This window comes from Protopterus annectens, chromosome 4.part0, assembly GCF_019279795.1.
Source record: "Protopterus annectens isolate FY-2018-M chromosome 4.part0, PAN1.0, whole genome shotgun sequence".
In the NCBI taxonomy this organism is placed as follows: domain Eukaryota; kingdom Metazoa; phylum Chordata; order Ceratodontiformes; family Protopteridae; genus Protopterus; species Protopterus annectens.
Genome location: NC_056733.1, coordinates 1,181,926,955 through 1,181,999,043, shown reverse-complemented (window position 1 = coordinate 1,181,999,043; position 72,089 = coordinate 1,181,926,955).

Here is a 72,089-nt window from a genome sequence, read left to right as displayed (position 1 = left end):
GCTGGTGTCGGAGAGGGAACACGTTTCCGAGCACAATGTTGGGGCATTGAGGAGTCAAAATACATGGTTTGGCTCCTTGTCCACTGTCATGAATCAAGACTCCTGCAGGGCCAGTTCCAAGGGATGGAGTACAAGGCAGAGGCTTGGAACCAGTTAGCTCATGACCTCACCAGTGCCACAGGCATTCCTCAGACTGGTGAGCAGGTCCGTCACCACCATGCAGACCTGAATAGATGGAAGCAGGATTGCCTGAACCAATGGATACAGGAGGCCCGTGGGATGCAGAATGCCCCACAACTGAGTTTGTAGCCATGGAATGCAGTATGTAGGAATTGATAATTGAGTATGTATAATGGATTGATATGTCTCAGTATCCCTTCATTTACTTTACAGCTGCAGGTGACCGTGCTGCAAATCAGCAAGCCTATGCTGATAGGCTGCTAAGGCTGCGCCACCAGGCAGGTTAGTGATCATTCTGCATGTATTGTTATATAAAATATGGGAGAGAGCATGAAAGAAAGTGTTGTAGTCCAATAATACAGCCATAAAATTGCCTGTATAAGTCCTCTGCATGTACTGTGAGATAAAAATGTCAGAGAGGCAGTAAAAGAGTGTAATAACCCATTAAGAAAGGTAACATATGTCTGGAATACTATCTCTGCAGGCACTGTCATATAAGATAAGTGAGTGAGCCTGAAAAAAGAGTGTTCTAACCTATTAATAAAGGTATAATATATCTTGAACATGTCTGCCATATGCACCGTTAAAACAAATAAAGGAGTGAGCTTGTGGAAAAGTGTGCAATGCCATTAATAAACGTCTAAAACCCGGAGTGTGGCTGTGTCACAGAGTTTGAAATATTGTTGTACCCTTGCATTATACAAATAGGAATGTTTGAAAAAGTGCTTGCAACCCCTGCTTGTGCAGTCCCATATAAAGTGGATGATGGAAGTACTAATAGCTGTGAAGCATATATACAGTCCGCAACAGTCAGTGACTGGCTGGCATGCATAAGTAAATCTGGCACACATGTAGCATGTTAGTTTATCCCCAGAAATGTGAGTATGTGTCAAGAAATGCAGGGTTCTGTACAAATCGAAGTGAAAATGTCATGTGAAAACATTCCAGATATGTAGATAAAGAAATAGAAATGCAATCAAGAAATATGTCTGCAGTAAAATCTGCATCCTGGACAGTTAGTATGTCAGATATATGAAGGCATATATTGGACTAGCCAAACCCATTACATAACCTAATGTAGGGTGGCAAGTGTAATAATATATGTAGGGGACAGACACCTGCAGTCACTAGGAATGTAGTGTAGACTAAAAGGTAATTATAAGATGTTAACCAAGGTTTTTTTCTACACCCTACTGTATGTGCATAAACCATGCAATTCCACACCTCAATGGGTATGTGTAATCTTAAAATTTGTTGGGACATATGTCCTATTGTTCTATAAATATTTGCATTCACGTTGATGCATGTGCCCTGTTTAAACACCACAATCATGGTGGCCTGTTGCTACCAACATCCCTGCATGCTGTTGGAATATCCACTGTGGTTCAATATGTGCATGTGATATGCTTGCTGTTCAACTGTTGGAACCCTGGTGTGTTGGGTTAATGGGAATATTACTGCATGCTGTTACAACTAATCTGGAATGCTGTTGTTTACATTGTAATTAAACACACCTAATCACAGAACGTATGGGAAGGCCGGTCCCAGCAGACCCACCTGTCCCTCCTCAGCTGGCGACTGCACCTGGCACCAGCAGGTCTGGTGCCCAGCCCGGGCTCCCCTCCTCCGTTGGTCCTGTGCCACCTTTGGGTGGAAGCACTGCAGGGGATGGGGCTCATCCCCCCCATGCAAGCGTGGGCAGAGAAGGGCCACCTGTCACCCTTCGAAGGGTCTGTGTTGTGGTGCGTAGGGAGATCCAGCATTCAGTCACTGATCCCCTACGCCAGCTTGAGGCGAGAGTGGCGCATCTCACTGGTGAGCCTGCCCATCCTACGCAGCCCCCAGCACAGCCACCCTCGGGGCTGTGAAGGTGCAGTGGTGACTGCCCATGGATGGGGATTTCAGTTCCACTGTTACCACCTGTGGGCTCATGGGCTTGCGATTTCCAAACATCCGACCCCATCAATTGTGTTCACCCACCCCATGTGTCATACACTGCCCCTGTATGCGTCTTGTCTGTCTTGTCTGTTTACCTCCCCAACCTACCTCCCTGGACATACCTACTTCCTCTACCTCACTTGGGTTGGGAGGGTGGCCTAATGGTTAAGGTGTTTGCCTTACAAACACAAGGTACAGGGTTTTTTCTCATCTACAGGGGGATAACTGCTGTAAAATAAATGGCTCAAGCAGGGTTTAGCTAGTACTAATATTAAACTTCCCACTCTCACCTGAAAAAAAAAAAAAAGGGCAATCTGTACCCACAAAAAAATTACACCCCATACATAGCTGCCCATTTCGCACACATATCCATTGGACATGTAAACCGATAATTATAATTGGCATTACAACATACTTTGTTGTCCTCACCCCTCTTCCAGGGGTGGAAGGTTTCAAATATCACTTTAAATTTATTGCATATGCACAGCTGTTGCTGGTAAAGAAATGGGCAGCTATGGACCTTCCCTACACCCGTCCTGCACATCCCGAGCTTGTTTACCTAATGTCTGCCCCTCTTTGTGCCCCCTTTTTCACCACTGTCCTATCTCCACATTTTCTTTTCTTTCAAAGAAATTAGCGTGGGGGTTAGTGGGACTAAGCACTTTTAAGCAATAGTAAGCGGGTTTAAGTGAGTGTGCGCATGTGTGCACTTAGCTAAGCGTCACTAAGCGTCACGCAAACCCGCTTACAACTGCTTAAAAGTGCCTTAGTCACTCTATGGAAGGGCCCTTCTTCTGCTGAGCAGCAAAAGAAAAAAACCTCAGCCAGTCTCGAACCCCAGACCATTGACAGAATAGACTGCGTGAATTACCACTAAGTCACAGCAGATATACAAATAACTTGGTGCTGAAATAAATATATCATGCATTACAATGTGGGAATGTAAATGGAAATCAGGAATGGTATAACACAAATCCTGTTCTGTGGGTCTTTACCAGCAGTTGTTGTGGAGTTGCATGACATGACTGTGAAAGGAGAACCAGCCATCCTAGCAGGGAATAATGTTACAGTAGCACCTTACAAACACCACACAGTATCAGACCAGGATAAATACTGGCCACAGGAATACAGTGCAATAACCACATTTGTATGGCAGTTAATTTTGTAAGTAAGAAATAAAGTACATACTCCCATGTATCCTGTGTTAGCATTTGGAGGGGTGAGTACATGTCTACACTGAGAAGTGCGTACTGGTAGCAGCAGCATTCAGGTTTGAGTACAACATGCATATAACTGGCTACAACCCTAGCTTCAGATAAGAGACATATACCAACCTTCTGACTGACACAATGGTGTCCAGAGCAAACAAGCATGGGCCCACCTTGGACAGCTGAAAGGGCTATGCCTACCTAACCTAGCATTTTATAGCAGTGGGCTGCAATCACAGTGAGTAATGGAATCACCACACAGCAGGCTGCATGCAATTACTGAATGGTGGGCAGCAATTGGTGCAGAGGCTGTCACATGCACAAGTGCAGATACCTAGAAAAGCAGGCTGTACCTGCAGTCCACACATGCAATTCTATCATTGCAGGTGCTGGGAGATAGAGAGAGAGAGAGAGAGAGAGAGAGAGAGAGCCATGGGCACAGACACAGACAGAGACAGAGACACAACAGAGAGAAAAACTGAGACATAAACTGAAATGGAGGGAGAAAACCCAAAACAAACAACCAAAAAAAAAAAAACCCTACAAAACTGTAACACATGGAGCAGGGAAATACAAGGGTAAGGTATGTAACTCACATGTATGTGTTGGCATGTAGTAGATGTTCCTGAAGAGTACTCTACGCACTGCAAATCATCCATGTGTGGCAGCAGTATGTATCTATCTGTATCCACACATGTGCATAGGGCAAGGGACATACTGCAACTGTTAGTGAACGGTGGACAGATATCTGTCATTGAAGGTTGATATGTACATATATCTATGTAGGTCGTAGTGTGTGTCCTAGAAAACAGCATGCAGTGCTGATATATGTCATGTGGTGGTTAAATGCTGTGGGATTGATTTGTCAGATCTGCTGTGTTACAGCCAGTGAGGCCTGATAATGCTACATGGGCTGAGGACACCCACATGCATTTTGCACAACACTGTGCAATATAATCACATAACTGTACATCCCTCAACTGTCGCATAAGTGATATCCTCACCATGAAATGTGGACTGTACATGTGCCTATATGTACATCCATGTGTACAGCAATGGATGTGTATATGTATGTGTATAGATATGCATATAATATAAATATATATATATATATATATATATATATATATATATATATATAGCCATATATAGAGAGAGAGACAGAGTGACATGGGGTCATATGAACTGCAACAGGTGTGTGGTGACCAAGGCATTCCTCCTTTCCAAAACACTGTGCCCATTAACTACCACATAGGTAGAGATCTACCTAACAGTGAAGGTGTGATAAGGGAACATGGGACACAGGTGGACAGTAGCCTCCGCTTTGACGAATACAATGCCACACTACACCTGTAATCAGTCTGTGTGTTATGTGTCATGACAACAGGTGTGTCATCTATAGAAATATAGGGCAGTGTTCCCCTTTACCCATCACAATGCCCTGTGTGGTATGTACCTCACATGACAACTACACCAGGTGAAAAGGCCACAGACATACCTCCCAAAGGGTAATACTGGCTGCAAACTGATGCCCTATGCAGACTGATTCACAAAACCACATCTACACTGTATTGCATACTGGCCACACAGGGGTGACATCTGCCAGACATACAGAGGTATGTCACACCCATAGCTGGGTGACAACCACCATGGCAACATATCACAATCCCTCCGGGATACACGCTCTAGGGCCCTAAACCTTGTCAGCTCACTAAACAGCACATGCTGGAGGGATAGGTTCCCATCTCAAAGATATGCCATACACCAGAATAGACCACCTAGCAATAGCAAACAAGGCTCCTCATTAGCAGTTGTCATAAGTACCCCTGATGATTGTGTGGGAGATTGGTAATACACCCCAGGAAACACCTCTGTGGTTCTGGTTGGCAGGGGCAAGTGAAATCAAAGTACATGTGTGTAAAAAGCCAGGGTAGCATATGGCTAGGCTGCCGCAGGCCCTAGGGCCAACAGCATATTACCTACCTATGACACTATGCACTCACACATGTACTCAATGCAATACCTGCTATGTGAGATTGAATAAGTGTAATGCTGAACGTGTGCAAGGTCTGTAAAGGTGTGACAGCTTAGTGTGACGTTGTATCTGACATGGTAGTGTTTATCCTAGCTGTGAGGACAGCAAATGATGTGTAATGCGCTGTTAGGCAGACATAGTAGTACGGCATATGATGTGATGTAGTTCCTTGTTGATGAATGTGGTGTCTCATTGTAGGCTAAAGCAATACATGTATGCTTAGTGAGTGGTACTGCTGGTGAATCCAACTCCCATATGAACTGTAGTACTACCAGAAGCTGTAGGCCTAAACAGCACAGTATGGTGTGTGTTCACGTTGCTTGGAAACACTGTCATCTGTGTTTCCTGTAGTCTGCACAGAGGACAAAACACAGGCATAAGGGTGTGTATGTAATGGCACACAGTACTGTATGGTACACAGGTAATGCTCATCTGTGTTGGCATACAGTGGTGTGTTGTATGTTTGTCTGATCTGTGTGTAATCATGCCTGTACAATGGCTGCAATCATATGTGTGTTACAGGGTATACGTGTGTATCCAGCAACATATATACTCTGTTACAGCAGTATGTCACCTATAGTAACAACTGTACACATCTGTTAGGCAGGGCTATGGCATCAATGACTAGGGTGGTTGACTGGTACTACTGTACCTGTACTTTACATCCATTGCAATGGATGACATCTCTGTTCGTGCATTGGTGTGATATACACCCCTGTCCTGAGGTTGTGCAATGTGTCACAAACACTGTGTCGGGTACTGTTGTATAGTGGGGTGATATATAGAGTGTGCCAACCACTGTTAGTTAGTTGTGGCCTGAGAACCAATAAGTGGTATTGAACATGTGTAACCTCTGACAGACAACAGGATGGTATATATGTCAGTAAAGTGATATCTGTGGTTAAAGGTGTAAAGTGTGCCACAGGACTCACTCACACATATTGCTCATATCTTTTTCAGCCAGATGGCCCACCAATGCAATCCATCATACACAGCATATGAGGAAGAGGTGATACTACAAAGCCTGTTGCAGCAGTACACGATGCTGTTCTCCAGAAGCAGCCAGCACCAGCAGGAGCAGACTGCACTGTGGCAGGAACTTGTTCGTCGGGTAAATGACATAGGCATGCATAACTGGACATATGAGTATGTATGCCTTCACTGCAGTGATTTAATTAGACATGTCCGGCGGCATGCATCTGATATCCAAAGACAGCAGTATACCACAGGTGGTGGGGTGGCCATTCACCCCCCCCCCCACCAGAGTGCAGGAGCTTCTCCTAAGCGTGGTGGCTCCTGGACCACAGCAACATCAACCTCTGACATGTGTTGTCATGGAGGCTGGAGCCACCCAGCACGTCCACCCGGAGCAAGCAGGTAACATGCCCTATCTGTAGACGACAGTTAACTGTATTGTTAGATTATCTCTACATGAGATGTGTGCTGTGTATTTAGCAGTTCTGCTGCCTAGTGTTGTGCAATACTGATATTTTGAATAATATTTCTACACCTGTGACTGTTGACTGTTGTTATACTGCAGTTTAGCATACCCACTGTAGCAATGCCACAGTTGTGTCCACTGACTAACTGTCTCATATTCTCGTAGGTCCCTCTGGTGTGACAGCAGGGCAGCCGATCCATGCTGGTGAGTATGTTATAACTGCAATGCTGGTAATGAAATATGCATGTCATAGGTGAGGTGTAGGCCATGTACACATAACACACCTACGCATAATGCATGCCGTGCATGTTTGCTGTAAGATGTTGCACAGCTCAGTAATGTCAGTAGCTGCCTCACGGGCATGCAATACACAGAGCATAAGACACAGTTGTGACAACCCCATACTGCACATCAGATAGGCATAGTTGCAACACCTGTACACAACATAACACGTTTATCATACGCAGTATGCAAAGACATGCTACATATGGTGTAACCACACACCCGCTGTAAGATCACTCCTCAGTATCCCACATGTCATCCACACACACATGATGTACCTCAGGGTTAGTGGCCTATCATGGGGCTGTGCAACACTCTTCAACACATAACACAGTCATGTTAGGCAATGCTCCCTAATGGACACCTCATACACCCATGTACAAAGTGGCTGTGTAATAGTGAACGTAGCCAAGGCACTGCAGTTCAGGTACAGCATGCTAGGCGGTGGTCTGTCACACAGTAGTAGCTGGGAGTAACCACAAGATGCCTGATGATGATGATGATGGCAGATGGTAGTACACCCCATCCAGTTACAGTGACCACTGTACTACACATAGCGGTCTTTGCTTTGCACCTAGTTGTGTGTGTGCAAACATATGCACCTATACACAATATGCATAGCATGTTGTGTGTGTGCTTACATATGCCAGTATACACAATATGCACAGCTGTCGCCATCTGTACAAAGAGTCACATATATGTCCTGGAATGCTATTGGGTGTATAGGTCACATGACACACATTGGGTATGTGTGTGTTCAGTGTTGCAGTAGTGTAGCATGCCATGTCATGGCTGGCACCGATATATCTGCAACCTGTCCCACACTCACCATAACCACTGTACAATGGCCATGTCGAGCATTGGGATTCCTTCATGTCTACATGCACCACTCATCCGATGTCTGTACATTGCATGCATTTGCTACACCTGTACCCACTATTATTCGCTATGGACACAGACACTGTAAGCAGACATGGCAATCTGTGTGTCACACAGATTACACATGCAGCCATGGTATGTACACCATTGAGTGATGGTGCACAGGACATTGCAGAGCAGCTAATACTTGCACAGCAGTGTTGTGCCCATGTACACACTGTGTTCCAGGGTGTAGTCAATCACTGAACAACTACACATATGCCTCACAGCCATGTATAATGTCATTAAATAGGGCCATCAACACTTGCACTGCATGGTCTTGAGCAACACATATTCTGCATGCTGACACGTGTGGGGTGACTGTTTGCCCTGTGATACTGTCACCCACCTTCACCCACTATTGTGTATGTGTTGGATTGCTGGTGTGTGTGTGTGTGTGTGTGTGTGTGTGTGTGTGTGTGTGTGTGTGTGTGTGTGTGTGTGTGTATGTGCTGTGGTGAGCAGTGTATTTGTGTTCATGTGTTCATGTGTGCATGTGCGCATGTGTTCATGTGTGCACGTGTGCATGTGCTCATGTGTGCAAGTGTGCATGTGCTCATGTGTGCATGTGTGCATGTGTTCATGTGTGCATGTGTGCATGTGCATGTGTGCATGTGCTCATGTGTGCATGTGTGCATGTGTGCATGTGCTCATGTGATCATGTGCTCATGTGTGCATGTGTGCATGTGCTCATGTGTGCATGTGTGCATGTGTGCATGTGCTCATGTGTGCACGTGTGCATGTGTGCTAACATCATGTACAGATTGTGAAGTGTGTTTCCTGTCTTCCTTTCACAAGTGCTGAGTTAGGGGTGTCTGAATGCAGCAGGGAACCTGATGTCACTGCCACTAATAGTGGAGATGATGAGACACGTATTGTGGTACAGGAAGGTATGTCAGGGTATATCACTGGTCCACCAATCGACAGTACACAGCGTTCAACCCCATCTATGTGCACACTCATACTTTCAATACATCCCTCATCACCAATGGCCTTAGCTGAGGGACAGCATACAGTCGGCATTGACCAGGAGATTGTGGTACCCATGGCACGTGCATCCCCTCACAGTAGCCATAGCCAGACTACTGGAATGGTACCACATAGGCAGATGTCCGGGGTTCTCAAGGGAGCACCACTGAACATATTGCCCCTGGCAGATGTGCCCCCAGAGGTATTACAACCTCCAGTATGTTCCGGGTTGTAATGCAGGCACAGGCATGTATGGAACGGTACACCCCTGTCGGACTAAGGGCGCAGAGGGCCCATTACACTGCTATCAATGACAGCATCCGTGACCTTGCCAGTGCCATCCAGAATTACACTGAGGTCATTGATAGCCATTGGAGGGAGACATTAGATGTCCTCCATAATGTGTTAGCCATTTAAGTTACCTGGCACTTGCTCACTAAGTCAGCACTAAAAAATTAAAAGCACTACACCCTCACAAACTCCCCTTGAGTACCTTGTTCCCATTGGCCCTTTTTTCAATTATAAAGGAATTCCCAATACTAGTCTAGCATGTCCAAAGGTCAGTTGTCAATCTCCTCTCCGGTCCAGCTGGTGAATCTGGGAATCTTGAGGCAATGTTACAACTGCTTCATGTACACAGACAACCCTCTCCTCCTCCTCCCAACAAATTCCAACACATGTGAGAGATGCAACCATATAACCAAACTGGAGGCTAAGCTCTCTCAACTCAGTATTGGGTGGGTCGGCAGGTATCAACAGCTTGAACAGGACCCTGTGAGCTGCACCTTGTGTGATCTATCTGTGGACACATTGACATCCCTTCATATGTCAACACATATCTATGCACAGATTGTTGGTTTTGTGGATATGACATGTGTCTGTGATGTTGATGAAGAGCTATGCAAAGTCTATGTGGGGCATGTGTAGCTCTGTTCAGTGATGTATGTCCTGGGTGGCTGCCTTGCAAATGGTGTAGCATGTTTGGGAACCATGATCTGCACATCAACATACCACAGTTGGTAGGGTTGTGTGTTTGTCAGCTTCCAATAGCTCTGTTTATGACTTCAGCCATGATGCACACCATGGCCTTGCAGATCAGACTTTATAGGCTTACTGGACTATATTTCCCATGGTGTGTTGTGCACCCACAGTTGTGGGGAGTGCCATATGTTGCTGTAACAGATTTGATGGTTCCAGACCCTGTGGATTGGGTGAGGCTCAACAGACTGTTCAGGTGCAGGGTCTGTTTGGTCTGTAGTGCATGCATGACACATATTGGGAAACACTGTAATCCAATTGCTGCCATGCTTTTGGCTTTGGGGGGAGCTGGTCAGCCATTCTACACGTGATATCTCCTGGTATGATGTCAGGGACTATCGTCAGTGGGAGGTGGTTATGTATATATTGGCCTGTCTGACAGGATGTTGGCATTGTCAGTAAGGTACAGTTGGCCCTGACTCAGGACATATATGAGTGTACATTACTATTTATGACATAGCTGAAGGACATGTCATGATTCTCAGTCTGGACTTCTTCTCAGCTACTCTTTACAAAACACCAACAAACCTGAGCACTAATCCTGGTTATACACTTTTACACACTTAACACCCTACTGATCCTTTGTGGTCAGGCTACAGTGTATGTCATCATAATATACTGGCATGTCCAGGGGTCGGTTTTGTGTGTACTCTCCAGTCCAGCTAGTGAATATTGTGGTTATGACACAATGTCACATCTACCTCATGTACACAGACAACCCTCTCCTCCTCCAAACACACTCAGATATATGTGAGAGATGCAACAATATTGACATACAGGTGGCTGAGCTCTCTCGACCCATGACTGGCATGGTCTATCAGATGGTGAAGGTGACCACACACACCACATATCTGTCTCACATACACCGATAGCGACAGCAATCAAACCACATTATCACACATACACATACTCGGAGGATCTACATACACTCTGCCTAAGCAGCAGAGACCTCCAAAGCAGACACACAAACAACTGCTACCCCACTACAATACCCACATATCACATAGTTCACAATGTCAGTGTGCCACACAGTCACTGCCCTTCGGCCTAAACAACACACCTGATACACTTGTAATGGGTGACACTTAATGTCAGACACACTGATGTCCCACTCACCAGGCCAAACAAGGGAATAGTCACTTTGAGCTGTCTCTCAGGTGCCAGGATCTGCCACATAACACATGCACTCAGTTCACTCCAAAGCAAGTCCAGGACTGGCTCCATCATTGTCCATGCTGGCACGTACAAACTCAGATGTTCCTCCCTGGAACACATAACATGATACATAGAGGAACTCTCTGATCATGTAGCCCAGGCCAGTATGACCCTGACCTTGTCTAGCATCTTACACTCACCAAGTATGATGTCTCAGTATACCAACAAACTGATCACATTTAACAGCTGGCTAACATATTGGTGTTATTCAAAGGGGATACAGTGTCTGTCAGCCTGGGGTGACATGCTCGACATGCCATGTGGCTTCCCTATGGACAGCTTGCACCTGTCACCCTTGGACTTTTGAATACTGGCTAAGGCACTTGCTGCCACCATACTGCCTTATTTAAGCGGGGCTCGAAAGACAGACCCACCTCCATAGACATTACAGAGTACATGACACTGAGGGTAATGCTGATCAACACCAGATGTATTACCCTCACATTGACCACACTCAGGAATCTCCTCAGTATGGAGAATAGCAATATCTGTGCACTAACAGACACATGGTTCAGGCTCCCACATGCACACCAGCACTAACAGGTTATATTTCGTACCATTTTTTCTGAACACATAACTTGTAATGGCCAACACAAATAGGGGGAGTATCCATATACATCACAGATACACATACCTCTGGGTTGGTAGCACTGCACAAAGCATCACAGACCATACATATGCACCTAACATTGTGCAAATCTGCCTTTTGGTTTGTTGCCTGCTACAGACCACACTCACAAACTCAGCAACCACACTCGTCTTTCCGGGGAACATTGGACAATATGACGGTCTCCCCAAACACCATTATATTGGGTGACATCAAATACACACACATTGAATGGAGATAGTACTCAGGCCCCAACACCCTCGCCCAACAGTTGCTACAATTTGTAAACTCATATGCTATGGCACAACCGGTCACCACACCCACAAGAGGGGACAACATATTGGACATGATCATCACTAACATGGGGACTCTATGTTCCACACCTGCAATATGCCCCTGATTGGTAAGGACAGAACATACGTTATCTCACTGGACATCCATATCCCATCCCCACACCCATCCTGGGTAACCTTGGTGAACTTCCCAAAAGCAAAAGTCTCACTTCTCCATACCACGGTGGTATCCTTCAGAGACCCTGGGTCAGTGGTAAGTATGGCTCAGACTGCTGAATCCTTTACATACACAGTCTATGGACACCTAGTGGACTGCATGGATCATGCTATCCAAAATAACACCTGGACTCACTCCTCCAATGGCAGGGGACCTGTCTGGTAGACCCTGGCCATTAATACGCTATACAACAAAAGGAGGAAGCTACTACATGATAGAGCACAATCCCAGACAGGGAAGGCATCTGTGATCTGTACTAGCAGACAGCTACAATCACTCGTGTATTTATGTCAGGCCCGCTTCTAAAGGACAATTGCACCAGACACATCGGACACTCACAAGGCCTTTTTCAGTTAATTCAGGTACCTGGCTGGACACTCACTGATATGCTGTGTGTTACTGCATACTGACTGAACATACCCTGAACCCACAGACATTGCCAACATCCTGGCAAACAGGTTCAATGCAAATGTCTCCCCCCATCCCCCCTAAGGAGGTACTGTCCATCCCAACAGAGTGTAACCTCCCTGACATCACGAATAAACAGGTGAGTGCTGCCCTCCCCACAGAGGACAACACAGCATCAATGGGAAGAGGCAGTGTTCCGGCCTGTGTTGTACATGGCCTTCATGACAGATGTAACCCTCACATTATGTCACTGTTCGATATCAGGGTTACTGCAGGATTTGTACCCACGGAATGGCATAGAGCGATAGTGGTCCCACTCCACTGAATACTGCCATAACAGACCACAGACAATATCGGCCTATAGGGCTAACTAGCCTGTTCTGCAAAGCTATGGAGCGTATTGTAATGGGACTCATGCACATAGATATGGGAAACCTACAGATACTGGGTCCTACACATTACAGCATTGTTGTGGGCAGATGTTGCCTGTTGGACCTGTTTGTATTCTTTAAACAGTTACCAGGTCCATCAGTGTTGGGACGGTTGTCCACACAGCCTGCCTGGACCTTGCACAACCCTTCAATACAATACCCCACATGGCCATTATGCATAGGCTCACCGGCATTAATATCGACACATATCTCACACAATGGATTGCTACCTGGATCAGGAATAACACCCACATGCACAGTGTTGCAGGTGCCATGTCTGACTATACACCAGTTACACATGGCATCCCACAAGGCTCAGTCCTGGGACCCCTCTTGTTCAGTATATATTTCTGTGATGTACAGGCTATCACAGGATGGATATGGCTGCCCATGTTCGCAGATGACTGCAAACTGGGTGCCATAATCAACTCTCCTGCTGGCACATGCATACTCATACAGGGTGTCACTGAGATAGGATGACTGGTGCCTGAGCCATGGCCTACGGCTACATGTCATTAGTTGCATAGTCATCCCCTTTGAGAATGACAACATGCCCACACATTACCACATAGGTAGTAATCCATTACATATGGTAGTAGTTGTTATGGGTTTGGGGACATGAACTGTTCGTACTCTCACCTTTGACAATCACATTGCCAAAGTGGTTAGACAGTACTTCTACATAGCCCACCATATCCCACATGGTTTCACATGTTGATCACTTGTGGTCATTGTGCCCCTATACTCATCACAACCGTGCTTGGTTACTATGTCACATTTGGGTTGTACCTTACCCGACACCTGCAGCAACTGTAATCGCCACAAATGTTACTCATCAAGCAAATGTAGGGACTCACGTGGATGCCCTGCACAGTTCAGATACAGTAACTCCAGCTCTACTCAATCACTTACCACCTACATGGATGTGTTGTGTGCCTGTAGTTTAAGGCAATATCTTACCCAGAATTAATGGACATGCTCCACCTCAGGATATCCAACTCCCTTGGAGCTACACACTCCAGGGGCATATACCTCAGCACAGATGTTGATAGGACATGCTGGGGGAACAGATTATTATCCATAAGGCTCCACTCACTGCAGAGTGTATTCCCAGTTTTGCATAAGCAGACCCACCCACTGACCACCTACAGGTGACATCTTGACAGGTGGATGGGTGATCGTATGTGTACCCATGGGATATCTTCTGGGTCCCTGCTAGACAAAGGCACAATACACTAAACATAAATGGGCTATCTTGTGTGACCTACTATTCACGGGCACAGTGTTCTGATTTGACTGGTTTGCAGCAGCCAAGCACACTCTGGCTATGCTTGAACATGCCCTAGGGCAGATAGCCTAGTATCAACCCCTGAACATATGAAAATGTTCAAGATGCACAATGTTTATTGCTGATACTGTTTGCAGGTTTTTATCATCTTTGCTTTCCCACTTTCTATGAAACGCTTAGGTATCTGCGGAACATATTTGATTATGACAGGGTTCCACTATATTATATACGTGTCTGTTGTCATATAAGTGTGTGCACAGGGCAGATTGCTGGATAGTGAGATGTTCCTGGGTTAACACATGCAACTGCCTGATATGTGTGGCCCACTGCTGTATTCCAACATGGCCTAAGTGTGTGAGCATGCCCAGTTCAGACTGTCAGTGTTCTGTTGCCTGACATTTGTCTCATGTATTCAAGTGTGTGAGCATGCCCAGTGTGGCCTTTCAGTATGTTGCTGTCTGAGGTCCACTACATTTGTTGATGTATGTGTACATGTCCAATATTAACATTTCTACTGTGTGTGTTGAAAGTCAGGTTCTATTCTTACTGCAGGACTCACCTTTGTGTCATAATTCAACAGGGATTATGCTGTGCCTGCAGGGTTTCCATGGAATACTTTGCATAGACCTATCAACATTTCATCATACAGGTTAACCACTACAATACTGTCATGGTTTAGTGGTTCAGTACTATGACTATAGTGCACAGTATCCTGGGTTCGAGGGCCATCACCGTTTATATTTTCATACTGAGCAGACTTGACTGATTAAGGGCCAGTAGAGCAACTATGAGCATGTTGGCTTTTGTTCAGCTATGCCCTACTTAGACCCAGCTTGTCCAACATTGCTCAATATTAACCATCATTGCTGGACGTTGGCCAATATTACTCAACATGGACCACATTTGTACTAGTTGGTGTGTGCGATTTGGTTTACATATACTACATGGTGGTAAATGCTGTTTAGCACTGCTTTATATTGCTTAACACATGGCAATCATGCCTCAGGTGTTGATGCAGGGCTGCCTATGTCAGATGCACATACTACACTCCCTGTACATGTTTGACTTCAGGTAGTGTCAACATAGGCATCCCTTTTACAATATGTGCGGGTCAGAGAGAGGTATCCTTTCCAGAGTTCCTACTGAGCCAGTGTATGTGCTATACGTTGCCTCTTTAACAAGGCCAAAGCATAGTGGGCACGCCTCCTTCGGCCTACTGGGGCAGGCTTGGGTTGTTCCTCCTCCGAGTCATGTTCTTCCTGTGATAGCCCTGGCAATGGTGGGGGGCTGTTTGGCCCAGGCCTATGCTGGTCCTGCTGCAGCTGTTTTCACAGGATCATATTATGTAGCATAGCACATACCATGACAATTTGGGTACATGTAGTTGGTGAGTACTGCAAGGCTCTACCAGATGTGTCCAGGCACCGGAACCGTGACTTGATCAGCCCAAACACACACTCGATTACATTTCGTGTTTGTGCATGTGCCTCATTATGGTGTTCCTGTTCAGGTGTGTGTGCATTTCTGATGGGTGTCATCAGCCACGGCTCCAGTGCATAGCCAGCATCCCCCACTAGGTGTCCATGTGGAATGTCCCCATTGGCAAATATCTGGTACAGCTGCATCAGATGCCAGATATGGGAATCATGGTAGCTTCCAGGGCAGCCAGCACACACATTCAGTATTATGCACTGGGCATCACACACGACCTGGCAGTTGATGGAGGGGAAGCCCTTGCAGTTGAAGTAGACCCTACCCCGTTCACTGGCTGGTGCTTTGATGTGTATGTGAGTGCAGTCTATTGCACCCACTACCTCAGGGTATTCCGCTATTTGCTGGAAGAGACGCATATTGCTGGCCAATACCTCACAGGAATTGGGGAAGTATACATGATCACCGACAGTTGCTGACATGGCATCCAGGAACTGGTGCAGTACCCTGGATGCTGATGCCTTTGATATTCAAATCATATCACCAGTTGGTCTCTGGAAGGTAGCTGTTGCTAATATTCTTAGGTCAACACATACCTTAGTTTCCACTGGGATGGGTTCCCCTCTGTTGGTTCTGTGTGTGAGGCGTGGCCTGCACAGCTCAACAATTTGCTGCAAGAGGTCTCTGTCCACTATAGTGCTCCACTATCTCCAGATCATGTAGCCCCTGGTAGGTTACCCTGGCCCTGTACACTCTTCTCCGTCTCCTCACTGTGGATTGTCCAGCAGCATTTGCATCATCACCACCCTCAGCATGTTGCATATGTCGCCTTATAACAGCAATGGCAGCCCCTAACATTTTTTGCCTCAGTACAGCTTTTTCAGTTTTCACTGTGATTAACTTACTGCAGTGTTGCAGTGTCTCTTGAGAGAAACATAATGGACTGTTGTTTGCAGTGTTTTAAGTGCTGGGCTGGGCTAGTGTTCTGCCTGGGTAATTGACTGATTCTGATTGTTTTCACCTGCTAGCTCTGTTAGTACTCCCTGGTAACTTCCCTACTATTTGGTGTGCTTCCATTTTCTTTCTATTTCCTCAGGGGGGAGTGCTGCGCACACAAGCGCAAACACGTGCACAGCAGCTAACACGCAGGCACACATGCTTACATGGACTAAAACCTGCTTATTCTTGTTAAAATGCATGCACACTAGCGCAAGCGCACTTACAACTGTTTACACAGCCTTACATATGCTTACTCAAGCTTACACGCGTGCACACATGCTTACACACACGCACACTGTCTTACTCGGGTTTACTGGCATGCACACACACGCATGCACGTTCAGCAAGAAACTTTGGTGTTATCCACGGCATACACCTTCCATTTCTTGACTTTACCTGGCCTACCTGTTGACACACCTCTTTCAATAATATGTAATTGTCAGCTGACACATGACACTTTGCTCCAATGAGCTTCACTCCTTTCATACATACCCCCCTCACGATGTCACCTACCTTCCACTCTGTTACTCCCCTTATCTTACTCCTACACTCCACTGACTGTGCTCATTTCCTATGTAAACTTGTGATTCACTATCCTAACTCTCATTTGCATAGAACAGCCTACTAATGCTTGGTTACATCTCTTAGACTGAGCTTCCCCCCCTTAGCAACCTCTTCTCGGTGGCCATGTTGTCTTCAGCAAGCCATTCACTTGCATTGCAAACTCATTTTAGCTATAAAATCCACATTTGTGGATCTTAATTATTAATTTTCTGGTTTTTAGGGTGCAGCGCGTTTGTGTGGCGCTGCGCTATGGTTAAACCCCGGAGATTGGGATGAAAAAAAAAAAGTTATTTTATTTCTATTTTGCATCACTTCCCATTGCCAACGGCCGTATTTTTGGCCATTGGCATGCTTCTTACTGTAAATGCATGCTTTTTTGCAGCTGTCTTGGCTCCGTTTTGCTATTTGCAGAACCGCACTCAGTTATCAACTGAGTACATTTCTGTAAATAACACTACACCTACTCAGACAGGTTTGGGTTTCCTGGATCGCAAATTTGCCTCATTTGCATAGCTTTCACCTGCAATTGAGATAATTTTCATATCCAAGCCATGTCCATGTATGACTAGTTTAAGGAGCTCTGTTACACGCCCCCTACTGGCACTTCCTGGATCGCTCAGCGGACATGCTGGCTGCATGGAGTCTTACTCTATTCTTAGACTCCATGCAAGCCTTCATGAATCTGGCCCAGTGTCTTACCAATGAGGCGAGATAAAATACTATATTCTGACTCTTGGGTTTTAAGTTAGACAAATCATAATACAAAAAATTATAAAACTATTAATACTTTTGTTTTATTTATTTATTTGGAAACATTGATAGCATATTTAATTTTGTAATTTTTACAGCATAACCAGCTGAAAACTCACAAATTGCATCTTATGGTTTATAAGTTGATAGGTGGTTACTAGGCTATGATATGGTACATAGGTCTTCTGCCATAACAAAAATGGATCTTGCAATATTACAGTCAGTCCAGCATTTGCAGATAATACCTGTGTCCTAGAGGACTTCACATCTTCAACCTTCTTTGATTCTTTTAAAGGCAATACCTGCTCAGGAATTCCAACCCAAGTGCAGACAGACAGACCAATTTGCTTCACATCTTAGTGGCATAGTGTGTAAGCATGGTAAGTAGGCTCCAAAGAAGTAAGCATTGTTATGGGACTACATTCGGAAGCAGTACTCCTAATAACTTCATCAAGGTATTTAAACTAAAATATGCACTTTATATGCGCTATGAGGCTATCTTGGCCTCTAGCTTTCAGGGATCAAGTTTTGGATGGACTGAAAATGAAAACATCCACACATAAGGTCTTAAGTCTTTTATTAATTCTGTATACTGCCAAAAGATGGAGTTGCAGAATACATTCTTTAAGAGTCACTAAGAAGATGGAAGGGTGTCTGTAACATTCAACAAAGATGCTTGAACATAATGAAAAGGAAACTTTTCCATGGTATATTAACATAAAAACATAGTTTCAATTAATTACTAGTTATCACTTATTTCCACTCCATCAAAACTTTGGTGTAATGGAAAGTTGGCATCTCTTAGTAATTTGCATTAACTAGCTATGGCTAGGATTCTTAGACATTTTGTGCAATATGTGGTTCAAATTAGAATGAGCAGTGGAAGCATGCAAGCTCTGGGCAGCTCAGGGACATGGACAATGTGGCTGAGCAAGGGGAAAAAGTGTGTGGTGTGCATATGCAAATGAGTCCATTATGGTATGCAAATGAAAAATGCAAGGAATGCCATGCAATCATCACATGAGAATCATGTAAATTATCATAGTTAACTTGACAGAAAGATTCAGAACCACATCATTGGTGCAAACTTCCCACACCTGACCATCAGCAGACCAGGTGCTTCTCCTCCTTCTCTGGATCTAGCCACCTCTCCTGGCCACTGTAGATCATTGTTCATTTTTGTACCTAGTCATCCACTGTAGCTAGATAGCACATGTACATAAGTTACTTAGCATGTACAAGATCAATGCCATTTTGTGCTGTCAGGCAGAGTGAATGCAGGCAAGAATGGAGATGCACATGTGAGTGTGATGGAAGTAATGAGTCATTTAGCTTAAATATATGTTCCAGTTACAGCTACTGATATGTATATGCACAATAAACAACTTGAACCCATCACAGTGCCTCAGTGTCTCATTTAAATGTAAGAGACATGCGACATGGTGTCAGAAGTCAGATCCGAAGTTGAAGCAACTTGGAAACCATGAGGCACACAGTCAGAATGGGAGGAATATACAGGAGCCAACTTGCAAACAGGTCAGCAGTAAATTTGAAGGTACTTAAACTCATTTAAATGATTTTTCATTCACCGAATAAGTGACGAAGCATTCAAAACATTTGAAAAGCAAAATGTTCAAAATTATGACATACTGATAAAAGCATTCAAAATAAATAGAAAAGTGTTCAGAATAAATTCTGAAGTGTTAAAATGTATGAAAAGGCTAAAACAACCACATTTTTTTTACAATGTACTACTTTTTCGCATTAACTAAAACTTTTCGAAATAGCCAACGTTTCTGGAATGTTCATAGTGTTTGCAGTGTTAAACTGAAGCCTTTTCAGAGAGATTACTTGGCATTTGGGCATAATTACAAGTACCTGATATATGCTTATATTTAAACAAATGTTGTTGGTATAGCAAAGGGATTTCATAGATCTGAACCACTGATGTTTGATAATAATATTGCTGAGAACTGGTGAGTGTTTGAGCAAGAATATGATATTTTCATACAGGCTGCATTTTCTGATAAAGATGCTAATACAAAGGCATTCATGCTTCTTAATTTAGTTGGCTGAGAAGCTATTGAGAGAGAACATTCATTCATTTATCTACCTGCCATGTATGCAAGTGAGGGAAGAACCACCATATTGTCATACAGGTTCACACGCTGAGTGCTTAAAACATAAGTGTAGACAAATTTGTAACCCTTGAATTAATATTACAAAGGAAAGACACATGTTTTACACAAGAAACCAAAAGCCTGGAGAAACTATAGCAGCACATATTACTGACTTAAGAAATAAAGCAAAAACATGCAGATTTGGTGATTTACAAGTTGATAAAAGACATGCTTGTATGTGGTGTTAATAATGATGCAGTGAGAAAGATTTTGCTTTGAGACAGTGTGTGAAGACTGGTAGAGAAGAATGAAGGCTGCCAGCCTAGTCAAATAGAATTTGATACATATTTCTGGCACTTATAAATATAAATGTTAAAACACAGGCTTGTTTCTTAAATGAAAGAAAAATACTTTGAATGTTGAACTTAAAACAATGTGGCAACATTGGTATCTGTTGTAAAGAAAGCTAAGTCAAGCAATTCTTGTTGGTCCTTTGAAATTAAAATTATTTCATCACTGCCTTTGAAGTTTTACAAGTCGGCTACAGTCTGGCTGGATGGGGACTTCCTGCCTATTGTTTTAAGGCTAAAGTTAATGACCAGAATTTACATGTGGAATGTCCTTTATTGCTCTAAGTATAAAAGAATGTAAATGCAGTTAATGTGTAGCCTGGGAACTCCAGGAAGTGTGAAAAAGATTATGTAATGTTTATCAGAACTGGAGTTGCAATTTAAACAGTGAGAACCCGATATTGTTATGCAATTTGATCTTGGACGTCTAACTCTAGCACTGCCTATGCTCTCATAAGTAAGTTATCTTAAAAGTGTGTTTTCTTGCAAAAATAGCTAGGACTACAAAAATTAGACTAAGTGTTTTTCTGTTATGTCAGAACTGTACTACTGAATTATTTTAAGTTTCTGTGTGATATCTGAACTCTTGAATAGCACTGTGGTGTAGTAGTATTGTTTTGTGTTTTTAGTATTTATTATTAGCTGTTTTTAAAACCTTTTAAACTGTGGCTGGTTTATGTAGAGATAAATTAAGCTCTAGAGTACATTGCATGCTTAGAAGTTATTCTGTAATAAGCCCTTCCAATAAGCCTTGATTGCTTAGTTACACTACTATTGGATAATAATATTGCACATAAATAATTGGACACCCTTTTAAAGGCCTTTGGGTAGCTGATAATTATTAGCTGGTGGAGGCAGGAATTACTACCGTATAGTCTAGGAATAGGGGCACAGCTGGAGTATCTGTATCAGCCTTTCCCAGGAGTGTCTGTGAAGTTGTATAAATACTTATCTCTAAGTGTGTGTGTGTGTGTCAGCTACTTGGGCAGGGACACAAAGCATTGTTTGGACAGAGAGGGTACTGGAGGTTTTAGCTTGCCAGCTAGGCTGAGATCTGGACCCTATAGCTGTGCCAGTGGAGAGTCTTATCGGGGACCTGGGGAGCAAGGGAGTGACCAGCCCCGGACTGACTGATTTCTGTGTGCTCTTAAGGGAAATTGCACTTTACTGTGTGTATGTCAAGCTCATCTGTGAAAATATAAGTATATCCACTGAAAATATTCAGTGTAAAACTGTCATTGTTGTTTTTCAGACTTATATGGTGGACCTCCTTATTAAATTAAATCAGTCCCATTCTTAAACTTCTTTCAATTTCAATTTAAATTTAAATTTAATTCTGGTGTTAGTGGTAAGGATTGAGGCTCCTTGATTGCTGGGCTAGGGCACGGGCGTTACACAGTGATTTAACTTTGAGCAAAGTCATTGAGATTTGTCAAATATATGAGCTTACAGAAAAGCATATGAATATGCTTATGAAAGAGAAAAATGTGCATGCAGTGTCTGCCAGTGTGAATGCTGATAATGTGCAACATAAGGTTGAGAGAGAATAGAAATATAAATCGAAGGGTGTGGCATCAGACCTTACTGTTAGCTGTCATAATTGTGGAGGCAGTCATGAACCTAAAAACGTGCTTAGCTTTTGGTCAGCTGTGTCACAAATGTAAAAAGTGGAATAATTTTAAAAGGCTTTCCACGTCTAAGGTGGCACATATTTTTATTAAAAGAGAGCATCTGAAGAAGCAAGTAGATCAGATAGAGAGCTGTGAACAAAATTTCTGTGTTGATAGCATCTCTGTTATTGATGAAACAGTTAACACAGTAGATTATCAGTTGTCAACAAAGATTGACATATTTTGCACTGTTCAGATTAATGGGGAACCTGTAGACTTAAACAAGACACTGGATCCAAGTGCAGTGTTATATCAGTACAAATGTTTGCCAAAGTAAAAGGTGGTAAGAAACTTGATTCAGCAAAGTGTGCAAAACTAGTTGCTTATGGTGGTGAAGAGATTCAAACTGATGGTACAGTAGTTCTCACATACCATTCTGCTGGGAACAGCTATGACTTGCAGTTTTACGTAGTCAAAAGACATGTGCACTCATTGTTAGGCCTCAAAGACCTTATTGTAGGGGGCAATGGTGAAGTTGAACATGATAGAAGCCTCAAGAAAGTTCTACACCATACATAAAGTAAATCTTAAACTGAATCCTCAAAAATTTAAATTGGAATTGAATGAAGTTTGAGAATGGGACTGATTTAATTTAATAAGGAGGTCCACCATATAAGTCTGAACAACAACAACGACAGTTTTACACTGAATATTTTCAGTGGATATACTTATATTTTCACAGATGAGCTTGACAAAGCTTCCAGTCATGTATTCCATGAGGTTAAACCATGAAGTAAGCCCAGTTGTCAGACCAGCAAGGAAGGTTACAGTACCAATGCAGAGCAAAGTAAAAGCAGACCTTGACAAAATGCTGAATTTAGGTGTCCTCACTCCAGTAAAAGAACTGACTGAATAGGTATCCTCCATGGTTGTAGCTCATAAGAAAAGCTCAGATGATATTTGAACATGTATTAAACTGAGAGACTTAAACAAAGAGCTTAAACATCCTCATCGTCTGATACACACAGTAGAAGAAGTAGCCACTCTCATGCCAAATGCCACAGTTTATTCTGTCTTAGATGCAAAAAGTTCATTTTGGCAAATTTTGCTGGATCACAAATCTTCATTGCTAACCACTTTTAGTACACCATTTGGAAGATACAAATTCTTGAAAATGCCATTTGGGATAAATTCTGCCAGTGAAATGTTGAAATGGAACACATTTTTTCAGGTTATCCATGTGCTACCATAGTAGACAACATTATTGTAGGGGGCAACGGTGAAGTCAAACATGATAGAAACCTCAAGAAAGTTCTACACCATACACGTGAAGTAAATATTAAACTAAATCCTCAAACATTTAAATTGAAATTGAAAGAAGTTATTATGTGGGTCATTTGTTTACTGATTTTTGCTTACAATGAAATCCATCTAAGCAAGCAGCAATTCTTGAGATGCCATTTCCAGAAAATGTCACATCTTTACAAAGTGTTCTTGATGTGGTCAGCTATTTAGGAAAGTTCATCTCAGATCTGAGTGAACTGTCAGCACCACTACATGAGCTGACATTGTAAAAATGTAAACTGGTCCTGGTTGGAACAACATCAAAAAGCATTTGACATTCTGAAACAGAAAATTGCCAGTCCACCCACATTGAGATGTTATAATGTTCACAAACCTGTAACTCTTTCATGGTATTCCTCAAAGTATGGTTTTAGTGCAGTGTGTCTTCAAGAAGGCATACTGGTAGCTTATGCATCCAGAACTTTAACCCAAACTGAAAAGCAGTATGTACAAATTGAAAAAGAGCTTTTGGCAGTATTGTTCACATGTTCAAAGGTCCATGATTATATTTATGGCAAACCTGTTCAAATAGAGAGTGATCACTAACCTCTTCTGACAATTCTGAAAAAGCCAATGCATACAGCCCCAACACACTTGCAATGCATGATGTTAAAATTTCAAAAGTACAATTTCAATATTGTCCATAAAAAAGGCAACATTTCTATACCTTGCTGATGCTTTCTCAAGAGAACCTAGACAAACAACAGAATAGCATGATAATGACAAAGCATACTTTGAAGTCATGGAAGTCAAAACTTTTTCCTCATCACATCTTGGTGAACTTAGAAATCATACAGCTTCAGACCAAATTCTCCAGAAGCTGAAGCATGTTAGCAGTCAAGGATGGCCACTAGTTTACCACTTGACATACAGAATTATTTTCCTTACAGAGATGAGCTCATAACGGAAGGTGGAATCATCATGAAAAGTCCTAAAGTGGTAATTCCTACAGCATTACAACAGGAATATATCAACATTTGCATCATGGTCACCCGGGTACTCATTCAACCAAAAGAAGGGCAAGAGGCATAATATTTTGGTCTTCTATGTCAAAAAATATAGAGAAGGAAACTCTGACATGTTCCATTGTAACAGTAATAAATCACAGCAATAAAAAGAACCACTTCAAATAAACCAGATTCCTGAATTACTATGGTCAGCAGTTACTACTCATATTTTTGAATGGAATGGTCAACATTACCTACTGTTAGTAGACTCTTATTTGAATTGCTTTGAAATTGACCTTCTTCTTAACTTCCAAACTTAATGTCCAGCACTGCCATTATGAAATTGAAGAGACATTTTTTTTTGGTTCATGGTTGTCCACAGAGAATGGTATCTGACAATTCTGCACAGTTTACAAGTCAGCAGTTCATAACATTTGGTGAGTCTTGGGACTATGTTGATGTTACGAGTAGGCCTGAGTACTCACAGTTCAATGGATTAGCGAAGCTTGCAGTTCAAAGTGCAAAGTACTTGGAGAAATCCAGGAGAGATGGTACTGATGCTTTCCTTAACCTACTTAATCTCAGAAACATTCTTCGAGATAATTTGCTTGGTTCACCTGCTCAGAGATTGATGTCCAGATGGACTAGAACAACTCTTCTGATAAGTAAACAATTATTGATTCTGAATGCAAAGAACAACAGAGTGGTCATGACTCAACTTTTGAAAAGACGCCAGTCACAAAAATTGCACTACAATAAATCCATCAAACCACTCAGACAATTAAGACAAGGAGAAATTGTGAGAATGCAAACATCTAAAGGATATGACCGAATGGGAATCATAAAAAGATTTGTGAAGAACCAAGATCTTACATTGTACAGTCTGATGGAATGGATTTCAGAAGGAATCAAAGACACATACTACCAGTCTCTGAACCAGTGAGGCAACAGATTGCCTGTGCCGGAGACTCTATTTCTCAGAGTGACTCTGCACTTGCTCAAATTCCAGAGGACAGTGTATCTTCTTCAAGTAATCCTGATGTAATCCCCAAAGTCCCAATTGTAAAAGAATCCCCAGAGACTATTCCTGTTGCTAAACCCAGTCAAATTGAAGTGACCAGATCGGGTAGAATTTCAAGACCCAGTCTGAGATACACAGTGACATGGACTTTTATTCATTTGTTGTTAAATGTTGATCTGATATCTAGCTTGTTAAAAATATCTTGTTCTCTTATTGCTTGTTGAACAAATCAAAGAGGGAGGATGTAGATCATTGTGTGTATTTTACCTAGTCAGCCACTGTAGCTAGATAGCACATGCATATAACTTTGAGCATGTGCACGATCAGCGCCATTCTGTATAGTCAGTCAGAGTGAATGTAGGCATGAATGGAGATACACATGCGAGTGAGTTTGAAGCAATGAGTCAGTCATTTAGCTTAAATATATGTTCCAGTTACAGCTCTTGATGTGTTTATGTACAATAAACAACTTGAATCCATCACTGTGATCAGTGTCTGATTTGAATGCAAGAGACATGGGACAGCCACCCTGGACTTTCTCCCATAAGAGTTGGGGCTGAAGAGGAGAGCAAGGTATCCCAGGTCCCCTGTCATATAATTTCTGGGAAGGTTTTTCACCTGGTTTTCTTTCTCCACCTCACACACTCCGTTAACACACTATGAACGGAAAATGCAATGACCATGTTGAACTGCACCTCACAAAGGGTTGACATTGGCATACATCTCTGCCTGCCCTCAGAAGTACTTTGCAGTTTTATCTCCAGACTCTGCCAGGGCAATCTGTGTGTTCAACTCTATGCACATGCCCCTTCCTCCTTCCCTCCCAGGATGGGTGAGCCTTGCCAGAGGGTCAGACACCCAAGTCACCAATCCAACCTGGATCACTGCAGCATATGCAGGGCTTTCTCCATCTATGCAGTGGCGTACAGGAACAGGTAAATGCTAGAATCAGTAGCAGCTATTGCAGAACAGTATATTTACTGACAACTATGGGAGCCAGTGCCCACAGTTGGTGCATTATGGCCAGCCCTACCACTGCAGATAGCACTATTAGCATCTTACTATCATCATCACACATGCCAGCGGATAGTGGACTGCTACTGTGTAGACAAGTCCATTCTGGTAGACAGCAATATATGTGTAACATTAGTCTTCTTGGCTACAGTGGTCTTCCAGCAACCTCTACTGGACACATTAGGGTTATCGCAGTCATCATGTGTATCCTGTGCCTGTCCCTCAACATCATGATGCTACATGTGCAAGAACATGTCTGGCTCCCCCAGAATTTGGAGGACAGACCCACCAGCATATTGGCATTTTTCAGCACAGCTCTTTTCCCTAAAGTCTTAGAAGCCATAGGCTGCACACGCACCCATATTTAATCTCATGGTCCTCAGTGAGTGAAATACAACAACAAAAATGGTTTTCACTCCCACAGTTGTCAGCTAGTGTGCAATACCTTGGGCATTATAAATAATGTGTCTGCATTACAGACAGGTAGTTCCTGTGATTCAGATTTATGGCATACATCTGACCCATATCAATAGTTTATGAAAGGTTACTTCCCATAGGGTAATCTAGTTGGTAGGTACATACCTAAGAGTGTTACATAGGGCAATATACTGAGATGCCATGCAAGCAGGCAGCAAGCCACATTTATTGCTGTGACTGCTATGTGATACAGGTGATGGTGGATATAACTTGGAGCCATGGTTGATGACCACTATCTCAAACCACCAGACGATGGTAGAGATGCCTTACAGCAAAGTCTCTGCAGAGACGCAGTGTCATGCAGCATGTGTTCAGACAGTCAAATGGATGCTTCTACTGTTTGTACATAGCAGGTGGGTCATTTAAATATGCGTCAAAGACCTCCAGCAAAAAAAATATTTGAGATATGTGCCATGAGCAACTTCAGCAGGGAAATGTCCCTGCAGGGCTCACCATATGGGTAGGACCAGCAGTGAAGAACAGGGCATAGAGTCTGGGGATAAACAGGCAGCAGTGGTATCATATGTGAGGCAGAAGCAGGAGCGAAACATTACAGCAATGAAAAAAAAACAGCATCTGGTGCACAGCTTTGGGCTATGAAACAGCCAACACAGACTAAAATGATGCAATGCACTGCCACACCCAGTTCATGCAAGGCAGTGCATGAACTGACCATTAGAGGAAGAGGGGCACAGTGTATTTATTTTTTTATTTATTTTAAGTTTGATTGCCAGGGTAATTTACTGATGTCAGTGGACTGATTGCAGGAGCAGCCAAGGTGAGTACAATCACACTGCTTAATTAGAAACAACAGACAAAAGTAGAAAGAACAATCTAGACAGATCAAATTAACATTTTTTAATTACTGTAATAAATTTCAGATACGATAGCTAAGACAAATAATATAGTATGAGCAGAAGGAAAATATAAGAAAGGGGTATTGAAGAAGGAAGAAAAAATACCTGCTCAGTGTAGAGGTTGCACACCACTTTAATGTACAAAACAATAAAAAATCTTACGTAAACTAAGCATTTTCACATCTGCAGGGCTTCATCAGAGTTAACATAAACCTTATAAATTCCATTTTTATATAACCTTAAATTACATAATTTCCTGTTTTGCACCCATATTAAGCAAATTTAAAAACACTAACAGTTTAAAACTAATTGAACAATCCAATATAATATACAACAGTAACTTAATAAAATTCAAAAAACATTGTATGCAAATGAAAAAAATAATGTTGTAAACCATGCCCACATAGACAACTTAAGTTCAATCAGTAAATAGTTACATACAAAAAATGTTTTTGCATCACAAGTCCTGCAAGTGCAACCTAACCAAAACATATATACATGTTTGGATATTTGAAGGTATAACTCCAAAGACAAACACAGGCATCAATATCCTCTCAGTTTTCCAAAATATTATATGTGTGTTTCTAAAGTGCTTATATAATATTAGCTCTCTTCTTCAAAAATTATTTTATGGAAAAATAGTCATTAATTCCAGGGGGTGATATGGGCATTTAATCTAATCTGCTACTCTGTTTCTCTAATCTCCACATCTAACTTCAGATCACCACCCTTCTCTCCAGTTTTTACTCTATCAGTAATAAAAAACAAAAAGTATTTGAAATCCGCGCATTTCATACTGTGCATATATAATGCACTACACACTTTCTTGTTTTTTATATCCTGAATGTGCTCTGAAATTCTCTCCTTTAATTTCCTAACTGTTTTCCCAATGTAAAACACCAGGCATGCTGTGCAAGATGCAACGTAGACAACACAACTTGTCTCACAATTACATTTGCCTGGACACTCAAGATTCCTATAATAACCAGGGATAGAAATATGGGGGTCCATCATTTATATATTTACAACATCTGCAAAACCCACATTTGCCCATGTGAGGTCTATGTATACTGGGCTTGGACTGTTGGAATGATTCCAATAACTACTTAAGATTTCTTCCTCTACTAAATGTTATTGTTGGTCTCTTCCCCAGTTTTAATTTCAGATTGTTGTGAAATATACCTTCCCAGAACATGTTAAGTTTGGAAATAATCTCTTGAGAGCATTCGTTGAACTCAGTAATCATTACATCATGCCCAGATTTACCTGTCTCCTGCCGCAAAATATTCTGACCATTGCTTTCTACTTTCAAAATAGGGGTAAATCTTCCATTTCTATTTTTTACAACATCTGTCTTAATTTTAACCAAAGATTCAAGAGGACACCCTCTGTCTAATAACATATCAACCAACTTGTTCATCTCTAATGCAAAACATTCATCATCACTGGTCAGTCTAGACAGTCTGACCATCTGACCCTTAGCTATGCTCTTCATATGTAGCAAAGAGTGACAACTATCAAATCTCAAAAGGGAATTTGAATACTTTTTTTCTAAAGATAGTAGATGAAATAGTACATCATACTATTTATTTATTTATTTTTACATTTGTTAACTGGGAAAGTCTGACTGGACACAGGTCCATTTTCAGCGGAGGCCTGGGGAGAAAAGCTCCACAGGAAATCGTATATAAGAAAACAATAAGAAATATAGGCAAACAATAAGAAATATAAGTAAACGATAAGAAATGTAATAGAATACATATGTGCACACATGACGAAATACATGAGGAAAATGTTAACAAGCTCTAGTATCTATAGTACAATATACATAAAAAAACGAAGAGATACATAATGATTAGAGTTTTTTTTGTGGTGTTTGTTCTATACAGTATCTGGCAGTGAGTTGGAACATATCAGTGGATAAACACGTATATCAGAGGAAACAGCATGATCCCTGAGAGTCCTTGCAACAGTGCAGTAGGGTGGATTAGCCAGGGGTGTGACATGAACAAAGCCAGGTGTTTCTAAAGTGGATTTTCAGGAGTTTTTTTTAAATGGTTAGCAGAGATGGTGGAAGTAATTTGACTTGGGAGTGAATTCCAGGTTCTGGCAGTGGTGCATGCAAAGAGAGATTTTCCTGCATCATTTTTGTGTTTGATGACATTTAAGAAGTTTTGGTTGGTAGATCTTAAGGTTCTAGTGGGGATGTAGGGCTGAATTAGCTGCTGAAGAGCTGGGGTTTTGTCAGGAAGGTAGTAGATCTTGTGTGCTATTGTGAGTTGATTCAGTAGGAGTAGGTGAGGCAACTCCAGCCAGTTAAGTTGCTTAAGGGATAGACAGTGGTGGGATCTATAGGAGGCGCCAGTTGCAAACTTGGCTATCTTGTTGTAACAAGCTTCCTTTTTGTTTAGTTCCATGCGGTGGAGATTAGTCATGATGCAGGAGGCATAAAGGAGGATGGATAAGAGGTGAGTTCTAGCAATAGTGGCTTTGGTATGATTAGTGATGAAGATCAAGATTTTTATTTACTTTCTTGATTGTTTGTGCTATGTGTATGTCAAATTTTAGATTATTGTCTATTTTAATGCCTTAGCAGTTTTGTGTGTGTTGTTAGGGTGATATGAGTATTGTCAGTGGAATGAATGGTAAACTCTTTATTTGGGGGAGGAGATCTACCAGGGATAAAGAGCATTAGTTTGTTTTTTTTTTGGGGTTAAGAATAAGTTTAATGTTAGAGAACCAAGTTTCGGCTAAAGAAAAGTTATTTTGAGTGAGGGTTAGTAGTTTATTTAGAGTGGGGGCGGCACATATAATAGTGGTGTCATCTGTGTATTGCACAACTAAGGCAGAGGGGAAGGATGAAGCTATTTGGTTTGTAAATAGAGAGAACATCAAAGGACCAAGGATGGAACCCTGAGGCACTCGTACGGTTACTGGTAATGGGGGTACAATTGGTCTTGCCAAAGGACTGCTTGCTGACGGCCTGATAAGTAGCTGTTGAACCATGATAGGGTGGAAGAGCTCATGTTAAGGGTATTTAGAGTTTTGAGGAGTCTATGGTGGTTAACCATATCAAAGGTTTCAGATAGATCTAAGAATATATAGGATACAAATAATTCCCTGTTTCTGTGGTGATTAACTATGTTGGTAAATGAGAGTAATGCTCTAGTGGTGCTGTGGGAAGGTCTAAAGCCATGCTGAGATTTAGATAATAGATTGTTGTTTAGGAGGTACTGCATTAGTTGAGAATGAACTACTCTCTCCAATATTTTAGATAATGGAAATAGAATTGATATTGGGTGGGAGTTTGTGAATTCAAGAGAGTTACCTCCTTTGTGCAGTGGGATAATGTGTGATATTTTCCACGTCAGGAACTTTACATTCTGTTATAGACCTATTTATGAGAATAGATATGGGGTAGGCTATAGCCTTTGCAGTTAACTGAAGGAAGTCTGCTCTGAGATTGTCAGTGGCTATTGTGGTTGGTTTACGTTTTTTGAGGAGTTTGGCTATGGTCTTAGTGGGAACTGGATTTAGAGAAAAGCTGGGGACATGTTTAGTGGACTGGGGTGGATAGGGGTAGTTGTTGAACTGGGGCTACTAGTACTATTTTGGGTGTTGGCAAGGGCTTGGACTGTTTTAGTAAAATAGTTGTTAAAATGAGTGGGGATGTCCTCTTAGTTGTTTGGTAATACAGGGGTGGTGGTAGTAGGTTTCCCTGGGTGAAGTAGACTATTTAATGTGGCCCAGAATTTTTGAGGGTTGTGAGCATATTTTTCCCGCATGGATTTGTAGTAATTGTTTTTTATCAAGTTTAATTTGCCTTTTGGCTTTCTTGCAAAGTTACAGACAGTTTTATCTTAAGGTAGTGGTTTTGGATTTCTGGTATTGTGGCAAGGTTTTGTCCCTTTCTTTCATTATAGTCTTAGTATCTTTTGTTAGCCATGGGGCATAGTTAGATTTGACTCTAGTGGTACGGGAGGGTGCGTGATGGTTTAAGATGTTTTAGGAAGGTTGAGTTGAAGTGTTGCACAGCTTCATCTAGTGGTAGTTGTTTTAGGGAAGTCCAATTACAACATTGTTAAGCGTTTATTAGATCATTGGTTCTGAGAGACTTTCTGTTACATACTTCTCTAAGGATGGGTTGGTTAATGTGGTGGGGTTTGTTCCTAATTAGATAGGTTGCCTGATAGTCACTCAAACTGTCTGGTAGTCAGCCTGACTCATGTGCGAGAGTGGGATCAGATAGCAGAATCCAGTCTAGAATGGAATGGCATTTGGTTACCTTGTCAATTCTAGTGGGGGTAGATATAATTTGGGTGAATCCATGAAGGTTAATGTGGATGGAGGGATTGTGGCTGATACAGTCTGAGCAGTTAATGTTAAAGTCACCTAATAGTATGGTCTCTTGTGGAAGGGAGGTTGTCATCCAATTTAGCAGGTTTTCCATTATAGTAATATTATTGCCTGGTGGAATATGGCCACCTGCAATAATTATGTGTTTGTTGGCATTTAGTTTTAATTTGGGAAGAATTAGCACTACATCTTTAATTTCCTGTGAATTACAACCAGTTTGTTCTATATTGAGATTAGTTTAGAATAATATTGCTACTCCACCACCCTTTTTCCCTAACCTATCTGTTTGTATAACATTGTAACCAGGGCAGTGATCTCATTATTGTGGTGTTCTGATTTAAGCCAAGTTTCAGTTAGGACAGTGATATCTGGTTTATATACTGCTAAGAGGGCATGAAGGTCCTGAGTTTTGTTCAGTATGCTTCTTACATTTAAGTTTAACAGGAGGAGAGATGAGGTAGGTCTTAAGTATAGAGGATTTGACTGACTTAAAGTTGAGTTGGTTGTAATATTGGGTCCTGGATTAGGGTATATGTCTCCACAGCAAGTGAGTTGTTGGAGAAGGTATAGGTAGAGTTTAGTTAGTTTGTGTATTATTTTGATTTGTTTTTGGGAATAATGTGATCTAATTTTGCTTGCTGGCTTACTATTTAAGTAGGAAAAGGTTTTGGAGGGGGAAAGGTCACATGGTGATATGGAGAAGTTTTGTAGTTTTATTGCATTGTCTAAGGATCTGGTCTGACCTGGTAGTGAGGTGTTGATATAAACTTTTGTGTGGTAGGAGGAGGAGATGATGGACAGAATGTATAGAGAAAAGATAGTTAATTGGTATAGAAAGGCCATTAGAAGTTGTGTTTTGGGTGGGGAGGACATATTTTGTTGTACTTGAAAAAGTGGGAGTAATTAGTAGAAAGCTGTTAGGGTGTAATTAGTTAAGCGATGTGAGGAAGAGCAGTATACAGGGTGTGGTGAGGTAGATTGTTATGGGGTAGTATAGGTGTGAAGTGATTGGGTGATTGGGAGGGAGAGCTGATTGGAGGGTGTGGTTAGTAACTATAAGTGTAAGTGATAGGGAGGTGGGTGGGAATGGGGGAGCAAACAGAGCAGGGTAGCACTGTCCTGAAGGTAAAGCAGTTGTAGAGAGAAAAACAATCAGTGAGGAGGTAAGGGAAAACAGTACAGGAGATTTATGCAGTTTAGTTATACTATCCTTCTTGATGAGTATGTCTAGGAAGTCAATTTCACTGTCATTAATTCTAGATGTAAATCTTAAAAACCCAGTTGTTGTATTAAGTATTCCACAAATTCCAAACCTTCCTCAACAGTACCTTTTCAAGGAATATCATCCAAAAACCACAAGTAGCATTTAATTTGGTTGTGGTAAACAGAGTTAAGCACATATTCCCCCAGATTCACAAATCCTCTGTGTAAGACTAAATAAGTCTTACTCGGAGGCTGCAGTTGAATGGTATGACGTCAGCGTACCATGAATATTCATGAGAGCACGCTGACTCAACCGTAAGTCTTACACAGACCGTGTAGGAAAGCAGGGGGCGTGTCCGACTGCCGAGCAGTCTGAATGCCCATGCCCCTGCAAGGGTTCGAAAAGTAAAATGAAAACACACAAGAGCGAGCCCGCTCAAATGTCCATGCACCCAACACCACACTCCCTGACATTGTAAACCCCCATCACAGTTATAAAAAGTAAAACATTAATTTTATTTCATATTTGCGCTTGTGTGCACGGGTGTGCCCATTGCTTAGCTGCAGTTAGTAATTCCAACATGGAAGAGCATAAGAAAGAAATGTTTATGCAAATCACACCAAATAGCAATAGCATAATGGTAGCATGTTTGCACAAAGTGAAGGCATTCACGGTTTGAGTCCCTCCACTCCCCTTCTTATTTATGTTTTAAATCAGTTTTGAAATAATACCTGACATATATGATTAAAATATTAGTAAAAAGCAGTGAAATGGTCTATGTATCAGTGAAGAAAATATATATTTTTAAAGGATCCTGATATATAATTGCCCGCAGTTAAGTAGTGCTTTACCCAGCGCAATAGAGTTGCCCAGAGTTAAATAGTGCTTTACCCAGTGGAATAGAGTTGCCCATAGTTAAATAGCACTTTATGCAGTGCAATAGAGGTGCCCATAGCTAAATAGCGCTTTAACCAGTGCAATCTGTTTGCGCTGACATGCGCGCCGTGCCAATCAGGGCAATGTGGAGCAACGTCGAGCAAAGTTGCTTAAACACAGCCACACCCACTAGCCTGTCTGGACAGTATTAAAATAAAATGAATGACAGGGTTCGAACCCAGGAATCGGTGCACCATAATCAAAGTACTGAACCACTAAGCCATGACAGCTTAGGAGAAACAGCCACTGTTAACATACACATACTTAGAAATGGTAGATTAACCATTACTAAGCAGGTCTGCAGTCAGCCAAGAATTTTCAAAAATGGCCAATCACAAAAAAGTGTGGGAAATGCGGCATATTTAAGCCCCATAGGTGGGAATACTCATCATAACTGATAGTAGCTCACATCTGCAGTTAGAATGGCTGGTGCTGGAGAGGGTACATGCTTCTGCGCACAATATTGGGGCACTGAGGAGTCAAAATACATGGTTTGGCTCCTTGTCCACTGTCTTGAGTCAAGACTCCTGCAGGGCTAGTTCCAAGGAATGGAGTACAAGGCAGAGGCTTGCAACCGGTTAGCTCATGACCTCACCAGTGTCAAAGGCGTTCCTCGGACTGGTGAGCAGGTCCATCACCACCATGCAGACCTGAAGAGATGGAAGCAGGACCACCTGAACCAATGGATACAGGAGGCCCGTGGGAGGCAAGATGCCCCACAACTGAGTAGGTAGCCATGGAATGCAGTATGTAAGACTTGATAATTGATTCTGTATAATGGATAGGTATGTCTTAATATCCCTTCATTTACTTCACAGCTGCAGGTGATCGTGCTGCGAATCAGCAAGCCTATGCAGATAGGCTGCTAAGTTAGTGATTATTCTGCAGGTATTGTTATATAAAATAGGGGAGAAAGCATGAAAGAAAGTGTTGTAGTCCAATAATATAGCCATAAAATGCCCTGAATAAGTCCTCTGCATGTACTGTCATATAAAAAAGTCAGAGAGCCAGAAAAAGAGTGTAGTAAACTATTAAGAAAGGTAAAATATGTCCAAAATAATATCTCTGCAGGTACTGTCATATAAAATAAGTGAGCGAGCCTGAAAAAGAGTGTTCTAACCTATCAATAAAGGTATAATATGTCTTGAATATGTCCTCCATATGCACTGTTATATCAAATAAAGCAGCGAGCCTGTGGAAAAGTGTGTAATGTAATTAATAAAGGTATAAAACCCGGAGTGTGTCTGTGTCACTTAATTTGAAATGTTGTTGTACCCTTGCATTATACAAATAGTACTGTTTTAATAAGTGCTGGCAACCCAGAGTTGTGCAGTCCCATCTAAAGTGGGTGATGGAAGTGCTAGTAGCTGTGAAGCATATATACAGTCCTCAACAGTCAGTTACTGGCTGGTATGCATAAGTAAATCTGGCACACGAGTAGCATGTTAATGTGTTCCCCAGAAATGTGAGTGTGCTTCAAGAAATGTAGGGTTCTGTACAAACTGAAGTGAAAATGTCATGTGAAAACATCCAGATATTTAGATAAAGAAATATAAATGAAATTAAGAAATATGTAGCAATAACATCTGCATCTTGGATAGTTAGTATGTCAGATATAGGTCAGGTGTATATTGAACTAGCCAAACCTATTACACAACCTAATGCATGTTGGCAAGTGTAATAATACATGTAAGGGATATATACTTGCAGTCACTAGGAATGTAGTGTAGACTAAAAGTACTTATAAGATGTTAATTGAGGTTTCTTTCTACACCCTACTGTATGTGCATAAACCATGCAATTCCACACCTCAATGGGTATGTGTAATCTCAAATATTTGTTGGGACACATGTCCTATTGTTCTATAAATATTTGCATTCACTTTGATGCATGTGCCCTGATCAAACACCACAATCATGGTGGCCTGTTGCTACCAATCATCCCTGCATGCTTTTGGGATATCCACTGTCATTCAATATATGCATGTGTTATGCTTGCTGTTCAACTGTTGGAACCCTGGAGTCTTGGGTTAATGGGAATATTACTGCATGCTGTTACAACTAATCTGGAATGCTGTTGTTTATGTTGTAATTAAACACACCTAATCACAGAACGTATGGGAAGGCCAGTCCCAGTGGACCCACCTATCCCTCCTCAGCTGGCAAGTGCACCTGGCACCAGCAGGTCCGGTGCCCAGCCCGGGCTCCCCTCTTCCATTGGTCCTGTGCCATGTTCGGGTGGAAGTGCTGCAGGGGATGGGGCTCGTCCTTCCCGTGCAAGCATGGGCGGAGAAGGGCCACCTGTCACCCTTTGAAGGGTCCGGGCTGTGGTGCATAGGGAGATCCAGCATTCAGTCGCTGATCCCCTATGCCAGCTCGAGGCGAGAGTGGCGCATCACATGGGTGAGCCTGCCCATCCTATGAAGCCCCCAGCACAGCCACCCTCGGGGCTGTGAAGGTGCAGTGGTGACTGCCCATGGGTGGGGATCTCAGTTCCACTGTTACCATCTGTGGGCTCATGGGTTTGCGATTTCCAAATATCCATCCCAGTCAATTGTGTTCACCCACCCCATGTGTCATATACTGCCCCTATATGCATCTTGTTTGTCTTGCCTGTTAACCTCCCCAACCTACCTCCCCAAACATACCTACTTCCTCTACCTCACTTTCCACTCTCACCTGAAAAAAAAAGGGCAATCTGTACCCACAAAAAAATTACGCCCCATACATAGCTGCCCATTTCACACACATGTCCGCTGGACATGTAAACTGATAATTATAATTGGCAGTACAACATACTTTGTTGTCTTCACCCCTTTCCCAGGGGTGGAAGGTTTCAAATATCACTCCAAATTTATTGCATATGCACAGCTGTTGCTGGTAAAGAAATGGGCAGCTATGGACCTTTCCTACACCCGTCCTACACATCCCGAGCTTGTTTACCTACTGTCTGTCCCTCTTTGTGCCCCCTTTTTTCAACACTTTCCTATCTCCCCATTTTCTTTTCTTTCAAAGAAATTAGCACTGGGGTTAGCGGGAGTTAAGCACTTTTAAGCAGTAGTAAGCAGGTTTAAGTGAGTGTGCGCATGTGTGCACTTAGCTAAGCATCGTTAAGCATTGCGCAAACCTGCGCAAACCCGCTTACAACTGCTTAAAAGTGACTTAGTCACTCTATGTCAGGGCCCTTTCTCTGCTCAGCAGCAAAAGAAAAAACCTCTACCAGTCTCAAACCCCAGACCATTGACACGATAGACTGCATGAATTACCACTAAGCCACAGCAGATATATAAATATATCATGCATTACAATGAGGGAATGTAAATGGAAATTAGGAATGGCATAGCACAAATCCTGTTCTGTTGGCCTTTATCAGCAGTTGTTATGGTATTGCATGACATGACTGTGAAAAGAGAACCAGCCATTCTAGCAGGGAATAATGTTACAGTAGCACCTTACAAACACCACACAGTATCAGACCAGGATAAACACTGGCAAAGTTGAACTGGGCAGAGGCCAGACTCCCCAACTGTGACTGCTTTACATGGATGTCCCTGATTTGTAAACAAATGTTAGCTTTGCCTCTCTGAATTACTCTGAAAAGTACTAACATTAGGCAGAAAAGTGGAGAATCACACTTAATGAATAATGTCAATAGGTGAGAGTAGACACTGCTTGCACGTCAGAAAAGGTGCAGTAATACATATGCTCTGATTCCCAAGAAAGTCTCAACTGCAATATGTCTGTAATATATTGCAGGTGTATCTCACTTATATGTACCTTTCACTGAGGCCGTTCAAATATATACCTCAGAGTATCTGAGGCCTGGCAGAGGCAGAAACACACAGGCATATCAGCATTCCTGCTGTTACACACTCTGAAAATAGCTTTGGAAGGAGTTCCACAATCATGCCCTTATGTAGGAGTACAACACAGAAATATCACAGGATGTAGCCATGTACTGCTAGCAACCAACTGTGACAATGCCATTGTGCCAGTGCTGAAAAGACTGGTGTGGTGCACAGACAAAGAATAATAGGCTAACCTCTAGCTACCATCTGGATATGTCCACAGGTGGGAGCTACGCAGACAGATTACTTGCCTTGATAGACTAACGGGTACACAGCAACCCTGTATGTTCAGCAAGATAAACCTCACACGATAATAAAAATGCTCTTTGCAGTTCTGCACCCCTAACCAAAGGTATGACATACCTGTGTATTCAGGCAAAAACAAGGGTGTAGGTAGGCATACTCAGTACTGAAATATGTCCAGTTGTGTTGAGCAGCCTGTGCTAATGTCAACACAAACAAACCACAAACTGTTCAGAAGTGAGTAACTTAATAATTAAAGTATAGCAGTTCACAAACAGTGCATGTGCCACAGGAATACATTGCAATAACCATATTTGTATGGCAGTTAATTGTCTAATTCAGAAAGAAAGTACATACTCCCATGTATCCTGTGTTAGCATTTGGAGGGGTGAGTACATGTCTACACTGAGAAGTGTGTACTGGAAGCAGCAACATTCAGGTTTGAGTACAACATGCATATCACTGGCTACAACCCTAGCTTCAGGTAAGAGACATATACCAACCTTCTGACTGACACAACGGTGTTCGGAACAAACAAGCATGGGCCCACCTTGGAAAGATGAAAGGGCTACACCTACCTAACCTAGCATTTTATAGCAGTGGGCTGCAATCACAGTGAGTACTGCAATCACCACACAGCAGGCTGCATGCAATTACTGAATGGTGGACAGCAATTGGTGCAGAGGCTGTCACATGCACATGTGCAGATACCTAGAAAAGCAGGCTGTATCTGCTGTCCACACATGCAATAATATCATTGCAGGAACAGGGAGATAGAGAGTGAGAGCAAGAGCGAGAGAGAAACAGAGACACAGACAGAGACACAGAGAAAAGAGACAGAAACAGAGACAGAAACAGAAACAGACAGAGAAAACCCAAAACAAACAACCAAAAAAAAAAAAAAAACAACAAAACAGTAACAACAGACGGAGCAGGGAAAACAAAGGAAAGGTATGTAACTCATATGTATGTGCCGGCATGTAGTAGATGTTCCTGAAGAGTACTCTAAACACTGCACATCATCCATATGTGGCAGCAGTACATATCTATCTGTATCTGCACATGTGCATAGGACAAGGGACATAATGCAACTGTTAGTGAAGGGTGGACACATATATGTCATTGAAGGTTGTTATGTGCATATATCTATGTAGGTCGTAGTGTGAGACATAGAAAACAGCATGCAGTGCTGATATATGTCATGTGGTGGTTAAACGTTGTGGGACTGATTTGTCAGATCTGCTGTGTTACAGCCAGTGAGGCCTGCTAAAGCTACATGGGCTGAGGACACCAAAATGCATTCTGCACAACACTGTGCAATATAATCACATAACTGTACATCCCACAACTGTCGCATAAGTGATTTCCCCACCATGAAAGGTGGACTGTACATGTACCTATATGTACATCTATATGTACAGCAATGGATGTGTACATGTATGTGTATGGATATGTGTGTATATATATATATATATATATATATATATATATATATACATATACACACATACATATACATATATATATATATATATATATAGAGAGAGAGAGACATGGGGTCATATGTACTGCAACAGGTGTGTGGTGACCAAGGCATGGAGACAAGTGTCAGTACTGCAGTGCCATTCTTCCTTTCCAAAACACTGTAGCCATTAACTACCACATAGGTATAAATCTACCTAACACTGAAGGTGTGATAAGGGAACATAGGACACAGGTGGACAGTAGCCTCCCCTTTGATAAAGACAGTGCCACACTATACTTGTAATCTGTCTATGTGGTATGTGTCATGACAACAGGTGTGTCATCTAGGGAAATATAGGTCAGTGTTCCCCTCAACCCATCACAATATCCTGTGTGGTATGTACCTCACATGACAACTACAGCAAGTGGAAAGGCCACAGACATACCTCACAAAGGGTGATACTGGCCTCAACCAGATGCCCTATGCAGATTAACTCACAAAACCACAGCTAAACTGTATTGCATACTGCCCACACAGAGGTGACCTCTGCCGGACATACAGAGGTATGTAAGACCCATAGCTATATATAGCTGTGTGACAACCACCATGGCAACATATCACAATCCCTCCAGTCTACATGCTCTAGGGCCCTAAACCTCGTCAGCTCACTAAACAGCACATGCTGGAGGGATAGGTTCCTATCTCAGAGATATGCCATACTCTGGAATAGACAACTTAGCAATAGCAAACAAGGCTCCTCATTAGCAGTTGTCATAAATACCCCTGATGATTGTTTGGGAGATTGGTAATACACCCCAGGAATCCCCTCTGTGGTTCTGGTTGACAGGGGCAAGTGAAACCAAAGTACATGTGTGGCAAAGGCCAGGGTAGCATATGGCTAGGCTGCTGTAGGCACTAGGGCCAACAGCATCTCACCTATCTATGACACTATGCACTCACACATGTACTCAATGCAATACCTGCTATGTGAGGTTGAATAAGTGTAAGGCTGAATGTGTGCAAGGTCTGTAAAGGTGTGATAGCATAGTGTGAAGTTGTATCTGACATGGCAGTGTCTATCCTAGCTGTGAGGCTAGCAAAATATGTGTATGTTATTGTTAGGCAGACATAGTAGTATGGCATATGCTGTGATGTAGTTCCTTGTTGACGACTGTGGTGTCCCAATGTAGGCTAAAACAATACACGTATGCTTAGTGAGTGGTACTGCTTGTGAATCTGACTCCCATATGAACTGTAGTACTACCTGAAGCTGTAGGCCTAAACAGCACAGTATGGTGTGTGTTCACTTTGCTTGGAAACACCGTTTTGTGTGTTTCCTGTAGTCTGCACAGAGAACATAACTCAGGCATAATGGTTTGTAAGTAGTGGCACACAGTACTGTATGGTACACAGGTAAAGCTCATTTGTGTTGGCATACAGTGGTGTGTTGCATGTTTGTCTGATGTGTGTGTAATTATGCCTGTACCATGGCCACAATCATATGTGTGTTACAGGGTATACGTGTGTATCTAGCAACATATATACTCTGTTATAGCAGTATGCCACCTATATTAACAACTGTGCACATATGTTAGGCAGGGCTATGGCATCAATGACTAGGGTGGTTTACTGGTACTACTGTAACTGTACTTTACATTCATTGCAATGGATGACATCTTTGTTCGTGCATTAGCATGATATATACCCCTGTGGCGAGGTTGTGCATTGTGTCACAAACAGTGTGCCAGGTACTGTTGTATACTGGTTTGATATATAGAGTGTGCCAGGCACTGTTAGTCAGGTGTGGCCTGAGAACCAATATGTGGTATTGAATGTGTGTATCCTCTGACAGACAAACGGATGGTATATATGGCAGTGAAGTGATATCTGTGGTTAAGGGTGTAAAGTGTGCCACAGGACTCGCTCACACATATTGTTCATTTCTCTTTCAGCCTGATGGCCCACTAACGTAACCCTTCTTACACAGCAGAAGAGGTGATCCAGCAGAGCATGGTGCAACACTACACACTGTTGTTTTCCAGAAGCAGCCAGCACCAGCATGAGTGGACTGCACTGTGGCAAGATCTTGTTCATCGGGTAAATGACATAGGCATGCATAACCTGACATATGAGCAGGTACGCCATCACTGCAGTGATTTAATTAGACATGTCCAGTGGTGTGTGCCTGATATTCATAGCCAACAGCTTGCCACAGGTGGTGGGGTGGCCATTCATCCCCCCCTCACCAGAGTGGAGGAGCTGCTGCTAAGCGTGGTGGCTCCAGGACAACAACAGCAACTCCCACAGATATGTGTTGTCATGGAGGCTGGAACCACCCAGCATGTACACATGGAGCGTGCAGGTAACATGACCTATCTGTAGACTACAGTTACCTGTATTGTTAGGTTATGTCTACGTGAGATGTGTACTGTGTGTTTAGCAGTTGTGCTGCCTAGTGTTGTGCAATACTGATATTTGGAATATTATCTGTACACCTATGACTGTCAACTGTTGTTCTACTGTAGTTTAGCAAACCCACAGTAGCAATGCTACAGTTGTGGCCACTGACAAACTCTCCCCTATTCTCGTAGGTCCCTCTGGTGTGACAGCAGGGCAGACGATCCATGCTGGTGAGTGTGGTATAACTGCAATGTTGGTAATGAAATGTGCATGTCATAGGTGAGGTGTAGGCCATGTACACGTAACACAACTATGCATAATGCATGCCGTGCATGTTTGCTGTAAGACGTTGCACAGCTCAGTAATGTCAGTAGCTGCCTCAATGACATGCAATACACAGAGCATCAGACACAGTTGTGGCAACACCGTACTGCACATTGGATAGGAATAGTTGCTACAGCTGTACACAACATAACACGTTTATCATACGCAGTACACCTCAACATGCTACATATAGCGTTACCACACACCTGCTGTAAGGTCACACTTCAGTATCCCACATGTCATACACACATGATAAACCTCAGGGATAGAGGCCTATCATGGAGCTGTGCAACACTCTTCAACACATAACACAGTCATGTTAGGCAATGCTCCCTATTGGGCACCCACACACCGATGTACAAAGTGGCTGTGTAATTGTGAACGTAGCCACGGCACTGCAGTTGAGGTACAGCATGCTAGGCGGTGGTCTGTCACACATTAGTAGCCGTGAGTGACAACATGATGCATGATGATGATGGCTCATGGTACTACAACCCATCCAGTTACAGTGACCACAGTACTACACATAGCAGTCATTGCTTTGCTCCTCAATGTTGTGTGTGTGCAAACATATGCACCGATACACAATATGCATAGCATGTTGTGTGTGTGCTTACATATGCCAGTATACACAATATGCATAGCAGTCGCCATCTGTACAAAGTGACACATATATGTCCTGGAATGCTATTGGGTGTATAGGTCACATGACACACATCGAGTATGTGTGGTGTTTAATGTTGCAGTCGTGTAGCATGCCATGTCATGGCTGGCACCGACATATCTGCAATATGTCCCACACTCACCATAACCACTGTACAATAGCCATGTCGAGCATTTGGATTCCTTCACGTCTACATGCACCACTCATCCCGTGTGTGTACATAGCATGCATGTGCTACATCTGTTCCCAGTATTATCTGCTATGGACACAGATACTGTAATCAAACATGGGAATCTATGTGTCACACAGATAACACATGCAGCCATGGTATGTATACCTGTGAGTGATGGTGCACAGCACATTGCAGAGCTGATAATACTTGCACAGCAATGTTGTTTCCATGTACACATTGTGTTCCAGGGTGTAGCCAATCACTGAACAACTACACACATGCATCAAAGCCATGTATACTGTCATTAAATAGAGCTGTCTACACTCGCACTGCATGGAAGTGAGTAACACATATTCTGCATGCTGACACATGTGAGGTGACTGTTTGCCTTCTCATACTGTCACCCACCTTCACCCACTATTGAGTATGTGTTGGATTGCTGGTGTGTGTGTGTGTATCTGCTGTAGTGAGGAGTGTATTTGTGTGCATGTGCTCATGTGTGCATGTGTGCATGTGCACATGTGTGCATGTGCGCATGTGTGCATGTGTGCATGTGTGCATGTGTGCATGTGTGCATATGTGCATGTGTGCTAACATCATGTACAGATTGTAAAGTGTGTTTCCTGTCTTCCTCTCACAGGTGCTGAGTTTGGGGTGGCTGAATGCAGCAGGGATCCTGAAGTCACTGCCACAAATAGTGGAGATTATGAGACATGTATTGTGTCACAGGCAGGTTTGACAGGGTCTGTCGGTCCACCAATCTACAGTACACAGTGTTCCACCCCATCTATGCGCACACTCATACTGCCAATACATCCCCCATCACCAATGGCCATAGCCAAGGGACAGCATATAGTTGGCATTGACAAGGATACTGTGGTACCCATGGCACTTGCATCCCCTCATAGCAGCCATACCCAGATTCCTGGAATGGTACCACATAGGCGGATGTCCATGAGTTCTCGGGGGAGCACCGCTGGTCGTATTGCCCCTGGCAGATGTGCTCTCACAGGTCTTACAACCTCGAGTATGTTCCGGGCTGTAATGCAGGCACAGGCACATATGGAACGGTACACCAGACAGGGACTAAGGGTGCAGAGGGCCCATTACACCGCTATCAATGACAGCATCCGAGACCTTGCCGGTGCCATCCGGAATTACACCGAGGTCATTGATAGACGTTGGGGGGAGACATTAGATGCCCTCCACAATGTGTTTTCCATAAGCCAAGACCATGCAGGATGGTTGAGATGTTGACGCGGACGTAAGCCAGCAACATCAACAGCTGTCAGTCGTTGCGGATGGCCCACAGATCACAGCCGCTCCCATAGTAGCAGTACCAGCCCCAGCAATGCTGGGGCTGTCCTGTCGATTGACCATCCTAGTAAACCATGTGCACGTGGCTCTGGCCAGTCCCAGCAGGGACATGGGTCCACTCGACATACCTCTGCCTCTGATGATAGTACTCATTCAGGGTTGGTACCCGATACTGTCTGTAGCACCCCTGCCAGGTAAAGGTACTGTGTCCGTGGCCAGAGACAGTGATCTGTACAGCCTGCGAGGTACAGTCTGTGGCTGTCCCACAACCTTCTGTATATGGCAACCACATGGAGGAGCTCGGTGCATGCAGACACACACACACACACACATTAACCAAACAACTAGGGCTCACACATACACACACACATTACATCAACATTGGCCCATGCTATACTGTTGTCCCACACACACACACACACACACACACACACACACACACACACACACACACACACACACACACACACATGTCGATTGGATGGGTCAATGTCGGGCTCTGGCAAACCAACAACACACCCTGTGCATATGATGACACCTGTGCCACCACCTGTCATCTGTAACTTTGATGCAGGAACAGGCTAACATGGTGCTGATGCACAGGGTGACATTATAGCAGTGTAGCAATATTAGCAAGTTGTCAACAGGAAAGTGTAATGATATCCTTGTAGGTATATCTGAGCAGGCATGATGCATCAAAGCTCTGATTGTCAATGTAGCATTGTTTACACCAGTGTTAGGTCTGAGTATGTATTGTCTGCCCATGTGCCACTTGGCTGAAGTGTATAGTGTTGCCAGCATGTGTTAGTGAGTGGACAGTACATGTGTGATGTGTGCAGTACAGATTAGCAAGTGTACATCTGTGAACATAGTGAGTGCGCACTGTCTGCATGTACGTGCATAGTGGACACATGGGACATGTGACATACCCTGTTTTACACATTGTTAACATCTAATAGTATCTCTTCATGGCCAGTATGCATTCTACTACAGATATGTACTAACATGGGTACACATGTGTGTATGACATGGGTTGACACTATGCTGTGGGTGATACTGTTAATATCTGTCAATGTTTTGCATGCTGGTAGCATACACAATCTCAACAGCATGACTATAACCAATCATTAGATGATGTCCTGACAAATGAAACACAGTTGTAGGGAACTCAGTAACAGTGGGATCCTTCCGGTACTATAGTATAAGAGTAACCAGTGGTATTGACCGCCACCTGTTCCTGGGACCACACCTGTTTGGCATGTAGGCCTCTTAGGTACATGCAAACACACTACAGATATTTCCATCCACATCTGGAAATGCATGCATTGGCCTACAATGCATTCTCTGGATGGGACACATATTCTACACAAGGGTATCATACAGACAGATACCTATTGCCCGACACATGCTGTATTGCACTAAGCTGACTATGGCATAGTCATCCACATTTACTATACATACTATCCCGACAGTACCACATAGGTGGTAGCCCCCAACATGTATGTTGGGTACCAATGTGTACCTACAGCCACGTGTTATGTCATCGGTCCCTTGGTATCCACATATCCAGAGGTATTGTGGAGTCCCTCGGTGTATCACATAAGACATTAGGGGCCTGAATGCATATCCATAAGGCTGTTGTACACCTATAATGACTGCCCATTATTGCCAGTCATTGTTGTGTGTGAACATATCTGACATATACTCCAGGCATGTACCCTCACTCACACAACTCTATAGTAACTGTCATAGGTGTGTGTGGCACAGATGACCTTGGCCACAGATCACTACAGTGGCCAGCCTTGTCGCATACATAGATATGTGACCTACGATCTGAGAAGCAGCAGCACAATCTGTCAAAGGAAACATATGTATTCATGTAGAATGCAGACTTCCTACCTATGTACTAATTGAGGTCACATGTACATATATTTATTTGCCACAGAGATACGTGATGTGTGCAATGCACATGCTGTTTTAATCCTGATATGTCATACCATAGTAAAAGCAAAACCCACACTGCATTGACCAACAGTGTCACACACTCAGCAATTGAAAGCTTCAAACCCCTGCCTTACTATGTTATGATACTAGAGAGATATGCATTAGCATGGCACACTATATGCTTTACTGGGTGCTTTGTTTTCTCCTGCTGTATTTGTAGGATGCTGACATCAGACTTTCCAAAGAGGAATGTACCTCTTTTAATGTGTTTTCCCAGTCTCCAAAAAGGGCACTCCTCTCAAAGGAAATCACACACATACTCACCCCAACACACACAGTCAGCAATTGCAGGATACAAACCCCTACCTAACTATGTTATGATATTAGAGAGAAATGCATTAACACAATGCGCTGTATGCCATACTGGGTGGTTTGGTTTCTCCTACTATATTTGTAGGATGCTGACATCAGACTTTCCAAAGAGGAATGTACCTCTTTTAATGTGTTTTCCCAGTCTCCAAAAAGGGCACTCCTCTCAAAGGAAATCACACACCCCACACACACACAGTCAGCAATTGCAGGATTCAAAACCTTACCTAACTATGTTATGATACTAGAGAGATACGCATTAACATGACGGGTTATATGCATTATTGGGTGGTTTTGTTTCTCCTGCTATATTTGTAGGATGCTGACATCATCAGACTTTCCAAAGAGGAATGTACCTCTTTTAATGTGTTTTCCCAGTCTCCAAAAAGGGCAATCTTCTCAAAGGAAATCACACACATACACACAGTTAGCAATTGCAGGATTCAAACCCCTACCTTACGCATTAACATGATGCACTATATGTCTTACTGGGTGGTTTCTTTTCTCCTGCTATATTTGTAGGGTCTGACATCATCAGGCTGGACATAGTAATGGTGTACACTTTGTTTTATGCAATCCCAGGAATGAGCCATGTGGGTTGGCAGGTGTCAACAGCTTGAACAGGACCACATCATTCTTAGCTTGTGTGATCTATCTGTGGACAAATTGACATTCCTTCATATGTCAACACATATTTATGCACAGATTGTTGGTTTTGTAACTATGACATGTATTTGGGATGTTGATAAAGGGCTATTCAAAGTATATGTGAGACATGTGTAGCTCCGTTCAGTGATGTATGTCCTGGGTGGCTGCCTTGCAAACAGTCTAGTATGTTTGGGAACCATGATCTGCACATGAACATACCACAGTTGGTAGGGTTGTGTGTTTGTCAGCTTCCAATAGCTCTGTTTATGACTTCAACCATGATGGACTCCATGGCCTTGCAGATCAGACTTCATAGGCTTACTGGACTATACTTCCCATGGTGTGTTGTGCACCAACACTTGTGGGGAGTGCCATATGTTGCTGTAACACATTCAATGGTTCCAGATCCTGTGGAGAGTGTGGAGAGAGTGAGGCTCAGACTGTTCAGGTGCAGGGTCTGTTTGTTCTGTAGTTCATTCATGACACATATAGGGAAACAATGTAATCCAAATGCTGCCATGGTTTTAGCTTTGGGGGGAGCTGTTCACCCATTCTACATGTGATATCTCCAGGTATGATGATAGGGACTTTCGTCAGTGCACAGTAGGTATGTATATATGGGCCTGTCTGACAGGATGTCGGCATTGTCAGTCAGGTACAGTTGGCCCTGACTCAGGACATATATGAGTGTACATTGCTATTTATGACATAGCTGAAGGAGGTGTCATGATTCCGTCTTGACTCCTTCGCAGCTACTCTTTTCAAAATACCAGGAAACCTGAGCACTAATCCCTGTTATACTCTTTTACACACTTAACACCCTACTGATCCTTTGTGATCAGTCTACAGAGTATATCATAATATCCTGGCATGTCCAGGGGTCAGTTTTGTGTGTACTCTCCAGTCCAGCTGGTGAATATTGTGATTTTGACACAATGTCACAACTGCCTCATGTACACAGACAACCCTCTCCTCCTCCCAACAAACTCAGATATATGTGAGAGATGCAACTATATACCACGAAGATACACTAAGTCACTGTTCATCCAAAAGTAGCCAAAAACACGGTAGTCACAAACAAACAATTTTAATGAAGCTTTCGGGTCTACACCCTTCATCAGCACATAAAATCACCTTACATAAGTTGCATTTAAATAGAGGAAACACTGAAAAACACATGATCAAGCCAGCCAACCAGATACAAACCAAAATTAATTATGCAAATAATTTAAAATGCATCACACCCAAAACTCTTAAAGAAGTTTTACTTATATTAATACAAAACAATTTTATATAGATTAAATATAGTTACATATAGATAAATCATTCATATCAAATAAGAACTTTTTTTAAAAAACTTTTTTTAAAAACTTTTTAAAAAGGTAGCAGCTCAAAGTTAGCATCATAAATTCTCCCTCTGACGCTTAATCAAAACTGGTTTGAGATTTACTGCTCCATTCAAGCCAGGCCATTTATCAGCCTGTAAACGTACTATCCACTCATATTCCTTCAATAACAAAAGATTTTCCAAGTCACCACCCCTATATATATATATAGACATACAGGAGGCTGAGCTCTCTCGACCCATGCCTGGCACAGTCTATCAGGTTGTGAAGGTAACACACACCATCAGTCTCAATAAACCTATAGCGACAGCAATCAAACCACATTATCACACATAAACATACTCGGAGGCTCTAAATAAACTCTGCCTAAGCAGCAGAGACCTCCACAGCAGACACACAAACAACTGCTACCCCACAACAATACCCACATATCACATAGTTCACATTGTCAGTGTGCCACACAGTCACTGCTCTTTGGGCTAAACAACACACTTAATACACTTGTAATAGGTGACACTTATTGTCAGACACACTGACGTCCCACTCACCAGGCTGAACAAGGGGATGGTCACTTTGAGCTGTCTGTCGGGTGCCAGGATCCGCCACATAACACATGCACTCAGGTCACTCCAAAGCAAGTACAGAAATGGCTCCATCATTGTCCATTCTGGTGCATAAAACCTCAGACGTTCCTCCCTGGACCACATGACATGATACATAGAGGAACTCTCTGATCATGTAGCCCAGGCCAGTATGACCCTGACCTTGTGTAGCATCTTACACTCACCAAGTACGATGTAACAGAATACAGACAAACTTATCACGTTTAACAGTTGGCTAACATATTGGTGTCATTCAAAGGGGATCCAGTGTCTGTCCGCCTGGGGTGACATGCTCGACATGCCACGTAGCTTCACTATGGACAGCTTGCACCTGTCACCCTTGGACTTTCAAATACTGGCTAAGGCTCTTGCTACCACCATAGTGCCTTTTTTAAACAGGGCTCAAAAGACAAACCCACCTCCATAGACATTACAGAGTAAATGAAACTAAGGGTAATGCTGCTCAACACCAGATGTGTTACCCTCAAATTGTGCCCACTCAGGACTCTCCTCAGAATGGAGAATAGCGATATCTGTGCACTAACAGACACCTGGTTCAGGCTCACAAATGCACACCAGAACTACCAGGTTATATTTCATACCATTCTTTCTGACCACAAGACTCAGAACGGCCAACACAAATAGGGGGATTATCCATATACATCACAGATATACATACCTCCGGGTTAGTAGGACTGCACGAAGCATCGCAGACCATACATATGCAACTAACATTGTGCAAAACTGCCTTTCAGTTTGTTACCTGCTACAGATCACCCGCCCCAACTCAGGAACCACACTCGGCTTTCCTGGGAACACTGGAGAATATGAAGGTCTCCCCAAACACCATTATATTGGGTGACTTCAAATACCCAAAAATTGACTGGGGGATACTACTCAAGCCCCAACACCCTCACCCAACAGTTGCTACTATTTGTAAACTCATATGCTATGGCACAACTGGTCACCACACCCACAAGAGGTGAAAACATATTGGACCTGATCATCACCAACATGGGGACTCTATGTTCCACACTAGCGATATACCCCTCATTGGTAAGATCAGGACATACATTTATCTCACTGGTCATCCATATCCTGTCCCCACACCCTTCCTGGGTAATCTTGGTGATCTTCTCAAAAGCAAACATCTCACTTCTCCAAACCAAGGTGGTATCCTTCAGAGACACTGGGACAGTGGTAAATACGGCTCAGACTGCTGAATCCTTTATATACACATTCTATGGACACCTAGTGGACTGCATGGATCGTGCTATCCCAAATAACAACAAGACTCACTCCTCAAATGGCAGGGGACCTGTCTGGTAGACCTTGGCCATTAATAAGCTATACAATGAAAGGAGCAAGCTACTACATGATAAAGCACAATCCCAGACAGGGAAGGCATCTGTGATCTGTACTAGCAGACAGCTACAATCACTCATGAATTTATCGAAGGCCCGCTTCTAACGGACAATTGCACCAGACACGTAGGACAATCACAAGGCCTTCTTCAGTTATGTCAGGAACCTGGGTGGACACTCACTGATATGCTGTGAGTTACTGCATACTGACTAAACATACCCTGAACCCACTGACATTGCCAACATCCTGGCAAACAGGTTCAGTGCAGATGTCACCCCCGCATCCCCCCTAAGGAGCAACTATCCATCCCAACAGAGTGTAACCTCCCTGACATCACAAATAAACAGGTGAGTGCTGCCCTCCCCAAAGTAAACAACACAGCATCAATGGGACCAGATGGTGTCCCGGCCTGCGTCTTACACGAGTTTCATGACAGATATAACCCTCACATTAAATCACTTTTCAATATCAGAGTTACTACAGGATATGTACCCAAGGAATGGCATACAGCGACAGTGGTCCAGCTCCACAGAGTTTGTGCCTAAATGGACCACAGACAATATCGCCCTAATATCACCCTATAAGCCTAACTAGCCTGTTCTGCAAAGCTATGGAGCGTATTGTCATGGGACTCATACACACAGACATCGGGAACCTACAGACACTGTGTCCTACAAATTTCAGCGTTGTTGTGGGCAGATCTTGCCTCTTGAACCTGTTCGTATTCTTTAAACAGTTACCAGGTCCATTGACATAGGGAAGGTTGTCCACACAGCCTACTTGGACCTTGCAAAACCCTTCAACACAATACCCCACTCGGCCATTATGCATAGGCTCACCAGCGTCGATATTGACACATATCTCACATGATGGATTGCTACCTGGATCAGGGATAGCACCCACATGGTCAGTATTGCAGGTGCCATGTCTGACTATACACCAGTTACATGTGGCATCCCACAAGGCTCAGTCATGAGACCTCTCTTGTTCAGTATATATTTGTCTGACGTACAGGCTAACACAGGAGGAATATGGCTGACCATGTTCACAGATGACTGCAAACTGGGTGCCATAATCAACTCTCCAGCTGGCACATGCATACTCAAACAGGGTCTCACAGAGATGGATGACTGGTGCCTGAGCCATGGCCTACAGCTAAATGCCATTAGTTGCATAGTCATCCCCTTTGGGAATAACAACATGCCCACACATTACCACATAGGTAGTAATCCATTACATACGGTAGGAGTTGTTAGGGGTTTGGGGACATGAGTTGTTCGTACTCTCGCCTTTGACAATCACGTTGCCAAAGTGGTTAGACAGACCTTCTATATAGTCCACCTTATCCCATATGGTTTCACATCTAGATCAAGTGAGATCACTGTGCCCCTATACTCATCACGACCATGCTTGATTACAATGCCACATTTGGGATGTACCTTACCTGAAACCTGCAGAAACTGTAATGGCCACAAAAGTTCCTCAACAAGCAGATCTAGGGACTCACACGGATGCCCTGCACAGTTCGGATACAGTAACTCCAGCTCTACTCAGTCACTTACCGCCTACTCGGATGTGAAGTGTGCCTGTTGTTTATGGAAATACCCAACCCAGAATTAATGGACATGCTCCACCTCAGGATATCTGACTCCCTTGGAGCTACACACTCCAGGGACATATACCTCAGCACAGATGATAATAGGACTTGCTGGAGGGACAGATTCTTATCCCAGATGCTCCACTCACTCCAGATTGTAATCCGGGTTTCGCATAGGCAGAGCCACCCACTGACCACCTACAGGAGACATCTTGACAAGTGGATGGGTGATCGTATGTTTACCCCTGGGATATCTTCTGGGTCCCTGCTAGACAGAGGCACAATAGACTAAATGTAAATGGGATATCTTGTGTGACCTACTATTCACAGGCACAGTGTAGTAATCTGACAGGGTTGCGAACGCCAAACACACTCTGACTAGGCTTGTACATGCCCTAGGGCAGATAGCCTAGTATCGACCTATGAACCTATGATAATGTTTGGGATGCACAATGTTTATTGATGATACTGTTTGCAGGTTTTTACCGTCTTTGCTTTCCCAGTTTCTATGAACAACTTAGGTATCTGCAGAACGTTTCTATGAACAACTTAGGTATCTGCAGAACATATTTGATTAGACAGGGTTCCACTATATTATATATGTGTCTGTTGTCACATAACTGTGTGCACAGGGCAGATTGCTGGATAGTGAGAGGTTCCTGGGTTAACACATGCAACTGCCAGATATGTGTGGCCCATTGCTGTACTCAGACATGGCCTAAGTGTGTGAGCATGCCCAGTTCAGGCTTTCTGTGTTATGTTGCCTGACATTTGTCTCATTTATTCAAGTGTCTGAGCATGCCCAGTGTGACCTTTCAGTATGTTGCTGTCTGAGGTCCACTACATTTGTTGGTGTGTGTGAACATGACCAATATTAACATTTATACTGTGTGTGTTGAAAGTCAGGTTCTATTCTTACTGCAGGACTCACCTTTGTGTCATAACTCGACAGGGATTATGCTGTGCCTGCAGGGTTTCCATGAGATACTTTGCATAGACTTATCAACATTTCTTCATACAGGCTGACCACTGCAAAACTGTCATGGTTTAGTGGTTCAGTACTATGACTATCTAGGGTTCAAGGCCCATCCCTGCTTTATATTTTTGTACTGAGCAGACCAGACTGCTTAAGGGCCAGTAGAGCAAATATGTGCATGTTGGCTTTTGTTCAGCTATGCCCTACTTAGGCCAAGCTTGTCCGACATTGCTCAATATTAACCAACATTGCTGGACGTTGCCCAATATTACTCAACATTGACCACAGTTGTGCTAGTTGGTGTGTGCGATTTTGTTTACATATACTACATGGTGGTAAATGCTGTTTAGCACTGCTTTATATTGCTTAACACATGGCAATCATGCCTCAGGTGGTGCTGCAGGGCTGCCTATGTTGGATGCACATACTACACTCCCTATACATGTTTGAAAGCAGGTAGTGTCAACTTAGGCATCCCTTTTACTATATGTGCTAGTCAGAGAGAGGTATCATTTCCAGAGTTCTTACTGAGCCAGTGTATGTGCTATGCGTTGCCTCTTTGCCACGGCCAAAGCACACTGGGCATGCCTCCTTCTGCCTACTGGGGCAGGCTCAGGTTGTTCCTCCTCTGAGTCATGCTCTGCCTGTGATGGCCTTGGCAATGGTGGAGAGCTGTTTGGCCCAGGCCTATGCTGGTCCTGCTGCAGCTGTTCTCGCAGGATCATATTATGTAGCATAGCACATACCATGACAATTTGGGTACATGTAGTTGGTGAGTGCTGCAAGGCTCCAGCAGATGTGTCCAGGCACTGGAACCATGACTTGAGCAGCCCAAACACATGCTCGATTACATTTCATGTTTGTGCGTGTGCCTCATTATGGCGTTCCTGTTCAGGTGTGTGTGCATTTCTGATAGGTGTCATCAGCCATGGCTCCAGTGCATAGCCAGCATCCCCCACTAGGTGACCATGTGGGATGTCCCCGTTGGCAAATGTCTGGTACAGCTGCATCAGATGCCAGATATGGGAATCATGGTAGCTTCCAGGGCAGCCAGCACACACATTCAGTATTATGCCCTGGGCATCACACACGACCTGGCAGTTGATGGAGGGGAAGCCTTTGTGGTTGAAGTAGACCCTTTTCCGCTTACCAGCTGGTGCTTTGATGCGTATGTGCGTGCAGTCTATTGCACCCACTACCTCAGGGTATTCCGCTATTTGCTGGAAGAGACGCATATTGCTGGCCAATTCCTCATGGGAATTGGGGAAATATACATGATCACCGACATGTGCTGACATGGCATCCAGGAACTGGTGCAGTATCCTGGATGCTGATGCCTGTGACATCCCCATCATATCACCAGTTGGTCTCTGGAAGGTACCTGTTGCTAATATTCTTAGGCCAACACATACCTTGGTTTCCACTGGGATGGGCTCCCCTCTGTTGGTTCTGTGTGTGAGGCATGGCCTGCACAGCTCAACAATTTGCTGCAAGAGGTCTCTGTCCACTCTATAGCGCTCCACTATCTCCAGCTCATGTAGCCCCTGGTAGGTTACCCTGGACCTGTACACTCTTCTCCGTCTCCTCACTGTGGGTTGTCCAGCAGCATTTGCATTGTCACCACCCTCAGCATGTTGCATATTTCGCCTTATAACAGCAATGGCAGCCCCTAACATTTCTTTGTCTCAGTAATGCTTTTTCAGTTTTTACTTCTATTAGCTTACTGCAGTGTTGCAGTGTCTCTTGAGAGAAACATAATGGACTGTTGTTAGCAGAGTTTTAAGTGCTGGGCTGGGCTAGTGTACTGCCTGTGTAATTGCCTGATTCTCATCGTTTTCACCTGCTAGCACTGCTAGTACTCCCTGGTAGCTTCCTACTATTTGTTGTGCTTCCTTTTTCCTTTCTGTTTCCTCGGAGGGGGCAGTGCCACGCAAACAAGCGCAAACATGCTCACACCAGCTCACACATGCACACATATGCTTACACGGACTAAAACTTGCTTATTCTTGTTAAAACAAGTGCACACCGGCTCAAACGCGCTTACAACTCTTTAAACAGCCTTATACATGCTTACTCCGGCTTAAACACGCACACTCATGCTTAAACATGCGCACACTGTCTTACTCGGGTTTACAGGCGTGTACAGGCGCGCATACATGATCAGCAAGAAATTTTGGTGTTATCCACGGCATACACCTTCAATTTCTTGCCTTTACCTAGCCTACCTGTTGACACACTTCTTTCAATGATATGTAAATGACAGCTGACACATGCCACTCTGCTCCAATGAGCTTCACTTCTTTCATACATACCCCCCTCCTGATGTCACCTATCTTCTACTCTGTTACTCCCTTTATACTATTCCTACACTCCACTGACTGTGCTCATTTGCTATGTAAACTTGCGATTCACTATCCTAACCCTCATTTACATAGGATTGCCTACTAATGCTTGGTTACATCTCTTAGACTGAGCTTCCCCCCTTAGCAACCTCTACTCGGTGGCCATGTTGTCTTCAGCCTGCCATTCACTTGCATTGTAAATTCATATTAGCATTAAAATCCACATTTGTGGATCTTCATTATTGATTTTCTGGTTTTTAGAGTGCAGCACGTTTGCGCGGTGCTTCGCTACGCTTAAACTCCAGAGATCAGGATGAAAAAAAAAAGCTATTTTATTTTTATTTTGCATCACTTAACATTGCCAATGGCCATATTTTTGGCCATTGGCATGCTTCCTCATGTAAATGCATCCTTTTTTTGGAGCTGTCATGGCTCCATTTTGCTATTTGCAGAAGCGTACTCAGTTGTGAACTGAGTACATTTCTGCAAATAACACAACTCCTACTCGGACAGGTTCTGGTTTCCTGGATCACATATTTACCTCATTTGCATAGCTTTCACCTGCAATTGAGGTAATTTGCATATCCAAGCCCTGTCCATGTAGGACTCATTTTGAGAGCTCTGTTGCACGCCCCTACCGGCTGTTCCTGGATCGCTCAGCAGACATGGTGGCTGCATGGAGTATTACTCTACTCTTATACTCCATGCAAGCCTTCATGAATCCAGCCCATTGTATTTCCCACTCTGCCATTACCATGTTTGCAAAACTGGTGCACACTTGGCAGCCATAGCTACTCCGTTTTTGTGGCGAAACAATTCGCCCTCAAAAAACACAAAATTATTGGTCAGCACCAATTCCATCATGTCAACCAATAAATTCACTTTTGACGGTTCAAATTTCCTTGAATCTGCCAACATTAGTTGATAGTAATCAAGTTCTAACTGGTGGAGAATGGCACCAAACAAATTCACAACATCTACTGCCAGGAAAATGAAGTCTTCCCTCATATCGACCTCCCTTAGTGTTTCAATACAATGCCATGGGTCTTTAAGAATGTACTTCTTATCCTGAACTACCTGTTTTGAATGATAATCAATTTAACCAGCCAATGGTTCCATTTTATATTTTCTAGCGGAAACAATGTGTCTGAAAGGGGGGGTTACTAACAATTTTGTGAATTTTGGGTATCTCGAACATGATCAAAATAATAGGGGAGTCTACTAAAATATAATCCAATTCTCCCCTAGTGACGACCCCTTGAAAAAAGAATCATGCAAGAATAAATCAATCTTCATATAAGCCCTATGTACTTTATTTCGGGGCACCCTCTCATATGTGGTACTGTTGTTCAAAATGTTAAACATCTTGCTAACATATTCCAATCGACTCATAATGACAAGTTCCCCACCTTTATCTGGTTTCATGACCCAATGATCTTTGAATTGTATCAGATCATTCAAGCACTTTCTCTTCTCATGAGTTAAATTATTTATTATGTGACTATTTACTGAGTTGAACTTAAGTTGGCTATGTGGGCATGGTTTTTAACATTATTTTTTTTCATTTGCATACAATGTTTTTTGAATTTTATTAAGTTACTATGTCAACATACCGTTGTATATTATAGTGGAGTGTTCAGTTGGTTTTAAACTGTTAGAATTTTTAAATTTGCTTAATATGGGGGGCAAAACAGGAAATCATGTCATTAACATGTACGTTTTAATGTTATATAAAATGGAGTTTACAAGGTTTATGTTAACTCTAATGAAGTCCTGCAGAGGGTGAAAGCCCTTAGTTTACATAATATTTTTTATTGTTTTGTAAATTAAAGTGGTGTGCTACCTCTACACTGAGTTTGTATTTTTTTTTTTATTTTTGAACTATGAGCATATGCAGCAAATCGGTTGATTGGTATTGAAAAAGGGACTAAGAAATGCAATGAGGGTTGGAAAATGAGCAAAATAAAGAGATGGAGAAGAGAGAGGTGGTGAGAGAAATAAGTTGTTAATTACTACAGAAGTGGACACAAGAATAAGATAGTGATAGAAGATGGTGCAGCAGACAAGAATTCCTGAGGGTTAAGCGATCTGATCTGTCTGAGGTCATTGACACTTAGTTTGCTGTACAGGAATTTCTTGAGCTATGGTTTGAATTCACCTTAAGAGGAGAAGGTTTCATATAGGGAATGGAAATGATTCCCACTATTTTGGCCCCAGAGCAGATAATACATGGTTTGAGCAGAGAGATTTAGTTAAGGGTGTCATAAGGTTTTAAACAGATTGAGAATTACTTTTGCGATTGTATGAGGAGGTTTTAGGGAAGAGGTTCTCTGCAAGAGGTTATATGATATGGTGGTTTAGATTTTGTAGGGCACAGAGTCAAGAATGAGATCAGTTCTCAGTTTTACTGGGAGGCAATTGGACTGAGACAGTATGAAGTGATGTTCAAGAGTGGAGAGTTTGTAATGAAGTGGCATATAGTATTTGAGATGGTTTGTAATATATTGTTGTGAATATAGGTAGACCTTATTCTAACTGGCACATAGTATTTGAGATGGTCTGTAGGATATTGTTGTGAATATAGGTAGACCTTATTCTAACTGGCACATAGTATTTGAGATGGTCCGTAGGATATTGTTGTGAATATAGGTAGACCTTATTCTAACTGGCACATAGTATTTGAGATGGTCTGTAGGATATTGTTGTGAATATAGGTAGACCTTATTCTAACTGGCACATAGTATTTGAGATGGTCTGTAGGATATTGTTGTGAATATAGGTAGACCTTATTCTAACTGGCACATAGTATCTGAGATGGTCTGTAGGATATTGTTGTGAATATAGGTAGACCTTATTCTAACTGGCACATAGTATCTGAGATGGTCTGTAGGATATTGTTGTGAATATAGGTAGACCTTATTCTAACTGGCACATAGTATCTGAGATGGTCTGTAGGATATTGTTGTGAATATAGGTAGACCTTATTCTAACTGGCACATAGTATGTGAGATGGTCTGTAGGATATTGTTGTGAATATAGGTAGACCTTATTCTAACTGGCACATAGTATTTGAGATGGTCTGTAGGATATTGTTGTGAATATAGGTAGACCTTATTCTAACTGGCACATAGTATTTGAGATGGTCTGTAGGATATTGTTGTGAATATAGGTAGACCTTATTCTAACTGGCACATAGTATTTGAGATGGTCTGTAGGATATTGTTGTGAATATAGGTAGACCTTATTCTAACTGGCACATAGTATTTGAGATGGTCTGTAGGATATTGTTGTGAATATAGGTAGAACTTATTCTAACTGGCACATAGTATTTGAGATGGTCTGTAGGATATTGTTGTGAATATAGGTAGACCTTATTCTAACTGGCACATAGTATTTGAGATGGTCTGTAGGATATTGTTGTGAATATAGGTAGACCTTATTCTAACTGGCACATAGTATTTGAGATGGTCTGTAGGATATTGTTGTGAATATAGGTAGACCTTATTCTAACTGGCACATAGTATTTGAGATGGTCTGTAGGATATTGTTGTGAATATAGGTAGACCTTATTCTAACTGGCACATAGTATTTGAGATGGTCTGTAGGATATTGTTGTGAATATAGGTAGACCTTATTCTAACTGGCACATAGTATTTGAGATGGTCTGTAGGATATTGTTGTGAATATAGGTAGACCTTATTCTAACTGGCACATAGTATTTGAGATGGTCTGTAGGATATTGTTGTGAATATAGGTAGACCTTATTCTAACTGGCACATAGTATTTGAGATGGTCTGTAGGATATTGTTGTGAATATAGGTAGACCTTATTCTAACTGGCACATAGTATTTGAGATGGTCTGTAGGATATTGTTGTGAATATAGGTAGACCTTATTCTAACTGGCACATAGTATTTGAGATGGTCTGTAGGATATTGTTGTGAATATAGGTAGACCTTATTCTAACTGGCACATAGTATTTGAGATGGTCTGTAGGATATTGTTGTGAATATAGGTAGACCTTATTCTAACTGGCACATAGTATTTGAGATGGTCTGTAGGATATTGTTGTGAATATAGGTAGACCTTATTCTAACTGGCACATAGTATTTGAGATGGTCTGTAGGATATTGTTGTGAATATAGGTAGACCTTATTCTAACTGGCACATAGTATTTGAGATGGTCTGTAGGATATTGTTGTGAATATAGGTAGACCTTATTCTAACTGGCACATAGTATTTGAGATGGTCTGTAGGATATTGTTGTGAATATAGGTAGACCTTATTCTAACTGGCACATAGTATTTGAGATGGTCTGTAGGATATTGTTGTGAATATAGGTAGACCTTATTCTAACTGGCACATAGTATTTGAGATGGTCTGTAGGATATTGTTGTGAATATAGGTAGACCTTATTCTAACTGGCACATAGTATTTGAGATGGTCTGTAGGATATTGTTGTGAATATAGGTAGACCTTATTCTAACTGGCACATAGTATTTGAGATGGTCTGTAGGATATTGTTGTGAATATAGGTAGACCTTATTCTAACTGGCACATAGTATTTGAGATGGTCTGTAGGATATTGTTGTGAATATAGGTAGACCTTATTCTAACTGGCACATAGTATTTGAGATGGTCTGTAGGATATTGTTGTGAATATAGGTAGACCTTATTCTAACTGGCACATAGTATTTGAGATGGTCTGTAGGATATTGTTGTGAATATAGGTAGACCTTATTCTAACTGGCACATAGTATTTGAGATGGTCTGTAGGATATTGTTGTGAATATAGGTAGACCTTATTCTAACTGGCACATAGTATTTGAGATGGTCTGTAGGATATTGTTGTGAATATAGGTAGACCTTATTCTAACTGGCACATAGTATTTGAGATGGTCTGTAGGATATTGTTGTGAATATAGGTAGACCTTATTCTAACTGGCACATAGTATTTGAGATGGTCTGTAGGATATTGTTGTGAATATAGGTAGACCTTATTCTAACTGGCACATAGTATTTGAGATGGTCTGTAGGATATTGTTGTGAATATAGGTAGACCTTATTCTAACTGGCACATAGTATTTGAGATGGTCTGTAGGATATTGTTGTGAATATAGGTAGACCTTATTCTAACTGGCACATAGTATTTGAGATGGTCTGTAGGATATTGTTGTGAATATAGGTAGACCTTATTCTAACTGGCACATAGTATTTGAGATGGTCTGTAGGATATTGTTGTGAATATAGGTAGACCTTATTCTAACTGGCACATAGTATTTGAGATGGTCTGTAGGATATTGTTGTGAATATAGGTAGACCTTATTCTAACTGGCACATAGTATTTGAGATGGTCTGTAGGATATTGTTGTGAATATAGGTAGACCTTATTCTAACTGGCACATAGTATTTGAGATGGTCTGTAGGATATTGTTGTGAATATAGGTAGACCTTATTCTAACTGGCACATAGTATTTGAGATGGTCTGTAGGATATTGTTGTGAATATAGGTAGACCTTATTCTAACTGGCACATAGTATTTGAGATGGTCTGTAGGATATTGTTGTGAATATAGGTAGACCTTATTCTAACTGGCACATAGTATTTGAGATGGTCTGTAGGATATTGTTGTGAATATAGGTAGACCTTATTCTAACTGGCACATAGTATTTGAGATGGTCTGTAGGATATTGTTGTGAATATAGGTAGACCTTATTCTAACTGGCACATAGTATTTGAGATGGTCTGTAGGATATTGTTGTGAATATAGGTAGACCTTATTCTAACTGGCACATAGTATTTGAGATGGTCTGTAGGATATTGTTGTGAATATAGGTAGACCTTATTCTAACTGGCACATAGTATTTGAGATGGTCTGTAGGATATTGTTGTGAATATAGGTAGACCTTATTCTAACTGGCACATAGTATTTGAGATGGTCTGTAGGATATTGTTGTGAATATAGGTAGACCTTATTCTAACTGGCACATAGTATTTGAGATGGTCTGTAGGATATTGTTGTGAATATAGGTAGACCTTATTCTAACTGGCACATAGTATTTGAGATGGTCTGTAGGATATTGTTGTGAATATAGGTAGACCTTATTCTAACTGGCACATAGTATTTGAGATGGTCTGTAGGATATTGTTGTGAATATAGGTAGACCTTATTCTAACTGGCACATAGTATTTGAGATGGTCTGTAGGATATTGTTGTGAATATAGGTAGACCTTATTCTAACTGGCACATAGTATTTGAGATGGTCTGTAGGATATTGTTGTGAATATAGGTAGACCTTATTCTAACTGGCACATAGTATTTGAGATGGTCTGTAGGATATTGTTGTGAATATAGGTAGACCTTATTCTAACTGGCACATAGTATTTGAGATGGTCTGTAGGATATTGTTGTGAATATAGGTAGACCTTATTCTAACTGGCACATAGTATTTGAGATGGTCTGTAGGATATTGTTGTGAATATAGGTAGACCTTATTCTAACTGGCACATAGTATTTGAGATGGTCTGTAGGATATTGTTGTGAATATAGGTAGACCTTATTCTAACTGGCACATAGTATTTGAGATGGTCTGTAGGATATTGTTGTGAATATAGGTAGACCTTATTCTAACTGGCACATAGTATTTGAGATGGTCTGTAGGATATTGTTGTGAATATAGGTAGACCTTATTCTAACTGGCACATAGTATTTGAGATGGTCTGTAGGATATTGTTGTGAATATAGGTAGACCTTATTCTAACTGGCACATAGTATTTGAGATGGTCTGTAGGATATTGTTGTGAATATAGGTAGACCTTATTCTAACTGGCACATAGTATTTGAGATGGTCTGTAGGATATTGTTGTGAATATAGGTAGACCTTATTCTAACTGGCACATAGTATTTGAGATGGTCTGTAGGATATTGTTGTGAATATAGGTAGACCTTATTCTAACTGGCACATAGTATTTGAGATGGTCTGTAGGATATTGTTGTGAATATAGGTAGACCTTATTCTAACTGGCACATAGTATTTGAGATGGTCTGTAGGATATTGTTGTGAATATAGGTAGACCTTATTCTAACTGGCACATAGTATTTGAGATGGTCTGTAGGATATTGTTGTGAATATAGGTAGACCTTATTCTAACTGGCACATAGTATTTGAGATGGTCTGTAGGATATTGTTGTGAATATAGGTAGACCTTATTCTAACTGGCACATAGTATTTGAGATGGTCTGTAGGATATTGTTGTGAATATAGGTAGACCTTATTCTAACTGGCACATAGTATTTGAGATGGTCTGTAGGATATTGTTGTGAATATAGGTAGACCTTATTCTAACTGGCACATAGTATTTGAGATGGTCTGTAGGATATTGTTGTGAATATAGGTAGACCTTATTCTAACTGGCACATAGTATTTGAGATGGTCTGTAGGATATTGTTGTGAATATAGGTAGACCTTATTCTAACTGGCACATAGTATTTGAGATGGTCTGTAGGATATTGTTGTGAATATAGGTAGACCTTATTCTAACTGGCACATAGTATTTGAGATGGTCTGTAGGATATTGTTGTGAATATAGGTAGACCTTATTCTAACTGGCACATAGTATTTGAGATGGTCTGTAGGATATTGTTGTGAATATAGGTAGACCTTATTCTAACTGGCACATAGTATTTGAGATGGTCTGTAGGATATTGTTGTGAATATAGGTAGACCTTATTCTAACTGGCACATAGTATTTGAGATGGTCTGTAGGATATTGTTGTGAATATAGGTAGACCTTATTCTAACTGGCACATAGTATTTGAGATGGTCTGTAGGATATTGTTGTGAATATAGGTAGACCTTATTCTAACTGGCACATAGTATTTGAGATGGTCTGTAGGATATTGTTGTGAATATAGGTAGACCTTATTCTAACTGGCACATAGTATTTGAGATGGTCTGTAGGATATTGTTGTGAATATAGGTAGACCTTATTCTAACTGGCACATAGTATTTGAGATGGTCTGTAGGATATTGTTGTGAATATAGGTAGACCTTATTCTAACTGGCACATAGTATTTGAGATGGTCTGTAGGATATTGTTGTGAATATAGGTAGACCTTATTCTAACTGGCACATAGTATTTGAGATGGTCTGTAGGATATTGTTGTGAATATAGGTAGACCTTATTCTAACTGGCACATAGTATTTGAGATGGTCTGTAGGATATTGTTGTGAATATAGGTAGACCTTATTCTAACTGGCACATAGTATTTGAGATGGTCTGTAGGATATTGTTGTGAATATAGGTAGACCTTATTCTAACTGGCACATAGTATTTGAGATGGTCTGTAGGATATTGTTGTGAATATAGGTAGACCTTATTCTAACTGGCACATAGTATTTGAGATGGTCTGTAGGATATTGTTGTGAATATAGGTAGACCTTATTCTAACTGGCACATAGTATTTGAGATGGTCTGTAGGATATTGTTGTGAATATAGGTAGACCTTATTCTAACTGGCACATAGTATTTGAGATGGTCTGTAGGATATTGTTGTGAATATAGGTAGACCTTATTCTAACTGGCACATAGTATTTGAGATGGTCTGTAGGATATTGTTGTGAATATAGGTAGACCTTATTCTAACTGGCACATAGTATTTGAGATGGTCTGTAGGATATTGTTGTGAATATAGGTAGACCTTATTCTAACTGGCACATAGTATTTGAGATGGTCTGTAGGATATTGTTGTGAATATAGGTAGACCTTATTCTAACTGGCACATAGTATTTGAGATGGTCTGTAGGATATTGTTGTGAATATAGGTAGACCTTATTCTAACTGGCACATAGTATTTGAGATGGTCTGTAGGATATTGTTGTGAATATAGGTAGACCTTATTCTAACTGGCACATAGTATTTGAGATGGTCTGTAGGATATTGTTGTGAATATAGGTAGACCTTATTCTAACTGGCACATAGTATTTGAGATGGTCTGTAGGATATTGTTGTGAATATAGGTAGACCTTATTCTAACTGGCACATAGTATTTGAGATGGTCTGTAGGATATTGTTGTGAATATAGGTAGACCTTATTCTAACTGGCACATAGTATTTGAGATGGTCTGTAGGATATTGTTGTGAATATAGGTAGACCTTATTCTAACTGGCACATAGTATTTGAGATGGTCTGTAGGATATTGTTGTGAATATAGGTAGACCTTATTCTAACTGGCACATAGTATTTGAGATGGTCTGTAGGATATTGTTGTGAATATAGGTAGACCTTATTCTAACTGGCACATAGTATTTGAGATGGTCTGTAGGATATTGTTGTGAATATAGGTAGACCTTATTCTAACTGGCACATAGTATTTGAGATGGTCTGTAGGATATTGTTGTGAATATAGGTAGACCTTATTCTAACTGGCACATAGTATTTGAGATGGTCTGTAGGATATTGTTGTGAATATAGGTAGACCTTATTCTAACTGGCACATAGTATTTGAGATGGTCTGTAGGATATTGTTGTGAATATAGGTAGACCTTATTCTAACTGGCACATAGTATTTGAGATGGTCTGTAGGATATTGTTGTGAATATAGGTAGACCTTATTCTAACTGGCACATAGTATTTGAGATGGTCTGTAGGATATTGTTGTGAATATAGGTAGACCTTATTCTAACTGGCACATAGTATTTGAGATGGTCTGTAGGATATTGTTGTGAATATAGGTAGACCTTATTCTAACTGGCACATAGTATTTGAGATGGTCTGTAGGATATTGTTGTGAATATAGGTAGACCTTATTCTAACTGGCACATAGTATTTGAGATGGTCTGTAGGATATTGTTGTGAATATAGGTAGACCTTATTCTAACTGGCACATAGTATTTGAGATGGTCTGTAGGATATTGTTGTGAATATAGGTAGACCTTATTCTAACTGGCACATAGTATTTGAGATGGTCTGTAGGATATTGTTGTGAATATAGGTAGACCTTATTCTAACTGGCACATAGTATTTGAGATGGTCTGTAGGATATTGTTGTGAATATAGGTAGACCTTATTCTAACTGGCACATAGTATTTGAGATGGTCTGTAGGATATTGTTGTGAATATAGGTAGACCTTATTCTAACTGGCACATAGTATTTGAGATGGTCTGTAGGATATTGTTGTGAATATAGGTAGACCTTATTCTAACTGGCACATAGTATTTGAGATGGTCTGTAGGATATTGTTGTGAATATAGGTAGACCTTATTCTAACTGGCACATAGTATTTGAGATGGTCTGTAGGATATTGTTGTGAATATAGGTAGACCTTATTCTAACTGGCACATAGTATTTGAGATGGTCTGTAGGATATTGTTGTGAATATAGGTAGACCTTATTCTAACTGGCACATAGTATTTGAGATGGTCTGTAGGATATTGTTGTGAATATAGGTAGACCTTATTCTAACTGGCACATAGTATTTGAGATGGTCTGTAGGATATTGTTGTGAATATAGGTAGACCTTATTCTAACTGGCACATAGTATTTGAGATGGTCTGTAGGATATTGTTGTGAATATAGGTAGACCTTATTCTAACTGGCACATAGTATTTGAGATGGTCTGTAGGATATTGTTGTGAATATAGGTAGACCTTATTCTAACTGGCACATAGTATTTGAGATGGTCTGTAGGATATTGTTGTGAATATAGGTAGACCTTATTCTAACTGGCACATAGTATTTGAGATGGTCTGTAGGATATTGTTGTGAATATAGGTAGACCTTATTCTAACTGGCACATAGTATTTGAGATGGTCTGTAGGATATTGTTGTGAATATAGGTAGACCTTATTCTAACTGGCACATAGTATTTGAGATGGTCTGTAGGATATTGTTGTGAATATAGGTAGACCTTATTCTAACTGGCACATAGTATTTGAGATGGTCTGTAGGATATTGTTGTGAATATAGGTAGACCTTATTCTAACTGGCACATAGTATTTGAGATGGTCTGTAGGATATTGTTGTGAATATAGGTAGACCTTATTCTAACTGGCACATAGTATTTGAGATGGTCTGTAGGATATTGTTGTGAATATAGGTAGACCTTATTCTAACTGGCACATAGTATTTGAGATGGTCTGTAGGATATTGTTGTGAATATAGGTAGACCTTATTCTAACTGGCACATAGTATTTGAGATGGTCTGTAGGATATTGTTGTGAATATAGGTAGACCTTATTCTAACTGGCACATAGTATTTGAGATGGTCTGTAGGATATTGTTGTGAATATAGGTAGACCTTATTCTAACTGGCACATAGTATTTGAGATGGTCTGTAGGATATTGTTGTGAATATAGGTAGACCTTATTCTAACTGGCACATAGTATTTGAGATGGTCTGTAGGATATTGTTGTGAATATAGGTAGACCTTATTCTAACTGGCACATAGTATTTGAGATGGTCTGTAGGATATTGTTGTGAATATAGGTAGACCTTATTCTAACTGGCACATAGTATTTGAGATGGTCTGTAGGATATTGTTGTGAATATAGGTAGACCTTATTCTAACTGCACATAGTATTTGAGATGGTCTGTAGGATATTGTTGTGAATATAGGTAGACCTTATTCTAACTGGCACATAGTATTTGAGATGGTCTGTAGGATATTGTTGTGAATATAGGTAGACCTTATTCTAACTGGCACATAGTATTTGAGATGGTCTGTAGGATATTGTTGTGAATATAGGTAGACCTTATTCTAACTGGCACATAGTATTTGAGATGGTCTGTAGGATATTGTTGTGAATATAGGTAGACCTTATTCTAACTGGCACATAGTATTTGAGATGGTCTGTAGGATATTGTTGTGAATATAGGTAGACCTTATTCTAACTGGCACATAGTATTTGAGATGGTCTGTAGGATATTGTTGTAAATATAGGTAGACCTTATTCTAACTGGCACATAGTATTTGAGATGGTCTGTAGGATATTGTTGTGAATATAGGTAGACCTTATTCTAACTGGCACATAGTATTTGAGATGGTCTGTAGGATATTGTTGTGAATATAGGTAGACCTTATTCTAACTGGCACATAGTATTTGAGATGGTCTGTAGGATATTGTTGTGAATATAGGTAGACCTTATTCTAACTGGCACATAGTATTTGAGATGGTCTGTAGGATATTGTTGTGAATATCGGTAGACCTTATTCTAACTGGCACATAGTATTTGAGATGGTCTGTAGGATATAGTTGTGAATATAGGTAGACCTTATTCTAACTGGCACATAGTATTTGAGATGGTCTGTAGGATATTGTTGTGAATATAGGTAGACCTTATTCTAACTGGCACATAGTATTTGAGATGGTCTGTAGGATATTGTTGTGAATATAGGTAGACCTTATTCTAACTGGCACATAATATTTGAGATGGTCTGTAGGATATTGTTGTGAATATAGGTAGACCTTATTCTAACTGGCACATAGTATTTGAGATGGTCTGTAGGATATTGTTGTGAATATAGGTAGACCTTATTCTAACTGGCACATAGTATTTGAGATGGTCTGTAGGATATTGTTGTGAATATAGGTAGACCTTATTCTAACTGGCAAATAGTATTTGAGATGGTCTGTAGGATATTGTTGTGAATATAGGTAGACCTTATTCTAAGTGGCACATAGTATTTGAGATGGTCTGTAGGATATTGTTGTGAATATAGGTAGACCTTATTCTAACTGGCACATAGTATTTGAGATGGTCTGTAGGATATTGTTGTGAATATAGGTTGACCTTATTCTAACTGGCACATAGTATTTGAGATGGTCTGTAGGATATTGTTGTGAATATAGGTAGACCTTATTCTAACTGGCACATAGTATTTGAGATGGTCTGTAGGATATTGTTGTGAATATAGGTAGACCTTATTCTAACTGGCACATAGTATTTGAGATGGTCTGTAGGATATTGTTGTGAATATAGGTAGACCTTATTCTAACTGGCACATAGTATTTGAGATGGTCTGTAGGATATTGTTGTGAATATAGGTAGACCTTATTCTAACTGGCACATAGTATTTGAGATGGTCTGTAGGATATTGTTGTGAATATAGGTAGACCTTATTCTAACTGGCACATAGTATTTCCTTTCCTGTTGCAGTTATTGCAAGGTTTGATAATTATGTGGAGATTCTCTTGGTTAAGAAGTGTTTATTTCAATATAAAACTGCAAGTTTAGAAACTGGTCCAGATTCCAGATACTTGAATGAGATGATTGTTTCAAATAGGGAGCTGTTGTGGCCTGAGTTGGCAATGATCTTGACAGCTGTGGCTAGCTTTTGGTGTATTCCAAAAATTATAGGTTTGATGTTGGAGGACTTCAATAGGAGTATGTAATTGATTAGCCTTTTGTGGAGTGAGCAGAGGTCATGAGTTTGGATGTGTGCATATGTCTGGCTGGAGCTAAAGATAATTAGGTTTTCAGCATATAAGATCATGGGTATGTAATGAACAGTTATTATCTATTGCACAGGTCTTGGAGGAAGCAAAGTGGCAGGTGACAGCAACATTATTACAGTTGGTATGGTCATCAAAGGTGAATTCAGTAATCAAATACTTTCTTAGCAGGTTGCAGGAGTCAGGTATTGTATCCTCTAATGAGGAGGCTTTGCTGCAGTGTCTTGTCCATTAGCAATGTTCAGTGTGGCAATTTGCAGTCTTGGGGCTTTATGTAGTTGATTCAGGGCAACTTTGAACTGCAGGTTCATGTACATACACTCCAAGGAGGTGTCCCATGTTGTGACCCTATAGAGCTTCATCATCTATAACCAAGCACAATGGTCATGAGCAGGTATGGTGCTGTGTGTGCCTGCAAGAGATATAGACACATCTCCCAACATCAGTCACCGAGGCTCTAACTGCTATTGTATGTGTACCATATATGTTGAATAATATTTACTGTTTTTTTCTTATCCATGGGGGATAACTGGTGGTTTCCATGGCCACTTGTTAGGAGGTTATGCAGCCCCCTCTATTGACAGTGGTTCTAAGGAGTCACTCAGCATCTTCCAGATCAGTTGTGGAGGCCAGTGTCTACCAAGATGCACCAACAACTAGATGTCTGCCTCAGCCGAATGTAGTGCTTGTTGATGTGGATTGTTGAGTCACATAGCCAGCAGGCCACTTGCAGTAAAGACGGTCTATGACATCAGGCCTGGAAGAAACTGATGGCTGGGTACTCTGGGCTGATCTGGAACCAATTCATGCCCCTTCTTTCTCCTCCTCAAGCTGATGTTCCCTTCCATAATGTGTCATTTCCCATACCTTGTTCATTGTTTAACTCTCCTCATTATCACCTATTCCCCATCAGTCTCTGTGTCCATCCACTGTTATCTGCACCTTTTGTATATATACCAGTCTCTCTTTCTGTATCTGCATGTTATAGTTCTTTCTTTGTCAATATTACCTTCCCTTCTCCATTAATTTATTATAAAACTTTCATTTGCTACATTGTCCACCTACCATTCTTCTTTATATACTGAAAATTAGACTCTACACTCCAAAAAAAAAACTTTTTATATCTACTGTAACACATCTTATTGGGAGAAAAACTGCCACATGTTTATTATCTGTTCTGAGACATCACTAACCAATTTGTAAAGAGTAAGTGCGTGAGTCTTTCAAAAACCTCAAAAAGATCATGCAGCCAGTTAACTTATTTTAGTAAAACATTTTCCATCTTACTTCAATTTAGTTAAATATGCCCTTAATTGTAAGCATTGCCACTAAAAGGCCCCAAGATGGGGAACCTTCCTCTTAATTTCATCCAGGAAGGACAATTATTTGATTTACCCCATCCTAGATATCCCTAATATGCAACAACTCCTCATTGATTCAGCTCTTCCAGCAACTGGGCTTCCCCCTCTACTTAGAGAAAGGCGTTATTCCATAGAGAGTTTGAATGTTGTTTTATACCTAGATGGTTTGCTAATGACTTGGATGACAGAAAGTGAGCATCTAAGTAACCTAAATAAAGCACTGCAGTGGTTGCAAAACTATGGACTGAAAGTAAAAAAAAAAATCAGAATGTGAGTTGTATTCTTGAATCTCAGACTGAATTTATGAGACATGATATGGATGAATGAGGAATATAACTGTCCTCCCAAGAAGGTGGAAGTTATTCATTTACTTATAGTCAAAGGATAATCACCACCACCCAGTTGTACTCCTCCATATTGTTTCTATATTCACACATAAGTCATAAATGCTAAAGGATTTTATCCCTTTCTTGTAAATATATAAATGTAATGTGTAATTCTTCATCCTGTTGTAGTATGCTAACACCTTCTATTCTAAACACTTACTAACAGTACACACTGACTCCACTAATCACAAACTCTTCTTCTGTTCTATCTTTTCTCATAGCTTTCTAGTCTATCTTCAACTTATAGGCCATCCTTCCTCTTTTATCTCCTGACTACAGTTTGTGTCAAGCAGGAACTTTTTTGTACAGGCATTACTGCACTTACATGAATTCCTGGACAACATAATATTTTAGCCCATGCAAAAGTTGTATCACTAACATTTCTGCACTTGCATAATCTTTGAAAGATCATGTTTGAATATTGTACTTTCATGTCTTTTTCACCCAAGGCATGGCTGAAGAGTCCAAGGAGCAGCCCACCCACCTGGTCAACAAAGAATGTTGTTGTTGTGTCTTTCGGCTTTTCCCGGTTAGGGGTCGCCACAGCGGAACTCCAGTCCACTAATGATTGGTAGTTGATTTTTACGTGCTGAGTTACCAGCCCTGACGCACAACCTTCAACGAAGGTACGCTTATTCATGCATGTCTCCACGGAGAAGACGCTCTAGCTGAGAATCGAACCGAACAGTGTCTTACTGTGAGGCAACAACGCTACCGCAGCACCACCATAAATATATAAATAAATTATCTCCCTCTCTTTCCATGTGTGGGATGGAGTTACAGGTGCTTATTGGCTTCCTTGCTTGTTATAGAAAAT